This window comes from Eufriesea mexicana, unplaced genomic scaffold (genome assembly GCF_001483705.2).
Source record: "Eufriesea mexicana isolate 0111107269 unplaced genomic scaffold, ASM148370v2 scaffold474474824, whole genome shotgun sequence".
NCBI lineage: Eukaryota > Metazoa > Arthropoda > Insecta > Hymenoptera > Apidae > Eufriesea > Eufriesea mexicana.
In genome coordinates this window covers 517,453-589,541 of record NW_016907886.1, presented here as the reverse complement: position 1 = coordinate 589,541, position 72,089 = coordinate 517,453, and the positions used below count along the sequence as shown (strand labels likewise).

General features: G+C 38.2%; 3 protein-coding genes across 3 annotated transcripts; all 3 read right to left on the bottom strand.

Moving 5' to 3' along the window:
* Positions 1-41,872: 41,872 nt before the first annotated feature.
* On the bottom strand, positions 41,873-45,105 carry LOC108555035 (omega-conotoxin-like protein 1). Its single transcript, XM_017910520.1, has 3 exons — positions 45,010-45,105; positions 43,225-43,336; positions 41,873-42,176 (listed from the first exon to the last, which is right to left on the bottom strand). The coding sequence occupies exons 2-3, from the start codon at positions 43,315-43,317 to the stop codon at positions 42,039-42,041; spliced, it is 231 nt and encodes a 76-aa protein (XP_017766009.1). The 5' UTR covers positions 43,318-43,336; positions 45,010-45,105; the 3' UTR covers positions 41,873-42,038.
* Positions 45,106-50,121: 5,016 nt separating this feature from the next.
* LOC108554875 (uncharacterized) lies at positions 50,122-52,643 on the bottom strand. Its single transcript, XM_017910287.1, has 3 exons — positions 52,610-52,643; positions 51,451-51,566; positions 50,122-50,274 (listed from the first exon to the last, which is right to left on the bottom strand). The coding sequence occupies exons 2-3, from the start codon at positions 51,547-51,549 to the stop codon at positions 50,122-50,124; spliced, it is 252 nt and encodes an 83-aa protein (XP_017765776.1). The 5' UTR covers positions 51,550-51,566; positions 52,610-52,643.
* A 2,696-nt stretch (positions 52,644-55,339) lies between these two features.
* Positions 55,340-56,955, bottom strand: LOC108554948 (uncharacterized). The gene is made up of 3 exons (XM_017910373.1): positions 56,877-56,955; positions 56,666-56,781; positions 55,340-55,522 (listed from the first exon to the last, which is right to left on the bottom strand). The coding sequence occupies exons 1-3, from the start codon at positions 56,920-56,922 to the stop codon at positions 55,382-55,384; spliced, it is 303 nt and encodes a 100-aa protein (XP_017765862.1). The 5' UTR covers positions 56,923-56,955; the 3' UTR covers positions 55,340-55,381.
* Between the last annotated feature and the right edge of the window lie 15,134 nt (positions 56,956-72,089).

The following is a 72,089-nucleotide window of genomic DNA, read 5'->3' as shown; positions in this document are numbered from 1 at the left end:
AACGTGTCTTTTTACCGAAGCTTTGCCAACTGATCGAAGAAGTTTAAATAAAATATCAAATTGTGTAGCTGTGAGTAACTTCAATTTTTCGAGATGGATTAAAGTATATCCCACCATGTGTAGGATGTTAAGCAAAAACTGGGATAATGTTTGACCCAGCTAATTACAAAGAAATGTTTCTTGACAGTGGTGCCATGTAAGTACAGTAGAGAGCACAGAAAAATGTCAGTCAATTAGTAGATTGGCCTCACCACTAGTACTACTAACTTAACAGTCAGCTAATAAGCTTGTAGGCATAAGGTGTAAATGACTTCAACGAAATTCTATAATATTTAGCCAACTGTGATATGTAGTCGAAAGAATGTAAGTACATACGTCTAACTATAGTCAAACTTAAGCCAATCTCTTCGTTCTTCTTTTTGCGTAATAAATTAAATTTTCCGTAGTCAGTTAAAATAGAGAGATTGAACCAGTGTGTTGCAAAAATTTCCTCTTTTACTTAGATTTTCGTATAGAATTATTTCTTCCTTTTACCACTAAAAGAGTAGAATATATCGTTTGACATGTCACGAAAGATCGGAGATTTTAAAGTTCACACAGGGGCATTCGATAAAATTTTTGGAATAATTATTCGAAAATATTGGTCCCCTATTCGAGTTCGATTTTTCATCCTTATACACGCTTATTGTCCCTCTTCCCAACTGTCCCAGCAGTGTAAAACGTAACCGAATGCCACAACAGTGGATCCGTGTTAAATTTTAAATTGCCGCGCGATAGTCGATACAGCTTCGGAATCGAAATTAAAGAAATCGTGCCTAAACATAGAAAATTTACAATACCCGCGTTTCATTTCGCGTTACAAATTACCATCAGAAATTCCAAATTGACTTTCCATCGGCCCCCCTGCCGTGTATGTAAATGGCTTCAATTACAGCACCGCGTTGGCCAGAAGTCGAGGTTTTGCTCGTGTCTCGCGAAATCGAATATTCGCGAGGCCAGGAAACTCGAACTGTTCCCGTGTCGGATAGGAAGAAAACGCATTGAAAAATCGCTCCAAGTTGATGGAGTTACACAGTGGTAGCGGTATATTTGTAAGCTCGTTCACGTTAATTAACGTCATTTTGCTTTTAATCGCGCGGGAAAGCCGCGCGCGGCAAGAGTCCCCGGCTAATGTACCAAACGAAAAACGCATTTTTTTCTCCTCCTTTCTCCACTTCTCTCTCTCTCTCTCTCTCTCTCTCTCTCGCTCACTCTCTGCCTCTCTTCCCCTTACTCTTCCCGCTTTCCTTCGAATAAAAAAGTATATTCGTATTACAACTTCGTTAAGTAGTTCAGGGCGCAATTTCGTATTATCCGGTTAATTTCGTTCCGGCGATGCCTGCGCGTTGACAGAAATTTAATTAAAATTCCCTTCGACTGCTAATGCCTTTTCTTCGATTGTGCCCCACGGAATCGATAATTACAAGTAATTACCGTTTGACACGCCTTTGCATCCCTACCCCCCGCCCCGCCCTCTGGCTCTCCGATGTTGAGCAAAATACACAGGAACCGGGACGCGTTTAAGCAACGGGAAGTAATAGTTATCGGTTAGCAACGTATACAGAATAGAGGGAAACGGGTGTAGAGGTTGATTTGTGAGCGTTCAGGTTCCATAGATCGACCGAATCGATAGCATCGACTCCCTAGAGTCAGTCTTTTCCACCTTCCTACTCCATCAGCCTCGAGTGTACACATGTACGAGCCATGGATGCACAGCGACCGATGTACAAACTGATCTCGCCTAACGCGTACACGTCAGGGGGTGCCGTTATTGTCGGGCAAGATCTCGTAAGGTGGATGAAAAAGGCATCGGCTGCTCAGAGATTAGGTGCACGAAGAGGTCGTCGAGGATGTTCGAGTGTTTGCGGGGTAGCAGTTGCGAGTTGTACTTTTTCGAGTGCCAGGATTAACCCTTTGCACTCCTAATTATTCCTCGATTCCCTTTCCAACCAGCCTTTCTTATTTTAAGCTCAAGCTCACTTGGAATAAATTTCGAATTTTTCGCAGTAATTTTGATAATTCTGTTTCCGAAGAAATATCTGGTTTCTGGTATACGACAGAGTTTACACGAGATAATGTCCTTACAAAAATTATTTTATGCGATGGCATGCACTGTGTGGTATTGATTTGATTTAATTGACACACTGCGGACTGCATAGAAATCTCTAAGACATACGCCAGGGACTGCACGTTTTGACAAGACAGTGCGTTGACATCCAAGTGTGTTGACATCCGTAACAGATGGCGTATGAAACAAGATGTGTTAACATTCGCACAGGAGTTATGGATAAATAATGGTATAGGATTCATCAGGATCAGCGTCTCTTTTGAAAATAGAAAGAAGGAGAGAAAGAAATTTTTGGACAGACAATCGATAGATGGAAGTTAAAGGCTGATTTCTCATCGGTGATAATCGAGAACTATAATTGGAAGCGTCTGTATCAGTTTCATCCGCGATATCTGTGTAACAATAAGTACGGTCATGCTCCATCTGATACCTATACTCCCCTTTCTGCAACTCTCCCTCTACGTGAAACTTATCCCTCAGATGCTCACTGATGGAACGATTAAGATCGGGGTCTTAGTCACTGACCTTTCCACTGTTACTCGTTAGTCGCTCTTAATTCCTTATCGCGTGTCGAGCTGGTCGTTCGTGGGAGCTGTCATCTTCAAACCTGAACAGATTAAACGATCAGTCTGTTTGGCATGTCCTTATTTGACATCTTCTAGCTGTGTCCTCCATATTGCTGACTGCCTAGGCATCTTTTTGATCGAGTAGGGGCTAGATAGGACGAAACGAAGAGGAAGGGTGCGTTTCGTCCTGGGCCTGCTAGGGAGACACATCAATCAGGCTACCTAGCAGGCCCGTGCCTTAGGCGTGGGATATTATTGACAAGTATTGTTTCTTTAAGCTACATTGCGGTTTATGCCACTCTTCGGCTATATTGGCAGGTGTTGGATACGAACTTATATATCATCTTACCAATTGAACTGGCATGGTCCAACCAACGGGGAAGAAGTCAATCCATGCTTGAACCTGTGTTGGCTTAGAGACGATATTATTGAAAGGTGAGGAATTTGTATATATAGGAAGTAGCTCGAACCTCTTTCTAATTTCTTCTGGTGCATGCGTGAACGTGTGGGTGGTCGTCACAAGTATATATATATATATATATATATATGACAAGAAAATTGATCAACGATAAAGGCAAGAATTTAAAGTGCAGAATCTTATTGGTATAGAAAAGTTGTAGGAAAATTATTCGACTAGTAGAATTGTCTTTGGTTAAACAAATTGCATGGTCGAAACGCAGATCGTTGGCGTTCGATTTGCACGCGGCGAGTCGTCGGAAAAGTCTGAAGCCGGTCGGACGGATTGGTGGGCCTGCTGTTCTGTCGGTGACAGCCGCGGTATTAACATTCCTACTCCGACCAGTAACTACTCATAGCCGAGGATATACGCGGCGCCGTGAAAACACGCGCACTCACGCACGTCCGTACGACCCCGCATACACGCGAGCCCGGCACGGTACATTTGAACACGGGGCCGGTAACGGAGGATATCGGGGTGCTTTCGTACCCGTTTTACCATAATAATTCGCCGACGTACAAGTACACGCGTATCTACGTTTGCACGGAGGTCGGCTACGTCGGTTGAAAGGTACCGGTTCAACTTCGTCCTCTCCATCCGCCTCCTCGCCAGCCTTCATCCCCCTCGGCTTGCTCTTTTTCTCGTTACCCTCCCCGCCCTTCGGCCGGCTGGTCCGCTTCTCGCTTTCCCTCGGCTTGCAGGACTGCAGTCAAACAGACTCGGTCCGCTCCACCTTTGACCAGTCGAATTAAACCTTTTAACTGTCGCATTGTTTTTGATGGCTCATTTTCTCCCGTGAAATTGTTATTTAAACTCCGCGACGCAGGGTCGCCAGGCGCACCGCCCCTGATTCTCAGCCTCCATGTCGATTTTTGATCGTACCAAGATTACGGCTGTCTCGGTAGTTTGGGTTTGTATTCCGTGAGTTGACGAAGCGAGTTGAGACATATATGGATAAATACATTTTTAAAAACGGTTTAAGTTTCATCGATAATGTTGTGGAACTGTGGATAATTCTAGATTCTTTAATTATCTGGTATTTTTATTAATAAAAGAATTGTAACGAGTGAAATTGTCGCGTAAATAATTTTACACTGTTTTGTATAATTTTTCATTGCAAAGTATTGATCCGTGATTCCTTATTTATTAATTTTTATTAATAAAGGAATTTGAGCAGGTGTAACTGTCGTGTAAATAAATTCACACTGTTTTGTATAATTTTTCATTGCAAACTATTGATCCGTGATTCCTTATTTATTAATTTTTATTAATAAAGGAATTTGCGGAAGTGTAACTGTCGTGTAAATAAATTTACACTATTTTGTATAATTTTGCATTGCAAAGTGTATCGCGATAGGAATATTCTTGGTGTATAAAGGGTTAATATGTATTTAGAGAATCTTCGTTTGAAATTTTGGGTTATTGAAAATTCGTGTATCGAATATTACAATGACAGCGGTATTAATTGCGTATAATGAAATAAAATGTTTTCTCGGTTGTTTCTAAATGGCACGGCGTTTCGCAAACGCATAATTGGAAATAATTTGTAAAAAATTTCGCTGTATGCTTTTGATCGTTATCTTGTACAAATAGAAACTTCTAATTGATTAATCGCGCCTCTGATAACCCGTGTCACTTGTTACGTTTTGTACGAGGAAGTGTCAGCAGGTGTGCTAGTGTTTATAAATGAGGGTGTACATCGAGAGAGATATTATGAGAAATTGTTACCCTAAGCGAGGTAAAGGCGACGGTTTCGTTCGTGGTGTAACGAATAGACGATATTAAGATATAGAGATTTATCAAAATATAATATAACGTGGAATTAATTCGAAATAACAATTATCAGCATTATACGTGTTACAGGCAAAGGATTAATTATGCCTTTAACGATTAAATCCTTTGAAAATTAATAACGCGAAGCGTATTGATAGTACATGCATTTACACCTTTTGTTATTAATCCAGAATTTATCGAACCCAGATCAAACGGACGATTAAGATCCCAAAAATGGTGATTGCGTTGGAATAATTCTAAAATACCTAATAATCTTAAACTAACATCGTACGATCATCTACTTCTATAAACATTTTTAATTCGCTAAAAATACGTCACTATAGACACATTATCGACGAAGAAGACACGAAAGTGGAATCAAATTTTTAATCTTTTCATTCCTGCAGACGTTGTATGATATCACGCTACAATGGACGCGATACCACGTCCATGGATTTCCAAATTGCTAGAGCTTAGAAAATTTTCCCTAAACGCAATGCAACGTGTCCTGTCATCTATTAGAATAAGAGAAAAGATTTTGTTTAATTTGTTAAATTAATTCAGGACAGGGCGTTTGCTACTAATTCGGGAATGAAATGAAGGAGTTAATAACGTTTGAAGTACATAGATTTTTACACCGAACCTGTTAAACTACCCCGCAAAGGGTTAAAATACCACTTGGCAGCCCTCAAAAATCCCTCAAGTTACCCACCCCTATCTCTTCCCTCCTTTTAAAACCGATCTTCACGAAACACCAAAAGATTCTATCGATTACCGCTACAGCCAGCAACTCACCCCCAACCTGTCACCGCCAGCGAAATCAGTCGCCCTGAAAAGTACCATTCTCTCGTTCACGCTCACGAAGTTCCTTCGAGTCGGCTAATCGCTGTATCGTTGTCCCACCGTACTCCACACAATCCACGTTCCGTCGAAACGTTCGCAGAAACTCGTCATCCGACTTGCCCCCGTCAACTTGTCCCGCGATCCCACGCAAGTTAGCGAAGCTTTCAGAATAGTCGGCCGGTTTACAATATTAGTCCGTAGTTAGATTTTAGTTTAATGATTTCCGCTGGACAATGTCCGCCGTAATGGCGTCGAAATCCCGTCCGCTCGTTCCGGCCGGTACATTCTCCGAATGGTTCCACGGCGCGAACCCGCAACACGTTCCTCTCTGCACTCAGGAACGCACGCATGCACGCACTCGTGTGTATATACGCATTTGCAGCGCTCGCGGGTGCATCCGTAAGAGGGACCACTTGCCGCTGCTCGAAATTCGGACTCTTTCACTTTCGAAAACGGCCGAATTTCACGACGAGTGGGGCGTTTCAGCTAAATTAACGACTCGCGTTTCGTTTCGTTGCGTTTCGTTTCATTCCGGGGATGCTCATGGGGCGCCGGGGGTGCACGGGCTCAAGGTGTTCGCATGGAAAAAGCGATTTTCAGTTGCTCGAGAGTTATCGAAGCCCTTTGACGGCGAGCTACCCGTCCGCTATTATAATTCCTCGTGACGTTTCCGCTTTTAACGACGCGCCGTTGAGTGCCATCGCCGCTGGTCGCACCGCTAGCTGGATTTCGGCGCAAACACCGGTGCCGTTCAATTAAGGCGCGTCTTTAGTCGGCGTGAAAGCTTCGCGGATGCGAGGAAAGGAACACCGGGTCTGATCCGCCTCTTTATTCGCTTCCTGCCGCTTTTCAATGGCTGTTGCGCGCTTTCGCGCGCGCGCGCCCCGGGTCTCGACGCTTTTATCAACATGTTTGCTCTGTTTCACAGTGTCCTTTTTTTGGGGGGGTTGCTTTCCTTTTTGTTTGTTCGATCGCGATGTTCGCGGTGCAATTAATTTTGAGACGAGGCGCGGGATGCAAGTTGTAACGAAGAATGGTTAATCTGCCGTGATTAATAAGATATTTAGCTAACAAGGAGTCAATAACAAATTAATCCGCCAGTGCATTTGTCCGATATTCGATATTAATATAATTCCCTAAAATTAAAAATGTCTCGATAAACTTCCATCGTGTTAGTTTCCAATAATATTACGCTTACAAGGAGAGTGCCTTTGGTTCATAGATTTAGTCGAAACTTTGCAGGTTTGTAGGTTTAGTCATCCAATTAAAGAAAATGTACCACTACAGGACAACTATTCGATAGTTATTGAGATCTATGGTACCATTTATGGTACACGTGGCGCTGTGATCAGTTCGACTGTAAAAGTCAATCAATTAAAAAATTTTCGATTAGTGATAAGAACTAGAAGAGTCGTGACGTTTTGCAGCGATTGCTCGAGTAAGCTATTTCTATGCATCCCTTGTTTTAAAAAAGTCAACCACCCCATGTAATTAATAATTATTGTGTATATAACAATTATACAAATTTATGTGCTCTGTTTTATACTGCATTTTCTATAATACCTCATTTTTTTACTGGAAATACATTTTACAGAATTTATGGTACTATTTATGGTATTCGTGGCCTGCAGATCAAGTTTAACGCGTATCACAAATGGTACACGTGTCACAATAAGTTTAAATATTGTGAGACGACTGCAGGAAAGTCCTGAAAGCTTCGATTAAGAACTTTGGACACTTCTTTGACAGTTTATTAAAATTAAGAAATTACGTCTCCACTGGTCCGTTATTTATATATTGCCGCTGTTATTTCTCCGGTATAATGTTTCCCACGGCTACTCATCAACCCTCACCAAGTCGCGGACGACGGGCCACGACCCTTGCCAATATTCAGCCCAACTTGTCTTACAATATTGACAGCCTTGCTTCCCTCAAAAATCGCATAGTTTCTTCATCTCCAATATTTTTATTTAAATTTGTAATATTCGTTTCTGTATGTTACTTTTTGTTTCATTAACCCCTTGACTACTGTGGGCGCCTATGGGCGCTTAGAAATTTTGCGTTTGTGACACGGAGGACGCCTAAGGGCGCTTAGAAACTTTGCATTTGTGACACGGAGGACGCCTAAGGGCGCTTAGAAATTTTGAGTTTGTGATACGGAGGTCGCCTAAGGGCGCTTAGAAATTTTGCGTTTGTGACACGGAGGACGTCTATGGGCACTTAGAAATTTTGAGTTTGTGACACGAAGGTCGCCTACGGGCGTTTAGAAATTTTGCGTTTGTGAGAGGAAGGGCGCCTAAGGGCGCTTAGAAATTTTGCGTTTGTGACACGGAGGACGCCTATGGGCACTTAGAAATTTTGAGTTTGTGACACGAAGGTCGCCTAAGGGCGTTTAGAAATTTTGCGTTTGTGAGAGGAAGGGCGCCTATAGGCGCTTGGAAATTTTGCGTTTGTAACACGGAGGGCGCTTGTTTTCACAAAAATGGCGCACATCGTAACTCAATTCCTGCCGTATGATACGGCCGCTGCGTATCAAAATCTGCCGTAGTCAAGGGGTTGATCAGCCTAAAGTTTATCGTCGAAATGCATTGCGATGGAAAGTGCCAGTCAAGAGTAACACTAACGTGAAGAGCATTACTTGTCGTTGCATAATTGATTCGACGCAACGCATGCACCAGTCGCAGCAAATGCGTTAAATAACACGGTGGTCGTTGCAGTACTTCCCTATAACGATAATAGGAGGTTCGTTGTTATACACAACTCGTCTCCGAACCCCTTAGGTCTATACACAAATGGGAGACGAAAGTATCCCTTGAAACACTCGAATGTTCATTCGAAACTTCTATTGTCCGCTTACGGGTCAATCGATCTAAAAATACATCGTGGTACTTACCCTTTTTTGGAACAAAGGAGGTACTCGATCGAAGAAAGCATTCTACAATAAGAGGTTTACTCGCAGAAACTTCTCTAACCGTTCGGTCATTATCTACCCATAGAATTGAAAATTGTTTAAGAGAATTATTTTGAGCACCTTTCGTACAAGTCCGGCTTCATAAAATTTTCAATTATCGAGAGGTATATGATTTTCGGTTAAAAATGAGGCTGGATTTATACCTACTTTTCGGTGCTTCTTTTAAAAAGTCTTTCGAAGAACATCAACAGTGTCGCGATAATTTCCTTTATGTTCGTTCAAAAATTTGAAGTATGAAGTTTCGAATTCTCGAAACTAGAACTTTCCTTGAATTTTCAGCTTTCGACATTTCCAGAAACCCATTCCTGGTTAACACATTATCGACAGGGGACGTGGATCAGAGTTTTTCATTTTTCAAACTTCGAAGATGGCAGACGCGATTCGGCATTTCTCATTTTTCAAACGTCCAAGACTCTAAACCACAGATAGGCAACCATTGAACAAAGGGGAGCACAGGCAAATAACAATTGGCACTCTGTTTCATTTCCATCATAAATAATAAATTATTATTAAATTATTATTATTATACGTAATTATAAAAATTCAAAAATTCTCGATGCTCTCGTATTCTTCACGCGAAAGACATTTAAAGATATCTTGTGGCTATTCACACGTTACTGTTCTCGTTTCTTACCAATAATTCACATCTCACATTCGAATTCCAATTTATGATCAAACAATTCGTCAAATAAAATATCGTCATTTCTCAAAATGTGATGAAACTTAGACCCGTTCTGTTTCACGGTGTAAGGTCAGCAACGTGTCGAGTTAAAAGCCAGGGGCCCTTTAAACACCTATCTTCGACCAACGTCTTCGTCACGGAGGCCGAGCACACATGGGGTTCTGCATACTGCACCTTGAGGGGTCCCCAGCAGGTGTACCACGATGTACACGGCACTACCCGTACCCAAAGTGCTCCCTTAACCAACTCCATCCGTGAGCTCTACATCCCTGACCTTTGCTCTAGTCAATTTCTGATCAAACACTTGATCATTCGAACGAAGTATGCACTTATGTTGCTCTGAATAGCTGCACAAATTTCCTAAAAGTGAACTGAAAGCGAGGCTCAATCTGTTATAGTTATCAGTTCGCTGACAATGTGTTTGATCCTCTCAGACTAGTTTCTCTCAGCAGTGAACACAATAATATAATACTACTACTACTAATTGTAATATATGCAAATATAGAAGGGAGAGCTAGTTTGAGTCGAAAATCTGATGTCATTGATGTATAATATGCTTCATATTATAAGAACAAAGACAAATAACTAACCTGGGGTTAGCATTGATAGCACTTAGCACGGTCTTGAGGAGTATCGCATCAAATATTCGAAAATCCATCTTAGTTCGCATTATGTCTTATGGTTTAAAAGGCAAGGGTACCTAATCGAAAGCCAGGGACCCTTTAATCCTTTGACTGCCACGCCGAAATCACATGTTTGGCTCAGGACGCCACGAGAGTATTTTTATTATTTAAAGCATATAATGGCAAAATAATAATAAATTGGTGATATAAGACAACCCCATTCTTACCCAATGGGGCGTTTATCTTATGGGCGAGCACCGTGGCGCCTTGGTAACGGTTGACAATCGACTATCTGTCAATTTTCATTGAATTTTTACAATTGTAAGTATTTCAAGCGCCTCCAGTCACCATTGACCACTGTGTTGCCTTGGTAACGCTCGAAATTGGCACTGACTGTCAATTTTTACAATTGTAAGTATTTTAAACGTTCCGGTCACCAATGACCACCCTGGCAGCATAGAAGAAACCGTGTCATGTATGTCCAACGTGGACTGTCAAAGTGTTAAACGTCCATCTTGGACGTTTCAACGTCTTCTTCACGGGGACTGACCACGCGTTCTGCTGCGGTGCACCTTGAAGCCCCAGTCCAACTGCCTTGAGGGGGTCTCAACCGTCTTGAGGGGGACCTCGATCCATGGATTTTACTCGTGTTCCACCTTTATCTCTCGAGGTATCGTAACCGTTCTTCCTTCGGTGTAACGGTTTCCTACTGTACACTCGTTAAACATCCAAGCCATTACAGCAACCGTTGGAAAAGTTAAGAAAGTTTGACGCGGGTAAATTTTACCGGCTGTTTAATAACTTTTACCGTAACGTGGCTCGAGAAGTTTGCAAGGTTTTAATACGTGCACGGATATACATGAACTATTAAACGTTTTAAACTGGCCATACGAAATGGGCGACAGGTGAACGCCTTTTTCAGCTCGCGCATGGCTTCCTCGATTTTTCTACGAAGTTCCCGGAGTCTCGTCCTTTTCACCTTTGCTCCTTGTTTTTCCCCGCTTCTCCCCCTTTTTCCACGCTCGTCCTACAAGTTTCTAATTAGTACTTCAAACTTGAAAGTTGCGATATCGTCATACGTTTGCGTGGCTCGAGGATAGTTCATAAAGGATGAGACTGGTTATTTTGTCTCTCTTCCCATCGACCAACGGGGAGTACGTAATTTTCCTTTTCTCTTTTCTTTTCAGTTATTCGAAATTTATAATTCGGTTTACGTATGGTTTCAGTTACGAGGGAATAAAAATTACGCAGCTTTCCTTTGCGTTTACGAGGATTTTTGTTGATCTTCGTGCCGAGTAAGGGTGTACTCCGGATATCGGATTTTTGCTATGGTACTTGAATATATGTAACTTGCAAGTCACGTAGCGTTAGAGAGTAGCATAGAGATTTAATTTCTGTTAGTACTTCTGGTAGTACCGCGTAGAAAGGAAGGTAGAATTGCGAGCACGAATGTAAATTTTGGCGCATGCAACTAATCCGTAACTGCGAAATACAATTTTCAGTCTGTTCGGTAAACAGATGTTCCAGTTTCCTAATAATTTCCGTATAATTTCACGCTGAAGAAACAAGTGTAAAATTTAACTCCCAACGACAGAATTTACTAAATTCCACTATACAGAGATTTATGCATTTTTCTATTTTAATATCGTTATGAGATATTACAGAACACGTGTTCGACTATACGAAGCATAAAACTATCATCGATGGTCTTCCTTCCTTCAATTATGCCATTAGAATCAGCCTTGCGTATCCCTAATAGCATCCTCGAAATTATTCTACGGTCGCGGATCGCGTTCTCTTTCCTTATAAAATTTCTAGTATCGCAAAACAAATGTCCCATAAGGAATTCGCGAGTAATCGTTTCGATCATTAATGAATCGTCAGCGTTACAATTTAATTCTTCACCGTTTCAGCAACTCCAATTTCATTTTTCCTGATATCAGAGAACGAAGAATTTTAATTGAAAAATTGGCAAGTTCGCAATGAGAACGCTGTCCGAATTTCGCTAATTTTTGCAATCTTAAAATTTGTTTAATTTCTTCTATTAATTATCCGTGAGAAAAATAAACGAATAAATAAATTCGTTTAAATGAATATCGAATTGGTAATTATGGATGGTCCAATTTTCCCCCGCCGATGGGAAGGAAAATTCGGAAAATTCGGAAAAATAGCGTGGAAATGACAAAGGGTGCCTAAAACTCGTGTCACGCACCCCTTCGGAACCCTGAGCCAGGAATCGTGCCTCAAGATTCGATCAGCCGTCCGTCGCGAACGACATCGCGCGGCGAGGGCAACGGATTAATATTCAAACAAATAAATATTTATTTTGCAATCAGCCAGCAACAGGTAGCAATGTAATTAAAGCGTGCAGTTTAAACATTATTTTAACAACGCTCTCGGCCCGCTGACAGATATGCGATAATTATTGATGGCAATTAGAGGGCGCGCGATAATGTGGGATTATGTGGATTTATAATGTAATTAATACCGGCGCAGAAATATTAGTTTTTCTGCGTCGATCGACGCCCGGCGAGAGGAAATTTTACTGAAATAACGCGCCTCATTCCCGGCCCGTAAATCGCGACTCCATCGGCCCGACCCCGAGAGTTGGCTTTTCACTTGTTGACTAATTCATTGTTTCATCGCCGCTTCGATGACGCGTAATGCACCGATTCAACGAAACAAACGACACGCTCTCTATGCTTATTGTACGTTTATTTTACCCGCCCGGCCCCCTCCCGCCCCCCGCCGCCAACGCCGCCTTGTCGCCTGACGCGCGTATAAAATGCACGCGCGCAGCGTTTCCGCTCGTACACACCTAAGTGGCGCGGTGGCGCGCGCGATAAATTAGCGAGGACGCTTCTATTTCGAGGAAACGGCGAGCCCGGTTAATCTTGATGCCCGACATCTTCGCATGAATCTTGCGAGCAGCGACGATACACCGGCTAAGTAATTGTATACGGAAGTGTGATGGCGTGTGATGGCCGGTATGATAATTAAAGGGCGTGACGGCGGTCCCTGCACACGCACCACACGCCGTCGTCGGAGTTTTCGCGTGGACAAGCCGGAAACGGAATTCGTTGCCGTGGATCGCACGGAACCCTTTCGTTTCGTCGATCACTAGCCGGCGAACTGAGGGAACAGCGGACGCGGCGCCCCCTATGCGGTTTCCGTCGAATTAAGAGTGCAGCCCCGGTGTTCGAAGCTCCCGAGGACGCTTCCTTCGCGAATTGTATTTTTAAAATGGCGGATCGATTAACTGCAACAAGTATCGCGCGTCTTTTCCTTCTACCTTCGCGAATTTTTCGTCCGACCGTTTTAATTTCGTCTACGATACGCGTTATGACTATGGTCGCGCGCTTTTTGTTTGTACTTTCTCCTCGAAACATATAATTACTCGCGAGTTCAAATTAACGCCGACTTGTGTACAGGAACGACGTGGAAGTGTAATTATATTTAATTATTTTTATCGCGTCACTTCAATTACTCTTATCTATGGAAGTATGGTTGGTAAATTGTTATCTATAAAGGTTCGCTATGTGTTTAAGTATACGCGTGTGTATGCTGGATGTAAATGTAGGATTATGGTAATTTTATTACCGTTGCTATAATGATCATATCGACGTGATACGGTAAAAGTAGTACAAACGGGTATACAATTCCTTAAAGATCTACTTAACCCTTTGAACTTTGGTTTAGTTACGAGAAAGCATACGTCGAGGTACTTCATTTTAATGATCCGGAATATACCTATTCCATCCGCGATCGAATGAAATAAAAATTTTCGAAATTCCTCGAATTTAGCGTTTCACAGTTAATTTTCTGTACGGGATTTAAAGTCGATATGTGGATATTAAAAGGCACAGAATTTGTTGAAACCAATTTGCGTTTGATACTACTTATAATACGTAAATATACCATATTTTTAATTTCTCTAATTTTCTGTAGTTTTCTGTATTTTTCGACTTGCGAATGTCCCCGCTGCGGGGACATCGACCGCAGAGGGTTGAAACGCACGAAACATAATTATGGTTGCGTGATTAGAGATTGGATATGAAGAATTCATAGAGGGTTTATGTCGTTGGTTCAAGACTACAGGAATCCAAATCTAGCTTTTGACAAATCGCTCTATACATAATCTAGGAACCATGAATGATGGGGAAGGGACTATACAAAGGTAAACGACGATTAAAATTTAAACTGAAGGATAACTGTGTAATTATATAATTATAAACTTGTCAAATAATATTTAGGTATACGTAATAATACGTAAAATGCTATAAAAATAGTAGTGGAAAATATAGCTAGACATTTTTAGCAGCTTCTTTCCATCCTATTATGAAATGACCATACTTGCCTGAATTCGTTCGAGAATTCCATTGGGTCCAACACACCTTGTTCCCTTTTATTTCTTCTTCTTGTTTCCCTGCTCCGAGGCAACATCGCTACAGCCCTTTGCGTCTGTCGATGCACGATCCTCCGGTTTCGAAGGCCCTCGCAAAAATACGGAATTCTGGACTCGTTGCGTATTTCGCAGGTGTCTTTTATGTACTCATTACCGCACCGAAATATATCACTCGGTGGTGCAATGCGAACGCGTCTATCCCAGCCCTTGCCACGCTCTCCCGTCCGGTTTTCGCATTCGAAACGGAAGAAAATGGCGCGGAAAAGGTTGCGAGTATCGCGCGGAGTAATTAAAATGACGATTTATCCGCAGAGGTTGATAAATGCGGTTACAGATTGTAACAGTTCGTTTAATGATGCCGCTTGAAATTATTTACGTATTATCTGCCGTTGCCGTATTTACACGGGCATAATATCGTTAATTTGCCACTTTCGCGTGCACGGTGATATTCAAAAATTGAAATTCGAGCGCGACTGGTCGATCGCGCGATCATCAGAGTATGCGGGGGTGCACGTTCACGGTGTCCTGGGAATTTGTAAATATTTCTTCCTCTCATTAATACTTACGTTACGTTACGTTACGTCCATGTAACGAGTAGGTTTGTATTTGGAAAAATATTCCACTCGCGATTATTTTTCTTCCGTTTCGTTCACGTTTGAATACTTTTGACTTGATTAAATTGACTTCTTGCTCTGGGTATGCGATAAATTAATCGTCTGAGTGTTAAAAGGTGATATTGCGCTTCTTCTATTTTGCTCGAAAAGTGTCATCGCTCTAAGCTGCCAAGCTTACAATCTTGACACGCGGTTAAATATTCGATATTTCGAGGTGGGACTAGAAATGTTTCACTGTGCATTACGGCGCATTAAAAAGGTGGGACACTTTTAATTTGGTGGGATGGGACATTTTGGGCCCCAAAGAGTTAAGTAAGGGTAGATAAGTAAGGGTGTAGTCGAGACGTAGCGAGTAGAGAATCGTGTGTTTGAGAGTTAGCGTAATATTTTAGTTTAAATAAATCTGCTTTGTTATTAAAAACGAGTCGTTCTTTATTAGCAATAATTCTACGATATTATTTCTGAAACTCGTCTCTACAGCTTGTCACAATATTGCGTTCCGTTTCGTGCCAGCCCGCGATTTGATCCGAGCAGAATCGATCCTTACACACAAATCCAGAATCTTCTGTGCATCGCCTGCAAAGGTTGGATTGCGCGAGGGTTGAAGATTCCAATCAAGATACGCCACTTTGCTTCGAGTCTGCGGTATCTTAGCAGGGCTTTATCAACAGGGGACTATCTTTATTCGCAATAACCTTCGAAACTCACTCTATTCACGGACTAACGGACATTCGGGCAACAACCGACCGGTTGGTTAGGGGTTTCGTCAGGGGGAAGACACGATAATTCATAGGAAGATAAGTTAGCGAAATGATCCAAGATATCGTTGAAAAATTGGTAGATAATCTCTCAAAAATGTACGATTTTCTTTGATTTTCGCGAATAGCTGTAATTCGCAATTATAAGTATCTATTTTTGAAGACTTTGGTATATTCGTGATTATAGTTAATATTATATACACAGGGTGTCCCAAAAAAATGTATACACAATTTAATACCTCATTCTTTCTAATTTATTTTTTCTTTTCTAGGTACAACCTATTTAAAATAATGATTGATCTTAGAGTAGACTTTGAGAAACAAATATATTTTAAAGTGCTACCATAAGTGTAAAAACATACTGTAAGTAATCCATCTAAATATATACTGCTTTTATAATCACGCAAAGTGTGTGTAAATTGTTTTGGGACACCCTGTACATTGATATATTAATAATTATATTAATATTATAATATTAATATGACTGTATATATAATATTAATATATATAGAGTCAATTTTGTCGTTAAAAATATTATGATCACAGTGTCACATGTTGTAAATAGCTGTAATAGTTATATAAGTTCATAACGAGTTGTGTCATATTTAATTATATAATAAGCAGCACGATGAAACATCAAAAAGGGAAATACATATTCGAAAATTATGAAAATGACGTTTGGCGATAATTGATTGAAACGATATCTCTACCCGAACCAATTTTCATCTAAAAATACTCGTTTCTGGTTTCCCTTCGTTTCACTAACACACACCATCCATCGTAATCTAATCTGCCGCGATAATTTGTAACATTTCTAATTAGGGTCGAAACTAACACCGCGCGTCGGTTTAATTAGAAATATATTATTTTCGATCGACGTTTCAATCGTTAATTATCCATCGAAAGCAGGGCTTTGGCGCGCTTCGAAACGGCGCGCAATCGTTGACGGGGCGGTATTAACCCCCGAGCTCGCAAATTTCTTTCCAATTCACCCCCCAAAATTATACAAATTTTTTTTCCGATTATTCGTATCCCAAAAATATCGTGACACGTTCGTTAAATTTTTCAGTGGTCGATATGGGGGGTATAAAACAAATTATTTTATTGCCAGAATTTCTTGCTTAATCGAACAATCGTATCGAATACTCTCAACCCATTTCTTATTTATATCATTGTATAATCTCAACAATATTCATCATTTTGTATTGAAAATAATTCTGACTATTTTCGACACATGCATAAATGATTGAAAATGAGTCAAGAAATCTTATGTTGGATTTAAAAAAATTCCGAATAATATACTGAACCTACCTAAATAACGATCATTCAAAATTCCTCATTGAATCTTATCGTCCTGGCCACTCGTTTTCGCAATTTTTCTTCCAATATATTACATGTAATCAATCTTTCAGTGTTTCGAATTATTTCATTCTTTCAAGATTCTAGAATCTACTGCTTCCTCATTCATGGGTCATTTGACCGTGGTAGGTTCAGTGTTGATTAAATGATTTTACGCAGAGTAGATAAAATAGTGTGCTTTGTCTTTGTACAATATATGGTTATACTTTTAATACAATAGCGACACACGTGTTTAGATATGGACATTTAATTAGTCACTAAGTGTCACGCACCCACGCATCGGTATCCACCCCATCGACAACACACGCATACACACATATATGCATCTAATACGAAGATTAACAGTTATCCTACAACATTAAAGAATTGAAGAAATTCACCCCCGATATAAAAGACGGAAGAATTAGCGGGAAAAATAGGCGATAGCAGAAATTAAAGCCCGAAAGACCGTTGTAATTAAAGGGATAAAGAAAAAGCAAACTCTTTACCGATAAATCGGTAGGAAGAATCGGTGGATGGAGAGCAATCTCGAAATGCCTGCGAGCAGCCGTAGGGCTGGAGACTCGACTTAGCAATCCAACCCTGTGCACCGATTCCTTTTTCCGCCACCGTTTTCACCGTTCATTTTACCTGCCAGCTTCGCTAATTACACGCAAACACTTCGCGTCATTATATTCATTGACACCGACGCGATTGGATAATATGAGCGCAAACAGCGCGTAATTGTTTCGACGATCGCGAATATTTTGTCGTTTCCGAACGCCGCCCCCCTGCGCCCTCTCGCGGTTGATCCGCGTCGCACGTGGACCGGCGTCGAGCCGCTCGCTTTAATGCGCATGGAAAAATGGGGCGGAGGGGCTAGGGGGAAAATAAACCGATGGAAAACCGCGGCGCGCACGCCGGGAAAGTGTCGGCGACACGCGACCGTACAATGAGATATTAATACCCCCATTTGATTTCGATTTCCTGGAAAAACGTTCGATGGAGATAAAATTACTGGCAACAACGGTACGCCGTCACAATAAATCAACCACGTCCACGTATATCAACGGCTATCGAACGGAACGACGATTATACGATCGAGGATCCGACCTGTTTGCGCCTTCCGATCAGAGATAATGCTATCTTAGAAATTAAGAACTTAATCTGGTCGAGCTTTGGGTCCTCTTTCCTTCGTCGAATGACAGTGGAGATAGGTTTTAGAGGGTGCTGATGTGTCATAGTACGTAAGTAGACAGGTAACATCAGTGAGATCAGAAATTTGTTAAGGACTTGTTGAAATAGTACCTGACCCATTTTCAAGGTACTAGTGGATAGTATTATCATTTCCAAGGTACTAGTGGATAGTATTATCATTTCCAAGGTACTAGTGGATAGTATTATCATTTCCAAGGTACTAGTGGATAGTATACTATGCATTGCTGGTGAGTTGACAATCGGAAGAAATGTGTCTACTAACATATTATCGAGATACATCGAAATTGAAGTGAATAGAGCCATTACGAGTGGTGAATCAGTGCTAGCTATTAATATAATAGATAGAAATCCTCATGAGGTAACTCAGGCTACTTTAGCATTCGCTCTTATTGACCACCGATTACCAGATCTAGAGTCGCGAAGTTTCCTGAATATTAATTTGTCATTGATGTCTCCTTCTATCAGTCAAATTGACAGAAGTCAGATAAAAATCGAGATACAGGTCTAAACTATGGACACTGCTGTATTATGTCAGTGTATGTCTAAATATTTGAATTTAGGGTTTCTGAGCACAACCAAGATAGAAGGTAGACTCGAACAAAGACTGTTCTTGCTCCTGTGTTGACTTATTAGTAACGCAAAGGACTTGGTGTATCGAAAAGTAATGCCTTCATACCCAAGGAACATAGCCACGATTGGTTAGCGTGTAATAGGTGCGATAGGTGTACCATTGGAACTTAGGACTCCAATTAGGCGTGTGCTCTTGAAAGTCGAGGAGCAGGTGGGCCATTACTCCTCCAAGTACTAATCATTCGTGATGTATGATGTAGATTGGATATGTGAGGTTTATCTTATGCAGTTGAGGTATCACGTCTGGCCAACAAGCTCGATTCTGTTAGAATCGATGTTTATCGGATGAAGAAGTTTGTTTGTTGTATTCGTACCTTGAAGAGCTAATGGTACTAATTATCATCTATTACTTTCCTGGTAAATATTAGACGTATGAATAGCTCTTTGTCTATGAGACTTCTAGCACCACATGCACAGTACATATGTTACAAGATTCTGTTAAATCTTCACCATACCAAATTTAATGAAATCAGGTACTTCAATAATGCCTAAGTATGAAGTATGGAGAGCCTCAAAACAATTCTTATGAAAAATCCCATATCCTTTACTACGCCTAAATAAAAAATTCTAAAATTACGTCTACCTAATCTTCACCATACTAAATTTAATGAAATCAGGTACTTCAACGACCCCTAAGTATCAAGTATAGAAACCATCAAAACAATTCTCATGAAAAATCCCATAATCCTTGCTATGTTTAAATCAAAACTCCAAAAACCCCTATCTAAATCCAAATTTGTCAATGTACTCTAATCTTCAGACATACCTAAACATCACATCGGAGATGCTCGCAGGATAATTTACTAAATGCATGCAGCGACAACATGTGTATGTATCTGTGTAATCTGTCAGTCTCAACTGTCTAGCTTTCCTACTTAGACGGTACTGTCTCTTAGTCTGCCATCCAGTGGATCACCCCTTATGCAAACACAATTTCCCATAGAAAACTTGTGGGAAGTAATTAAAAAGTTCCGTGTTGCAATATAACCATGATGCATTCCGATACCATTGGTGGATGGAATTGTTGGGAAAAAATGGTGACGCGATTAGGGTAAACGGGAAGAAAATTCGCAAAAGGGTTTGAAAGGCATGCAACAGACCATCGACCCGTCGAAGCCGGATCGAAATTGAAGCCTAACTACGGGTCGACCCACGTGCGATATTGTACATTCAATAGGGTCATCGTATCAGTGGGTCGTGTGCCACGATACACCGACACGGTGGTTCCCCACCCCCATGGTTCACCCCTTGATAATAGTATTATGACTCGCCTGATTGTGGAAATAAACACGGGATCGTACGGGGCGCGACGTATGCGTGTATATATTATATCTACGCGTGTAATCGCGCCTATGACGCGCACGCACACACACGCGTCGCGCGCTGTTCATTAGGCTGGACAAATACATGCAATAATAAATTCGGTATCAATGATCGATCGATACTTCGATCGGTATTTCGATCGCGACTACCCGATAATTGGTCAATCGCGCGTTTACAACGTTTCGAGTTAATGACATCCACCCAGGACAATGTGGTGTCATCGCGACAGGGTGGAGCTTATTACGATGGTTTAGCTGCGATGGTTTAGCTTCTTTTTGTAATACCATCGATAATTTTTTGGGGTCAACCTTGTTTGGTCGTTTGTGGAAATTTTGGGAAACAAGGTGTCGTTATTTTCTTTGGTATCTTAGGATTTGGACGTTGACATAGGTCAATTAGGGTATCTTTTTGTAATACCACTGACAATTTTTTGGGGTCAACCTTGTTTGGTCGTTTGTGGAAATTTTGGGAAATAAAGTGTCGTTATTTTCTTTGGTATCAGGATTTGGATGTTGACATAGGTCAATTAGGGTATCTTTTCGTAATACCATTGACAATTATTTGGGACCAACCTTGTTTGGTCGTTTGCGGAAATTTTGGGAAATAAGGTGTTATTTTCTATCATTTTCTAGGATTTGGATGTTGACATAGACCAATTAGCATAGCGGTTAGCGTTATTTTGGAATTAGGCTGAAATTATGTTTATTTAACGTGCGATTTCTTCCGACACGTTTATTTGATATTTTGGTATTGATTATATGATACGTTAATAAATACATTTTGGAATTAATTATTCGCGATGGGTGAAATAGATGTGATCGAAGTTAGGTACATTTAGTTGATGTAATAATTTCGTTGGCTTTTTAATTTGCATTTATTTAATATTTTAATATCGGTCAAGCGATATCTCGATGAATGCATTTTGGAATTAATTATTTATATGATGGCTCGGATAGACGTGATTGAAGTTAAGTTTATTTAGATTACACGGTAACTTCAAATCCTGCTAAATTCTCTATCGCTTTGTATCGGTGGCAGAATTAATTACTGCAACTCCAGGAAAAATAGAGTGTCGGGATTTGCAGCAGTTTTTGCAATAAAATATAGTTCACTTTATGCGACACAATCACTCTCGAACAAATTTCACAAAATTATTTCCAACGAAACTATACACCCAAGAATTTATTCGACAAAATTTCTCTGCGAGATACAACCATTCGTTGGACATCGTTTCCACCCATTAAACAAATTTATCCGTCATTCGATCATCTCATTAATTGTCAACATGTTCGCTAACTTTGACTCTCCCAATCATTTAACACTTTGCCTGCCACGCACTTCTTATACAGCACAGTCAAGATGCCACAGTCACGATTTCCATTATTTCTAGAATATAATTAATTATCAAACAATATGGCAAAGAAAAAACAAAATAGTAGAAATTATTAATATTTTCTATTCAAAGTTCTCTATTTACTTACGTTGTTCAAATTTTCAGAAAGTGGTTAGACTAAAACAAATATAAATTTAAAAAATTAGTATCGCGGGATGCTGGTGACCACCATGGCGCCACTAAGGAGACAATCATGACCATCATGGCAGTCAACGTGTTAACCCTCTGCACTCAAGAGACACCTTTCCCTTGCCATTTAATAAAAATTCGAAGATCGGTATTAATTACTATGTCAAATTTAAGATAATGTAACGGTGTGCGAGGTATCGAGATCAAATAATTCTACGTGTCAATTATTATACTATTCCTTATATACTGCTCAACAAAATATCGTCAACTTTATACCAAAGAATCTTCGAACTCCTACTCTTCCTTAGCCAAAAAATCGCCGAGTGCAAAGGATTAATGAACTTAACAACTCATCCGAGCCTTTCGAATTTCACTTTTGTATAACATCTAAACCTTCTCAATCCTGGTCAATCTTCCCACAACCCTAACACCATCCACGATTCAACCCTTTACGATCCAAGTTGCACTCGACGCTTCGTTTCTACCGACTCACAGTTGAGACACCATAGCAAAAAGAACGTTCAATCTATTCTCTACTATTCCCTTACTATCTCCAACAACCATTCTAACATTAACGATATATATAAAATTTTTCTTCCGAGCCTGACAGTACAACGTGAGTCAACTTGTTAAATATTTATCCACGGTAATAGCCAGAATCCCTTGATCGCATCCAAAAACCTATTCCACCGGGCAAACACGCGACCCTCCGCTTTCGACCACTTCCAAAATTCAGCCGCGTGTTCTCCATCCTAAAAATCGCATTTTCCCTCGCACCCGGAGAAAAAAGGCGGAAGCTGGTAGCAGGGTACGTTGCAGAGGCACAGGGGCCAGAGTTACGATCGGAAGGATCGGAATCGCGAAATCCGGGAATGTTTCGTAGGAAGAGGCAACGAGCAACAGGCGCCTCGGTCGAAGGGCACATACACTCGGGCTGCCTCAGAATCTTCGGTATTTGATCGGTATCGATGAGGACCAATACGTGCGTGTCCATGTACACAACAGACACAGAGGGGGCTCGGGAAGGGAAAACGTGGCGTGGCTAGGCACGAGCGTGTGGCTGTGTGCACGGCGAGAATGTGGCTGGTCTTGCATACGGGTAACAGGGTCAGTGTGCCAGTGGGACACGCGTTAAGGGTGTTGTGCACCCCCTCGACACGATCATACGGATACGTAATGGTAAACGACCGATAGTATCGTCAAGTTCGATCGATCGATCCCCGCTCGGTACCGAGCCGTGGCCACGCTTTAGTATCTATAAACGCGCCGACAGGATTTACCGTCGCTTCAGGCGCGTGTCCTGTGTGCCAATTATAGACGGGGATTGCGTAAGTCGAATTATTAATGTTAAATTGGCGGGGGTAAACGCGCGGAAACGATTGGCGCGGGATCGAGCGAGTTTTATTTTCGCGCGGTCGTTGCAAGATTTAGCGTTTCGTTTCGTTGACAGCTCTTTCCGTACGACGAAATTTAGTTTGACAGGAAGTAGTTCTTTGCATATCGAGAATAGGACGAATTAACGACGAAGGGTTGAATAAATTATAATTACGTTGAAATAAATAAACAGCGACATTAGATTCATCTATAATAAATAAGAAGCTGGTGAGCGATACGTGAAACAACGAATATCTAATACGAAAAGTATAAAATCCCTCAGCAGGGTTGACATGTCATTGTTAATATCACTGCAGATAGTGATACTAAGTTCATCTATAGTAAATACGAAACTGATGAAAAATGTGCGAAACAACGAACAACTAATACGAAAAGTATAAAATCCCTCAGCAGGGTTGACATGAAATAGGTTACAATTAAGGAAATAAAAAGAAATAAAGGAAATTCGAAGTAAGTAATTATGTTGATAAATAATAGTAAGTAATAATAAAATAATAATGAAAGAAAATAATAGTAAATAATAATAGGAATAATAAAATACAGGAGATTATTATTATCTAATCGATGAACTATTAGAGATAAAAATAATTTGAGAAATATTCTCGTTGTTAGTACTATTTCTAGGTACTGCGCTATTTTCGATCTACCTATTTTCTGTTAGCACTATTGTCTATTTATTGCACTAAAAATCGACATTGGTTGCACATAGGGGGTTGAACCAGTAACGGAATGCGAATTATCGTTCAGTTTACCTAGAAAATGACAGCAATTCGATGAAGTCATCGAAGGATCGTTCTCCTTCGTCATCGCGTAATTGAAAAATTCCTCGCAGTGGCTGTTTCAAATATCCTAAGAACCACGCGATGAAGTATCCCGAGACGAAATAAAGGGGTGCTTTCAGCGACATTATATTTCCGTATTATACGGAGAAACGTATCGCGGAGCAGGGTTGAAACGATCCAGAAGTTTTAGGGACTTCAGTCGTTAAAATGCTTACACTTTCCACTCCCTTGTGTTTCATTAATTATGTCTGCTTGAGGCGGCTTTGAAAAGTCGTCTCTCGCGTGACCAAAAGAGGGTGTGGCTGTCATCCGGTTAGTCGACGGATATCTGATATTAAGACGTCACGCTCCCACCGGTTATGTAAAACCACCGACGCGCTGTTATTTCATTTACCGAACCGATGTGGGTAATCCGTTTGATTAGTTTCTAAGTTTCAGCCGCGTCATTGTGTAATTAAAATATTTTTTTCACCATCCCCGCGCTGTTTCGTGCCAGCTCAATCGATAAGGATTGAACGCGAACTGTCATTCTTCGTAATTGCTCTGTTCGTTATGTAAAAATGAATCAGAAATTTTCCTTACATTAAAAGTATCTCCCTGTATTTTACTTTTATGAGAAAAATCTACATCTTTAACTTCTAGCAATTTCTATCTTATTATTTATTTATCGACATGCTGATAGAACCGAAGAGTCCATAATTATTAAAAGCTAGGAACCTAAATTATTATTTACATAAATTTTATTTCATTATTACATATATTATTTTCTCTCTAACACTGGGAACCTAATCTGAACTAAGGAACCTATTTATTACCGCGTAATGAGTGGTGTTTATAGATGGCAAATAGCAATTTTTCCTATTACAAGACTGCCAAAACGTGTACCCGCGAATTCCGCGAAGATATTATACTCTAAATTTAATATATAGCAACTGAGTCTGATTCAATTTACCTCGAAAAATCCGTAGTGAATTTAGTGAAAGCTAGCTGTCGTAAAACTCGATTACAAATCATCCCGATTTCATCCCTCTGCCTGTCAAAGCCTATCAAAACCTATATTCCTCGAGACACCAAGGGACCAACTCGTAGTCTTCATCGCGTCTCGTCTCTCTCGAAAAACATCCATCCAAAAGCACCCCTCGTTGTGCCACGTTAATAACCCCGGATCGATATCCATAGCCATAATCTCGCGAACCCACCCCGATCTCGAAACACCTGACCAGCCTTCGGTCAAAGACATCTTTACCTTCGACATCGCCACTGACTTGAGGACAGGGACTGGAAAAGGGGAATTATGGGGACGCCTGGCGTCTTGGAGGATCGTGCAGTCGGTTCGCAACGACCTCGGCCTGGCTGGCCGAGGGATGGTCGAAAATCAAGTTGAACCGGGTTGGGTAGAGTCGCATGAAAGGCGAACGACCAAAACGGGGCTCGGAGGGAAGACAATTCACGGGCTTAGCCGCGTAATAAGAGACCAGTGTTTTTGGCTCGGCATGGGACGATGTTGTCCGGCCGCTGGATCACCGTGCACAGGGGGGTTGAACGTAGGTGGAACGTGGGATGAGGGTGTCCAGTGACGATGGGTCGCCATGGTAACCGACTGCACCACCTCGCCACCCCCGTGCATCCCCCACGGCTGCAGTTTGAGCTTGCGAGCGGAACTGCATCCTGCAGAACGGGGTAGGGGGTGGAGCGGCGTCGGCGGCGGCGTCGGCGGCCGAGGGGTGGCGTCGGAGGGACCCTGAATTTCGGTGGATAAGTGCGGTGCTAGCAGGCCGGGGCAGAGGGGCGAATGGGCCGCGAGGGAACGGACAGTCACCCCTGCGAATCTATGTCTAATGATTATCGCGCATCCTCAGACCGCCCGGAACCCATGGAAATTCAGGCTTCCGCGTTCATTAAAAATGTCAGCGTTCCGTGGATTTTCGCGGGAGAAGGATCGAAATAGGCAGCCGAGCGTGGCAGCTTCCGAGCTGTGCGCTCGTGCTACGAGTATGGTTCATGGTCAGATACGATTCGATTCTGCTCTATTTGCTGCCTGTCGAAGGCAAGGTTACAAGGCTGCTTTTCAGAACATTTGAGACGAAGAAACGGTATTAATCATTTTTATTTTCGTTCTAATTTCTCCAATGAAATTGCAACGTTTGTTAAACCCTTTTTGCACTCGAGATGCGCCTCTCAGTCGCCATTTAATCAAATTCTAAAGATGGATGTTAATTAATATATGAAATTTACAATTATCCAACGATGTTAGGAATATCGAGGTAAAATAAATCTACGTTTTAATTTGCATTCGATTTCTTATTTACCATTTTAAAAATATCGTTGACTTCATAGTCAATAGAAAGTCTTCGAATTACTAGTTTCCTGTAACGGAAAAATCGTCGAGTGCAAAGGGTTAAAACGCGTAGAGTACTATTCTATTGCTACGAAATTTATAAAATTTATTATCGAAGAAAGATACAAATATACTTATACAGATATCCCCGTGTCCTTAGTGTCTTTACTACAGTACGGTGATTGAGATTGACAGTTTCTAGAAAAGAGAGGGTCCTTATAAACTAAAACTCGAAGCATAGTCGCCCAATAGTGAAGGTTCACGAGACCTAAAGGTCATTATTAGCCTTGCAACACACCTAACATCATCGTTGCAAGCCTACAGGTTGTTACGACAATTTTGACATTTGATTTCGACTTACCTAACTTATTTAGCCTCGACTCTCCGCTTTTTCCAGATTTGTGCTGTATTTTTTCAATCGTGGGTCGTTGAGGTTATGGTGGTGGAGCTTTCAGCAGAACGTATGTGCACTATATGATTATAATTTTGAGAATTTCACTTGATGCAGGAAGAAAAGTTGGAGGCAAGATTTTGGAAATGCGAAATATTTCGCGAATTTGACATACGTTGCTCGTATTTTATACCTGTATCGGTGGCTCGTTGGATTTAAGGTGGAGGTTCCAGCGATGGGTGTATGGTTACTTTCAAGACTGAATTCGGTGGTAGGGAGTTTTGGGTTTTACCGGTGGAATTTATTGCGACTCGCATGGTTAGAGTTTTAGGGTAGTATCGCTGGAGATAATAGATATGCATGACGCATGCATGAAACGCATTTGCGAAATGTATGCACAGGATGAGGATGATATTCCCGAACCTCTGTATCTAAAATATTCCGTAAACAGCGTGTACATGTTGCAAAAAATGGAACTTCCTTGATATTATATGTAGATGCGATACGGATTTTTTTGTGTATTTTTTTTTTTTTTTATATATTTGTGGCAATTCGAGAAATTGCATTAGCGTGATAGTGTTTTGCTGAAAAGGGTGACAGAATTACCTTGTAGGATTTTAATGATATACATGTCATGATCCGAAAGACAATTTTCGATTAAAAATATTATTGCCTTCGTCATTTGACTTCACGATTTTTGACATAATATACATACTTGTAATTAATCTTTCTCCTTTTGTCATCAACAGCAATTATTCGTTTAATCACTTAGTGGGGTAGGCTTAGTCTCGATTGACAGAAATTTCCAAAAATTGCCAATATATTCACCTCTTTCTTCATTTAAAATTTTTTTTTAACATCAATATTAGTTAATATTGACATTTTTAACATGGATACAGAATATGTAAATAAACGAAGTAAATAAATTCGTATAATTACGTTTCTATCTCTGTACATTTTATAGCTGCACTGTCTTTAATAACTATAAGAATAAAAATCGTGGAACCCATCGTTCCCACATTTGGGGGGTTGTCCCCCCACAGTATCGGGGTGATGACTGTAGTTCCTACGGTTCTGCCTATTGGTATCCCCTTGATCGTGATGCTATGATAGGGTAGCAGATAGAAGGACGTAAGGAAGAGGAAGCGTTTCGTTCTGGGCCTGTTAGTGAATTCGTCGGTAAGACTTTCTAACAGGCCTCGCCTTAGAGACTATTATACTATTAGAAGGGATACTATTGCAAGTCATGACTCTGGAAGTCATATGTATAGGAAGCGAAGAGGTCTTCCGAGAACTTGCGAGAAAATCCTCAAACCTCCTTGAAGTTGAAAGATATTTATTGACAAGGGTGAGAATGATGGTCGCTGCAATACCTTACTCACAAGTCTCCTTTAGCTCGTAATAAATACATATCAGAATAAACCAACATCTTTCATTTCCTTATATTTGCTAATCAAAAGTATCCCTACATGCATGTGGGATCATTTCTGAGTGTATTGACATAAGATAGCATCGTGGACTTCTTAGTAGAATAAAATGAGCTTATAAATACAATGACAGCGGGTAGCTATGAAGCAAGAGAGATTCACCATATTCGCACACTCTTCTGATTTTTTTTAAAACTGACTGCCAAAACTGTAACTGATAGACTGCAACTGATGGACCTTACTTTTAAGCATTCATTCTGTCCTCCTTCATACTCAGGCTTTCTTTCTTGATCATGCTCTTGCCCACGCAACCTCGGTAAGCCAGGTCCTTTAGACACATGCCGCATTCATAAACTACTACCTACTCGTTTATCGCATTCGACTCGGTCATAAACATCCTTTACATTCGATGCTACTCAGTCACTTTCGTTCTAAGACCAAACACTCTTGACATTCTTCAGAGCCGTTCTCATTCTATTCCTGCATATACATCTTTCCAAACTTTCTGAAAGACCCAGAGCCAATCTAGAAAAGCCATTTTGACATACGCAACATCGAACTTGCGACTCCACGTTGAATCTTATCCTCGTTACTCATACGATACCGAATGGCTAGGCAGTGTATAGATGATCGCAACCCACTGCCTTGATTAACACTAGAACTACCGATCTTTAGTGGGCACCTAACTATAACGTGCACAGATTATAGTCATTTTAAGCAATACGATGAATATGAGCGAATATATCGATTACAGTTCTTTCTTAATACGAGTTGATACCAATTTTATTCTTAAAGCAGGTGTATATGTTCGGTGATTGCAAAAAGGAAAATTCTGGGACCAGTCATTTTCACTGGGTCGGTAGTTCTAGTGTTAATGCGCCCTTTCCTCCATTTGGACGCGCGATTTTCCACGAAAGAACGTCGATTGGCCGAATGACAACGGAGTCGATAAACGAGCGAGACGATCGAACTTGGCAATTAAAATTCACTCGAGTCGGTGTGTAGGGGTCGCTCTAATAGCCCCTGAAAGGAAGGCTCGGTGCGTGGCGCTGTCGGAGCCGCGGAGTATCGCAGTCGTCGCGGCTGACACGGCACGAAGAAACTAGACCAGCGGTAATTTACGATACCGATCGGACGATAGACGTGTAACGACTTTTACTCCATGGCGAAAGCGGGCCGATAATGGCCGTTCCAGAGCGAATCTCCTTGAACGAGGCCAATCGTGGCCGGTTTCGCGCGAAACACGATATTAGGGCTCGGCACGCTGATGGACGTGCACGCGACTTTCGAAGTTTTTCGCGGGAGGGGGTTGCCCTGTACGGGAAGCCGCGTTACATTATTTATCTTATTTATCGGAGTTTTGCGCCATTTTCTGATCAGATGCCGCGATAGCGGTCACGTAGTCAGCCCCGCCGCCGGAGACAACACACAAGGTGGCGTGCCAGGAAATTATTATAAGCCTTACTTTGCCGTCTGTCCGTCGAGTGAATATTTTATTAATTCCATAAAGCGCACACCGACCGAACCGGCTCTGTGCACGCGCTGCGAGTATCCGTCGTCGCGTGTAAACTTTCCTCGAATTTTCGCTCGCCGGTGCAACCCGATCGGCCATTTTCCCTGAAGTCAACTGCAGCAAGAGGTTCGGTGCATCGAAGAAGCTGCGTGCAACTCGGATTAGCAACAATTTCTAGGGAAAAGTGGAGGTAGCGATATTAGTCTTTGGCAGAGTTTGGGTATGTTTGATGCACCGTTCCAATTTGTTGCAGAATATATTAATCCTTTGACTGCCACGCCGAAATCACGTGTTTCACACAGGCTGCCACCGGGAGTATTTTTATTATTCGAAGCATAGATGCAAGATATGTTCTAATATTTTTTTAATTGATGTTCTAATCAAAATTTATAATTGTTCAATGGGGCACTTTTTATTTCAAAGTATCTTCGCGAAATGCACTAACTGTCAATTTTTATTCAATTTTTACGATTGTAAGTAGTTCAAGCGCTTCGTTCACCAATGACCACCGCGGTGTCACAGAAGAAATCGTGGTTGGTCATGTATGACCAATTTGGCAGTCAAAGTGTTAATATATGGCATGTAGGGAACTCGGGTATTCAGATGCATAGTGAAAAATAGGAAAGATGGGAAAGAAAAGCTTGATACTATAGTCGTGATAACAGTGTCACGTGTGTCCTGACCCTTCCACAAAATGTTGGCTCAAAATAGCCGAAACAGAAGCATATCGATGCTTGACACATCTGCCATTAACCCTGAAATTTAATAGAATTGTTCTTGGGAAAAAATGGGGTATTGGTGGTGATGTTAGGGGTAGGTAGAATTGTCAAACATTTGATTTAGTAAGGTTTATGACTAAATTTTGAGAGAAGAATAATTCGAGGTTTAGGTGAGTTTGAGAATGATTCATGGTCCAATTTATTGTAAAAGGGAGGTAGGATTTGTATTATGGATAATTGTACCTGTTAAATATTCGATTGCATAAGGTTTACAAGCAAATTTTGGGAAAAGAAAAGTTATTATATAAAGCAAGGTTGAAACGAGTTTGAAAATGTTTGAAGGATTGTAATGTTTGAATCGGTACATTAATTCTAATGTGATATAAATTTTTAATATACTTATAGTTTGTTGAGGTATGGATAAATCACTGTCACTCTTATTTTTTACTTTTTATTTTCAGTATTCTTTAGCCTAATTTCGTGGTATTTGATCTGGTATGAAAGGAAAAATTGATGCTTATGCTATATTAACTTGGACGCAATGAAAGATTCTACAAGTTTGAGAAACAGATTGCAGAAGAAATACAGTACTCGTATGCCAATTGCATGAAACGATACTTGGAAGATTAGTTTTAGTTATGTGTCATTGCTATAGGTTGTTCTCATACGTGTACATATGCCACGTAGCTCGATGTTTGCTGAAGCTGAAAAGCTTGGAAGGCTAGGCTATAGATAATTGAACTCAACGAACGATCCTTTTCTTGAATCTTTTGAAACGTCAAACTTTTCATTGCATTTTCTGTTATGAAATAATTACGAAGAATGCTTTCCCATGACATAATTTTGCTAAACGAACGTAATCGAGGTAAAAGTTTGTGATCGATAAGCTCGTATTTCGAGCTTTCTCTGTTTTTACGTTAGACCGATGGACAGTACTTAAATAAATTGGAAAAAGGGTTTTCCACGTACACAGTTTCATTAAAAATTCAATAAAGCTGCGAACAAAAATATTGTAAACGTAGAATTTAATAATACTAAATTTACGATTAATATCATATAATTAATAATAATAGAGTAGATGAACTTATAAATAAATGCATTGAAGTTTAATTATTATTAAGAAGTTAAATTATTTTATTAGATTTTCGTTGAATCATAATTTAACGAAGCAACGAATAAAGAAGTACTTATGTAACTTTCTTTAAATCATCAATTACAAATTTTTGTATTCGCACGAATTTCTCTGCGAAGAAAAATATTTTCTTCGCAAATCTACCACTACTATTAATAATAATCATCTATATAATAATGTACGATTATAAACCTAACATTTCAAATTTACTAACAATGTTCAACAAACACTATTCAGACACTACCTATTATAAAACGAGTCTCCAAAAATTACCATTTACCATTAGGATAAAAAATTCCTATCTCAATTATTCAACCAAATCCTAACTCTTAACAAACAAAAAATTAATAATCAATAATTAAAAATTACTAATAGTAATAATCATCTATATAATAATATACGATTATAAACTTAACATTTCCCAAATTTACTAACATTCAATAAGCACCATTCATACATCGTCTATTTATTATAAAACGAGTCTCCAAAAATTACCATTTACCATTAGGACCAAAAATTCCTGTCCCAATCATTCAACCAAATCCTAACCCTGAGCAATCATAAAATTAATATTTCCAAAAAAATATCCCAAATTTCTTCCAAAAGCTCACACTCGTATCCACCCTCTGACCTCTGAAACTACCAGCAAACGCCATACTGATAATAGCCAAGGAAGCAAGAGTTGCTCGAGGACCAGTGTCCCTTCTAGCGAGGTTCCTTACGTCCATGAACCTAATCCTGGAACTATGAATTTATGCAAATCGAGATAAGACCGGCAAGTCTCCACGATCTCGACCAACCCTCCGCAGTCTACACTGGCTCACGGTCCGAACTTCGTGGCCTCTGGCCTAAACGGACTAACTAAACGGCCAGTGTCCGGACTTAACCGACTGTTAAGTTCGAATCGAGTTACCCCGAAGATCGAACCCGTTTAATCCGCAGGATCGCAGAAGGACGTGGTCGGCCGGGTATGCGACTGTCACGTGACAGCCTCGAAGGAATCCCGGTCCAGGGGGTGGATTTCGATCGAAATCTTGGGGTATGACGAATGTCGACGCGCGAACTGCAAACACGAGGGGCACGAGATTCCGCGGGCCATAGCAGGAATCTCTTACGAATCGAATCAACACGTGTCACAGTCGTGTCATACCCTGCACTTCTTGCCGAGGGGATGAAATTTCTTTCGAATTTCCGAAATTATTAGATTATCGCCGAATTTTACGCGATTCTTTTTGACAGAACAAAGTGGAGGGGTGAAGGTCTATTGGAAGACGAATACACACTGTCAATGTGTCAGTGTATTTCGTGATAGTAAAATTTTAGATTTTTATCTTCTTTTTTAAACTGGGAAATTAAATTGGTGCTTTTAAAAATTGGTGCTTTCTATTTTTAAATTTCGAGCAATATTTGTGCAAGTATGTGTGATATATTTTGAATTGTTTTGGAACTCTAAGTATAATTTTTTGACAGAATGCTCGGGAAAATGGGGGTGTGGAGGTTTGCTAGAAAGTAGATACTGTTGCTGTGATATGAATTATAGAATGGTGGAATTGTTTTGGAACTTTAAGTATAATTTTTTGACAGGATGCTCAAAGTCACAAAGGTTTGGAGATACTGTCACTGTGTAATTGTAATTCTGTGTTAACACGATTCGTTGTTACACAATTTTGAAAGCATCGTTTCGGAATTATCAAATTAATTAGTTCCACATTTTGCGTTAGTGCAAAATTTTAGCAAGGTTCGTCGAAATTTTTTAATTGCTATGCAGGAGTGAAATCATGATACTTTGTGTCATTTTTTTAAATATAATCGAGAAAATGAAGTATGGCGTAAAGAGTGTATATTACCAACGTGATACGAATCTTTGTTTGACACTTTAATTATTGCAAAATTTTGGGAAAGTCTTTGCAGGTGTAGCTTATTGCAGCAACGTCAAATTTTGCGTTGCAATATAAACGTGTAAATAAATATTTTATCATACAATAATATTTTTATATTTAATATCTGCAAAGCTCGATAATAAATTTTACGTCATTTAAAATCTGCGCTCGTTGTTGCTTCTATTTCTGCTTTCTAAAATACCTTTCGTATTTCCCTGCCGGTGTTCTAGCTTTTTAAGCAATCCCGCGACGTGTAATAGACCGGCAATGGTATTAAAAATATTAAACGCGAGTTAATAAAAGTGCGCAGGAAAGGTATCTATGAAATACGTAACATTTTCGACTGGGGAATTCCGTACATTCGGATTTAATATACGACCGCTCAATTATCATATGTATATAATGTTATAATTTTTCATTTCATGTTAATACGTCATAAAATATTCCCCGCTGCGAAAAATACGCGAGCGAGTGTTCCTTTCGAATTTTCGTTTCAGATATCGCTTCATTTTTACCTGGGCATTTCGAAACAATATACGGTTGTCACACGATACAATAATGATAATGTAAGTAGCCAGGTCGTGTCCGATTACTTCTGCAAAATGAATCGTAAATTTCCCGATATACGATAAATCCTGATAAATAAGTTCAAGTTTTTATCTTCTCCGTCAGACTGGAAATAAAAAAAGAAAAAGAGGAAAAAACAGGGTGGAAAAAAATATATTTATAAAAATAGAAGGTATAAACATAATTCAATTTTCATCTTTTGACTAGTTACTTAAACCTCGCGCGATGTCGGGCAATTTATCAGGATAACGGTGTATAAAAAATAAAAGGGGAGGAAAAATGAATAAATATTCATGAAACCCAATTGAAACGTTTTGTGCATGCGTGTAAGGCACAATGGTAAATCGACTGAATTTCACGTGCTTTGTTCCAGGCACACTAACCAAACACAACCGAGTCAATCTCGCGGCACGTTTATATTTGGAGTATAGTAAACGCTGAATGGATTTACCAACTTAACTTAAGATGCAATATATGATTATTAAACGAAGAATAATTATCGACAAACGAGACCTTGTTGAGCGACAAATTTTAATTAATATCATTAAATTAATTGCCAAGCAAATTTCACTTTTTATTAATAGGGTAAATATTAGGGTAAATAGATGTCGCCCTTGTAGCCTTTTAGAATCGATTCAAACAGGATAAATAGAGTTATTATTGAATAGAAAAGAATAATATATATAATAGAAAATAATATTCAACAAATAAAATCTCGTTATATAATCAATCTCTAAATAATCTTATCACGTTGTTAAGCAAATTTGACGAGTCTTTGTTAAAGAATTATCATTGAACTAAAATATATAGCAATTTAACAAACACAGTTCGTATAGCTACTTGGGACTGACTAAGAACAGAAAAGATACATAATCTATAATGAAAAATAATTATTAAAAATCGAAGTCTGGTTATATGATCCCAATCTCAACCAATGCTATCACACTGATTACTGTCAAAGGGGTTATAACGCAAAGGAATAGTAATCAGTGGAAACGGTGGGAAAAACTGTGTGAACTGGGCTGTTTAGGGCCACACAGTTCACAGGAGGTCTCCAGAAAACAGGAGACAAAAGACAAAACGTAGGGAAAAGTATCGCCCCCACATCGCTAGGATATAGAGTTTACTTTACTATTTAATTTTAATAATAACAATAATTACTACGCAAACTCCGTATATAATTCCAACAATAGTCCATTCGGATATAGTCAATTCGAAATAGATGAAGCAGACTTAGACAGGAAAAATGATCCAATCAGAATTCAATCAAATTTCCAGCTAATCTGTTGAAAATCAGTCGTCTAAACCGCAGCAGATTCGGTGTTAGATCGATCGACGAGATTCTATTCTGCCTCGTAGCCATTACGCAAGCTGTCAGGTACCATTTCCGGCGAGCCAGTGTTAGACAAGGTGGTCCGCGGAAGGATCGCTGGTACGACACCAGGCCAGGTCTCAGGGAAATAACGAATGCAAGAAATCAATTCTGCAGCGAGATAGCCGCGCTTGCACGCGTGTGTGCGTGCGAGTAGACGCACATCCTATCCGGGAATCGGCTTGGCTCGCGATAAGATCAGTCGCGTGAGCCAGCTTAGGGGGTAGTTTGCCCTAAATGGCTAGTCCCATTTCCCTCTTCTCTAAGTAGCTCTAGGCATTTGTACCGTGCAGTCGCTCTCGCTATAGTTGTCTCTCAGCGACCAACCCTACGCGCCTATCGGCCTACGCGAGCTTCCTAGCCACCCCCTTTATTCGTGCACGTCAGATCGAGATACGATAAGGGGGAAATCACTAATGTCCGCTGGTGTCCGTCGTGAATGGCTCGTTTTACGTGCCTCCAAGATGTCCCTGGATTAGCTTCTTCCGAGAAGCTTTTAGAGCTTGCACGGTTCACAGGCACACGGGTTTGCGTAGGTGTATATCTTCGTGGGGGTGTTTAGAGGTTATCGATGAAGTTTGTTCCGGGTATTTTTTTAAAGAATTTAGGATATCGGTGATGGGTTATATCGATGTTTATCGGCGGAGGATTTCGTGTATAGCGTGTATAGTGATGTAGGAGAAATATATGTGCAAACCAATGTATATGCTAAGGAAGAAATTTTCCTATAATTTTTGAATCAGCTTCGTACCTGACGTTTGTATACCTATTGTATACCCATTAGTTACCAATTGCGTATTAGTTAATGTATTATGTAGGATATAGAAATATGTGCTACGTTCGGTCTAAAAATTAGTAGAATAGGTACCTAAACCTTGGTATACTTATTTTTATTCCACTCCATATATCATTATAAAGCCCATATCCAAAATGACGAAATATTCGACAGTGTTAGTATCGTAAAAATCAGTTGTCACACATTATTTAATGTATTATGTATGATGTAGAAATATGTGAAATTTTTCTACGATCTTTGCATCAGCTTCGTTCGGTCTAAAAATTATTACAATACGTACCTAATCTTTGTAAACTTATTTTTATTTTACTCCATATATTATTAAATAAACCTACCCAAAATGGACAAAATGATAAAATATACGACAAAATTCGAATCGGAACAATAAATTGTTAGTTACTAATTAATTTCATTATCAATTAGGATATTAATTAAAATCCTTGTCCCCTTCGTACAATTCCATCCACAGATAATCCTCAGAATAAAATCAATTCACCCATTGATTTACCTATTAACTGCGTTAAAGAACCGTGTCACATAATCAACAACCCTACGAATAACACGAATAACAGCTATCCTTAGAAACAAACTCGTCTAAACAGTCTCTCTCTCTCTCTCTCTCTCTCTCTCTCTCTCTCTCTCTCTCTCTTTATCCCCAAAAAAGTACGGGGAAAATAGGAAAGCTGGAATCTCGAATTGATCCATCGCCTGAAACATCCCGAGTGGTTTGTAGAGCGCGCTTAATCCATCATCGAACGTACCGGAGCTAGCAGCGCTAGATCGCGACTTAGGGCGCACGCGAATCCGAGTCGCGAGCGGCGCAAACAACGCGAAGCTTCGATTATCCCCGAATTTGCGCGGCGGACCGGTCGCCGGCTAGTTAAGGAAGAATTTGGCAAAAAGCGCGCGTCAGATTCGTCAGCGTTTCATCGTGGTGTGCACCACTGTGTGCAGTACCAGGTCGGTCGGGATTCCGCGCGCTCCTTTGGCGCCCTGTCCTTCCAACCCTGCCAGCCTGAGAGCGCTTTTGGACTAGGCGAATCCACGAGTCGAACGAGAGCTGTGGCTGCTGCCTGAAATCCTGACGTCCTGACGTGGCAGTGCGCCGACAGAGCGAGAGACCGCACAGCCTCGCGAGCTAAGCTCAGCACATTGCTGTGTGCCTTCCGGCTTACATCCGACAATGTTTTCATATTATGGCCCCGAATGTTTACGGCGTGCCAGCTGCATTATCCCCTTGCTTCTTCTTCCGTTTGCCGTCGCTCGTTCGCCGTTCTTCCCCGAACTTAAGTCCTTTCGACGTTTTTCCATCCCCCCTGCAGACTGGCTGCTGGCTGCAGAGGCTGTTCTTGGCACATCCGGTAAGCCGGCTAGCTAGCGCGCGGAATTGCGACGGAACGTGTCTCTTGGCATCCGAGCAGCTTCTCGCCCGGCTGGCCTTCCAACGAGAACGAGCTTAAAAGCAGTGAAGGACTCGGCTTGCCTCCCGGAAGAGAACTTGAAAGGAACCACGAAAAGGGACACTCGACTCGGCTCGAGTGCTTTCCTCCGCTCACCGTTTGTCTCCAGCTCACCGTCGACTTCGTTCTCTCCTCTGCTCGCTGGCTATGTCTGTCCTTTGTGTCCTCAATGGCCACCGCGATTTTTCGGTTCCCAGCTTTCGCGCCGATTCCCTCGTCTCCACCGCTTAGGACCGACTTCTACACGCTTCGCGCCACGCTAGCGCCACCTCGGGGTTACGGATCGATGATCTTCGAGTTTGGGTCGTGGCCGGGGCGAGTGGTAGCGTTTGACTTCATTGGGGAACGGGGGTTGTGGATTTCGAGGTTAGGGGATTTCTCGCGGGTATGTTGGTTTACGAAACGAATGAGATTATTGCTTATTCCATTATTGATATTTCTTATGGGATGATCTGAATTATGTTCCACTCTTTTCCTCTCTTGTCGATTAGCTAGTTAGTTCTTTTCCTTCTATCGTTTGTTAATAAAAGAAATTCATGAAGCGATTGAAGCTGCTGAAAGGTTAAATCTCACGAAAATCGATCGTCCCATAAAGGCACGTATGTGCGCAGTACGTAAGACAGAAGGTATACCGCAAAGTATGAGAGTGTAACATATGGCAATTAAGCTGGAACACGATAAGGTACATCGGACAAATATTTGTCCAGCGATGCCTTTACCTTCGATCCACTAGATAGGACTTTTTCCATCTTATCGGCGTCACGGGGATCGAGATTCGGGAAAATAAAAGTTAAATAAGCGTCGACGAAGAAACACTTTGCCTCGCCGGTTGGCTTATTGAAAAGCTTATGAATCATCCTCCCGGACACGAATCTCGCATATTTGAATATCAACGTTCGATCGAATCTAATCTTTCCTGCACACGCGTCAATAAAAATCCGTCGAGTTTGGTTTCACCAACTCTGATTTCAAACATGGCCGCCTAGGATTAAGAAACTGATGAATATTATTACAACGTTAAACCTGTTTGCCGTTTCCACGGCAAAACTCCCCTGTCGTTCAACTCGTTTCTCCATTGTCAACGTTTGACTTCGATTAACGCAGATTACAACGAAATTTAACGAACGTAACAATGGTTGTGCCCCGTCTTGGGGCACGAAAGAAGTTTAGAACGGCGAGTTGCGCGCGCGGTCGACTCGCGCGCCATCTTCGTCCTTTTTCCCCACTTTGCCGGCAACTTTGGCGGAAAAGAACTTCGTAAACTCGAGGACGGTCAAAGAACGGAAACGGGCCGGCCTAAAAGAGTTGAGGCGCTTAACTTTAAGCTGAAACTAATGAGATTGAAACACGACGGAAATGTCGTCTAACGAACGGAAGAAGCTTTCGGTCTTTGATTCGTGGCACGTCTACTTTTCGAAATTAGGATGCCTTTTAATGCACGATAGAGCGTGGCTGGACGACGATCGCCAACTTTTTTCCAAGTGGCTCGGCTTACCCCTTTCGCGTCGACTTCAATTTTTAACCAACTTTCGTTCAAATTAAAATCTCCAACGATCGCAAAGTTGGCCGACAGCTGGCAAATGGCGGAGCTTAATTCGCCTCTGAGATGGTGTAGATCGTCTATTCCAACGAAAATACGCGAGGATACGTATAGCAGGATGTTTGAAAAATTTATTTAATATATCGTCGAGTAATCTTCGCCAGTATTTAACACGTTGACTGCCATAGTGGTCATCAGTGACCATGGTGGAGCCATGGCGGTCACCATTTGCTTGGCGATACTAATTCATTAAATTCATATTTGTCTTATCCTAACCTTTTTTTGAAAATTTGAAGAACGTAAATTAATAGAGAACTTTAAACAGAAGACATTAATAATCTGCATATTTTTTTTTTTTGTCATATTATTTGATAATTCATTGTTTTGTCGAATAATGGAAATTTTATCGTGGCCCCCCTGAGCGTACCCCCAAAAAAATGTAACTGTGCGTAGCAGTCAAAGTGTTAAAAAGAGTTTCGTCGAGATATTCTAATCGATGGTGAATTTTTGCTTAAAAGATACGAAGATGATAAATGTAAATTATCAGTTTCGATACTTATCAACGATCCAGTATGGTTAAATGCAGGTCAGATGTAAATATCGGGGATTGAATTAATTACAGGAATTTTGTAATCGGTTTAGAAGATAAACAGTCTTAAAGCAGACGATCGAAATGAAATAACGAGAGTTAAACGACAAGTCGGTTGTATGCGATTCGACAATTACGAACGATAATTTTATTACTTCGTATTAGCTTTTAAAAATCGATTTCGTGGCGTCATAATATCCTGCAACGTATAACTGTAATAATAATAAAGAGCGAAATCATTGCAGATCCATTTATCCGCAATTTCGTAATTAAATTTCGCCCTGCCAAAAATAATCAACTGTCCAAATATTTTTGCGCTGTAGTGTACGTATCATTTCAGTACATCGTAACATCGTCGTGACTACAATACGGAAAATTTAAATCACGTAAAATAGTCAGATATGAAAATAACAGATTCCAATAGAAGATATTAATTAAACCGTGTTTTAAACCGTATTTTAAAGTATGTATTTATCGATTTCGAGCAGGCTTTCCCAGCAGAGAGGCAGACACTGAATTTTTAAGTCCCCGCGAAAATATTTATACCGAGTATCTGTAAATTGATTTCTATAAATAAATAACAGTACAATGCAAATATCTAAGTACGTTTCTTAGAAGCTCAAATTTTTTGAATACGCGAAGAAAATAAAAGAAGAGGGTCATGAACTAAAAATGATTTAGAAACCCTAATCTATAATATAACCAAATAATTATACTCATGACAAAACTATGACGCGAAATTATTTTTCATTTCCCATAATTCTGTATTCGCGAGATCATTTTCCAATTGCTTCCCTTACTACGTAAATTTTATAAAACTAAAATGTATAAATCCATAAATAATTTATAAATCACGTCATTAGTAATTCACCACCGCGATAAATTATTAATACCCTATTTCATAAAATATTATCTTGTACGTCAACTAAAAGACTACTTCAGACATCAATTTCCCCCCTTCGATTCAAGAAATTGATCCCAAAATGGACTAAAAAAATTCACTGAAGAAGCGTAGAATTAAAAAGGAAAGAGAGCCAGGAGTAAATCGCAAGGGAAATCGAGACCACTAATGGGAAAACAGTCGATTCTCAGTGACCATTAATGTACCCAGCCACGCCATTCGCCCGACCCCAAAAAGAAGCCCTTTTATCCTGCCGTGTAAAAATCTGGAGAAACAGGAAGACACGGTCGACGAGAGATTTCGATCGAGCCCACATATGGCTGATCCAGTTGCCGGTTTATCGAATGATAAGTCTAGACGATTAGACCGGGGACACCCTTTCTCCTCTTCGCGCACCTGTCCTTTTCGCGCCAGGTTTATTTAACGTGCCAGATATTTCCCCTAATCTTTCCATGTTTCCGATCGAGAGCAGCTATCGAGTGTTATCGAAAGACAAGGCCCGCGTTTCGACCCCGACGCTGTCGAAGATAGCGAATTTAAAGGCGATAGCAAGCTCGAAACGCGACACACGCGATCGGACAATACGGCACGTAAACGCGATCGAACGTCCCTCAATTCTCCACTGGCCAACGTGCAATTACATGCTTGATCGCGTATAATTTTCTAAAATGTTTATCCTCCAAGTAGCAACAGCGCCGGTGGAATCGTTTCGCAGTCGAATCGATGGAATTTCATTTTCATAAGGACATTTTTCCCGCTACCATCCGCGCAGATAATATCGCGCGTGGGCATTCCTGCCACGGAAACCAAACGCAATAATCTCGCACGAGCTGATAATAATAATGGTGAACCTAATAATCGTGAATCCTTTTCCGCGGAATGAAAACCCCCAGTGATGCTTCTGCGAGCCTCCTACGCTCGATCGTGGCGAGATTAAAAGACGGCCCTAACCTCACTTTCGCCTGGCGGCGCTAGTGTCGCTCGGAATTAATCCTTTGCGGACGAGCGAATAATTCGGCGAATAGCGATGTTAATTTGATATTACGCTAGATACGGTTAACCCTAAAATTTGCGATAGTGTTTCTCAACAATGAAATGTTCTTATACAACAATCCTGTATAGTGTGAACGTTGCACATGCTGCAGAATCTTCCATGCAAATAGACTTCTGTACGAGAAATGGTCCCACCGCGAGGGAATAAAAAGAAAATGGCCGCTCTTGAGGCAAAAATACAGCTCGATTATACTACTGTGCACTACTCGTTCTATTTATTTGTTCGCTCGTGGTCGCATATTTACATTGGTTACGGGTTACATGTCCGTGGTTCTGTTCCGGTATTAGCCGATTCGATTCGATGGGAGATTTTGAACGGTATTGTGCTCGTCCTTTCGAAACGGTCATTCGGCTTAATAATCCATGTTCATTCCATTCATTACCTTCTCGCGTCCATTCAGTAGCTGATCCCTTGTGATCTGCATTACTTGACATCTGTGCGCGTACTTGTGACACACCGCTCCCCGGCAACACTGCCAGGTCCCTGTGCACTAGAATTAAGAAATAAATTCACGTTAGCGAATTTATCAGCCGGTATAAATGACGTTGCGCTGCGCTGGCTGCATATTATTACGGCTGCTTTAAAATTCTATTTTAGGCTCCCATGCTCCGCGAGACCTCTAGTTAGCGGAACGGGTCCGCGTAAACCTGTTATGATTTTTACGTCTGCAACTGTACACGCGTTACTTCTACCCAATGAACATCTATCGTCCTGCACGCGTTCTGTATCACGATGGCTGTCGAAAGTAAAAGTTTCGTCGAATGAACGAGCATCATTGACATGTCATAGAGGAACTTTGCATTTGCTTCTTTTTATAGTGAAATACACGTGATAAACTTCAGAACATTTTGTAATAAAACGGTATATCTTGGAAACAAGAATTACGCTTTTATAAATTAGATTTAATTTTTCAGAGGGTGGTTAAAAATGACTATCTTTGGAATATATTGCCTTAAATATAGTAAAAATCGATATGTTTTATTCGTTTATTTTCTAGCTCTACCGTGGACTAAGTAATTTTTCATCAGTTAAAGAATTCAGTCTGTATACAGGAGAATTCGCCCTATTTTTTAGTACATTTTTAACAAACGTCTATCTAAAAGTACACAGAAATATTGAAAGGCAATGTATAGTAATCAAGAGCATGGTTAACTGGAAAATAAAAAGTTTCGGTATGTTATTGACCTATCCCTTGCTGCTATCCTAAGGCACACTAGCGCCTCCACGGTTCGTATCTCCGATAAGTATACTATAAGTACAGCGTCGAATAATTTTCTAATTTTATTAATATAATCTTCGAACTTTTTCCTTCTCATACATTCGAGTTTCACGTAAATATTTCACTCGTTAAACGCGACAAACGTAATCGTTGAATGCTTGCACGAGTACAGGTATATAATTATGCTAGAGTAATTAACACTAACGTAAAGCATGGTAATGTTACTTTCTGCCACCGTTTCCGCGATCATAATTTCGTCCTTGACACTGAACGTGTCGACAACGAAGTCGGAGAAATAATAAAATAATTTTTTACTTACGGGGTCTCCGTGCTGACGGCAGGCCCTAGGGGCAGCTATAATGACGGTCGTAGCCAGCAAAACGATGCAAAGGAACAGCATGAACTTGGACATTTTGCGATGTATTTTTACACTGAAAACAAAAACATTGTCATTTCACTTTCTCTACTTACTTTGCAATTAAACTCTCAGGATTTTATTATTCCTCGTCCAACAATCATTTTACTTTCCCATAAGAAATAAAATTAGGTTTCAACCCTTCGTTATCTGTGTCCCATTTAACACTACACTTCAACTGATTCGTACCTATAACAAATCTATAACCTATAATACGTAATCTAAAATTCCCTACCAAAATTTAATTCCATTTCCACATTTTCCTACCTATTAACGCATTTTGATATTTTTATCAAAAGACTATGTTTCACGTGTCAGGATAATCCCTGGAAGACTCTAATGAAATAAAATTCCGAGTCCAAGTGGATACAGGACCGCAAAGGATTAATGTATCTTCTCGCGAAGAAATTCGGAAGAAAATGGAACGGAAACAGACACTTCTCGATGCCAATTAGATATATCTTGTATCCGGTCTAGCCTGATTCGCAGAGTCATGCCTGCAATGGTCGAACCGAGATTCATGAAATTCTAGTTCATTACGTAAGCCAACGAGCACACGTACGATCACTGCACAGGAAGAACGTGCGCAGGTATCCGTGAATGAGTCATTAACTACTGACCCGACTTGTTCTTGAATAACGAACAGAGTGACTAAAGTCTATGGCCACGGCCAACCATGAGCTGCATCAATCTACCTCGCCAAGTGATTGTCACGTACTTGACAGAATTCTTTCGAGCTTAACGCTACAACTACTGATCTTTAATGGGTACCTAACTATAGTAGTTTCAGCGATACGATGAATATGAGTGAATATATCGATTACGGTTCTTTCTTAATACGAGTTCATACCAATTTTATTCTTAAAGCAGGTGTATGTGTTCGGTGATTGCAAAAAGGAAACTTCTGGGACCAGTCATTTTCACTGGGTTGGCAGTTCTAGTGTTAATAAAAGATGTCGACCAAGTGCGAAGAACTCGCGTATGAACTCAAATAAAATAATATTTTCCACTCGAATAAACAATGTCAAATGACTCTTTCCAATTATACACTACGTTATATAGGAATTCTAGCGATTTTCTAGAGTCTGTACATACACGTATATTCTTTATTACCTTCGTAAATCGTTATGAAGAAATTAGTAAACTTGGAAGCTATGCTCGTGAAAGAAGAAACGATTTCGAAATTCCACGCACACACAGCACACACAGCACACACACTAGCCAGTGGAACACACGCTATAATGACAACAATGCGGGCGATTAGGCGTCCAAAGTTCATTGGACGTGCCCGAGTCCATCCGTCGCGTAGTGAGGAGAAGTTATGTTACGCCGAAAATACGTCATCGAAGGTTTTCAAACGCTTGGCAGGCCTTCGATAAAGTTCGTAGCAATCGTCGTACACGTAAACACTGTTTAACTTTCACTTCGTATCATCTCTGGTATTCGACATCGTCCGCTGTATTATAATCCACGTGGATTCTGTTAATTATGGAAACTCGTTAGCAAAATTCACGATCGAACTAAACCGATCACTGGGTACGATTAAATGGCGAAACTAGCGGGTTTAATTTAATTCGTACTCGACACTTTTTCGCGACAGCGGTTAGGAACGAGTCCGTCTCGATGAGTAGCTACGTTGTGCTCGGAAGAGATTTGTCCTTGACGAAACTACGCATGAGGTCTACTCACCACAAGTGGTTGTTGCAACGGTTTCTTCGTGGTGCTTTCTTCAAAGCGACGATCTCGAGAATTCGAGCTTAACTGATTTCTCAACTTGCCTTATATTTCGCTTTTATACCGCGCACCACGATGCACTGGCCAACCTTTGAGCCGTGCATCACGGACACGCACCAGTGTGCGTGCACGCGGGGCTCCAGAACGCAAGAGGCACTAGCGAGAAACGTTATACTTCTCACCCTTGTGACTCGTGCTTAAGAAAAATGCTCTGTTATCTCTTTGTTCCCTGCACGAATTCTCGTTTTAATCTTACTCTTTGTTACGTTCCTTCCCCAGTTATTTCACCTTTGCAAACCAGTTCATTTTCGAATTTTCTTGCAATTTTAATTTTCCTAGCTTACGATTTACTTTATTTCGATAAACGAACAAATTTTCTAATTTGTTTGCAATTTTTATTTTGTCAGCTTACGATTTATTTCGTTTCGATAAACGAACAAATCTTCTAATTTGTTTGCAATTTTAATATTGTCAGCTTACGATTTATTTCGTTTCGATAAACGAACAAATTTTCTAATTTGTTTGCAATTTTAATATTGTCAGCTTACGATTTATTTCGTTTCGATAAACGAACAAATTTTCTAATTTGTTTGGAATTTTAATTTTGTTAGTTTAGGATTTATTTCATTTCGATAAACAAATAAATTTTCTAATTTTCTTGTAAGTTTTATTTTCTTTATAGCTTTCGTTTATATTATTTATGTATTTTCCTTTTGTAATTGTCATTTTCCCCATCAGCTTTATTGTAGGTTCTTCCGAAGTAATTATACTTTTCAGGGATACTGTATTTTATTATCACGGTCAGTTATTTTGCATATCAGTTTCGTAAGGCTATTATAAATTAGACGTCACAATCACAGTTAATTAAACAAGAAATAATTAAAAATTTTGAAGCTACTCGGAATCTGAATTCATTCGACTCGTTTCAAGTTCAATAACGAACAAATGATAATCATGCTAATTCCTGTGCTGTGACTAATAATAAGTACATGATAATAAGAACAAATTTTTTTTCTTTCAGAGACTTAAAATCGCATATACCAAACCTATTTGAGTAAAAGAGCAACTAATATTGCACAACTTGTATAAAAGAATAACTATAATTATTTTGAATCACACATAGGCATTTTTGTTAAAATTCACATAAACGAGCCTTAAATAATTTCAGGTAATTGTGAACGAGTAGAAATACAGAGTGTCCCAAAAAAATGTATACGCATTTTAATACCTTATTCTTTCTAATTTATTTTTTCTTTCCTAGGTACATCCCATTTAAAATAATGGCTGATTTTAGACTAGACTTTAATAAACGTAATAAAAAAATAAATCTTTTGCATAAACGTAATAATAATAAACGCAAGAAGAAAATAAATACTGTTTTTATAATCACGCAAAGTGTGTATACATTTTTCTGGGACACCCTGTATTTATAAACACCCAATGGCAGGACATGTGCAAAATAATCGTGAATAATTTTCATATACAAAATGAACGTAGCCCAATACGAAAGTGGAAAACTGTAATTAGGAAAATTCTAATTATCGATATACCGTGAAATTTATATTTATTTTCCGATCGTAATTATTCTGTATAATATATTTACGATAGCGTTCGCAAGAATTTGCAAAGCTAAAAATATGTCTAAAAAATTGACGGAGTTTCCGGGAACGAGAAAACGCGATACTCAGTGTTTTCGAGAGCTGCATGTAAACACCGTGTATGCACGCAACAAATATATTTTCATCTGATTTTTCGGATCGCCTGTAAACACTCGTCCGAGATTACATCGGTAAGATATTTGCCGTTTAAACCGCGAAATAGTCTTGCGATATTACGTTTCATCTCGCGAGGAAAAAGAGAGAAGGAGAATGAAAAAGAACGAAGGAACACGAAGAAAATAACAAGAGAAGCAATCGAATGGACAACGTTTGGAGAATATAAATTATTGACGCGACGTAAATAAAACTAACAGGGAAATCGATAAAGCAGAGAAATCCGTAGTCTTTGTTGCTTACAGATTTCATTTTTCAATTCCGCAATAAACTGTATGTACGTAAGCGATGAAACGTCGCCTTTGATCCCTATCCTCCGGTTCAACCGTTTTGCCCTATGCATGCATTCCGCTTTTTCTGTTGTTCTAACGAGAAACAAAGCAGGAAAAGAAAAATACATAAGAATGAAAAAAGTTAGAAAACTGGAAGCTCTATTTGTTCTAACGTAAAGCTGAACGGAGAAAGGAAGGAAAAAATATTTTAAAAAAGTAGATGCATGTTTTCCTTTTGTTATAACATTAAAGAAATCATATATCTTCCGAACTATCGATTTATCGATTTATCGTTATAAATATAATAATTTTTCATGGAGAATAACAAACTGGATTATTTAATATACTAAGAGATATAAATTTCCATTTGAAATACAAAGTTGATTTTTAAATTCAGCCACGAAAAGACTGTTTATAGTAAATATCTTATGGCACCCTATAATCTACTGGATTTATATTTTCTGGAATATTTTCTGATATTAAAATCGTCCTTGTATGCGTTATAAATGAATATAAAATTGAAAGGAGATAGGAAAAGGAGGAGAGGTAGCCCATTTCGTTTTGTTCTTATGTAAAGTTAAACAGAGAAAAAAAGTAAAAAATATTTTTCAAAAATTGAGGTATGTTTTTCTTTTGTTATAACATTAAAGAAAACATATATCTTCGGAAATATCGGTTTACCGGTATAAATATAATAATTTTTCATAGAGAATAACAAACTGGTTTTTTTAATATACTAATAAATATATGTTTCCATTTAAAATACAAAATTGATTTTTAAATTCACCTATGGATAAGCTGTTTATAGTAAATATCTTATGGCACCCTTTAATTTACTGGATTTATATTTTCTGAAATATTTTCTGATGTCAAAATCGATCTTGTATGTATTATAAATAAATATAAAATTGAAAGAAGGAGGGGTAGACCATTTCGTTTTGTTCTAACGTAAGGTTGAACAGAGAAAAAAAGAAAAAAATATTTAAAAAAATAAATGAATATTTTCCTTTTGTTATAACATTAAAGAAAACATATGTCTTTTGAAATATCGGTTTATCGATATAATTATAATAATTTTTCGTAGAGAATAACAAACTGGTTTTTTTAATATACTAATAAATATATGTTTTCATTTAAAAATACGAAATTAATTTTTAAATTCAGCTATGAAAAACTGTTTATATTAAATATCTTATGGTATCCTGTAATGTACTGGATTTATATTTTCTGGAATATTTTCCGATATCAAAATCGACCTTGCACGTATTATAAATAAATATAAAATTGAAAGAAGGCGAGGGGTCGTCGATTTCGTTTTGTTCTAACGTGAAACAGGAAGAAAAGAGAAAGAAAGGAGGGAAAGATAGAGAAGAGATAGCCTGTTGAATTACAGTAACTACAGATTATTCCGTGGCTGTGGGTATTCAGCTTAGCGGCGATAATGCATCGCGAAGTATCCCGGGAAATTCGAGGAAGCCGAAACCTAATGTACTATTTTTCCCGCAATTATAATTCACTCCGATTATACGCTAAACTGTATAACAATTGAAAAGAGACAGCCACCGCGAACATTCTTTTTCCATTCGTCGCTATGAAATGGTCGAGCACTTTTTGCTTTCTGCGCCGATATTCCATCGACTGCATATTGCAGGCTTTATACATTCCATTGATCTCGCGACAAAGCCCTCTTGTTCTTTAATTCGCTTAATAGGAAACAACAGGAAAGAAAACCGAATCATCCGGTAATATTGTCCTTTTATCCGTAGACGGTAGCCAAGTGAAAACGTCGATTATTTCTTTTTACCTTTCTTCCCTTCTCTCTCACTCTTTTTTCCCTCCTCCCTTTTCTATTTTTTTTCATTTTTCATTTTTTCTCCACGTTCCTTTAATGTCACTGAATTTCGCCGTGTATCGCGACGGAATCCTCTCTGTCTAGCTCTTCTTCCGGTGACGCTGCTTTCGAAAACACCGCCACGCTACGGTGGCAATTTTGCAATTTCGAAATTAAAAATTTCTACCCGTCTCGCCTCGTTCGCTTTTTCTCTTCCCCTCTTCTCCTTTTCTTTTTCTCGTTTTCGTTTTCTCTATGCACGTTCTAATTTCGTTTACTTATCGCCGCGACGATACGCGCGGGCCAAGGTATACTTTTGGCGAACTGCGAAAAGGTTAGGTCATCCGAGAGCTTTGATCCTCGGCAATGCAACGACCGTGCGCAAGGCAAGTGATGCAGTTTCTCTCTTTGCCGCGAAATTCCAGGCATCCCTTTCTTTATCCGCGTATGAAATCGTGCCACTTGTTAATAGCCCATGCGTAAAGCAACACAGTGTTATAACGTCGTTCTTTAATTATAGGCGCGCCCGTAATTAAATCGACCTTGCCAAGTTTTTGTATTTAGCGTACGGAGTGCGACCGTGCCGTGTCTTTTCATCGTTTTCGAAGAGCACGATGCGGAGCACGACGAGTGTACCCAGTGTGTCTATGCGAATTGTTAAAGGGAAAAGTTTCAATGCGAAACGAGGAACGCAAGGTACCCGTGTGTACTTTTAATTTATTTTCTGCGCCAATGCACGCAGGACGCCATTTTCGTTAGAAGGCTACCAGACTTTTATACGGTAAAATACTTAAGACTAGGAAATTCTTCGTTGTTGGTGTAGGTAACAGTTATTGAGCTAGCCATCGATGATCGATTTAATTTTTTAATTCTTCAATTGCAGATCACGGTACTTCTTACGAATTAATTGGGAATTAATGGAAATCCTGGAATATGTTATCCTTTCATATTTTTACAAAGTCGGAAAATATTTTATTATGAGCAGAGAAAACCAGTCTTACGAGTAATAAATTATTAAGTATAGGAAACAATAAATCTGAGGAAATTGATATTTAAAGCTACTAGTGTTTTTCTAGGGTTATAGGGAATTTTTTTATGGAGAACGCGTGAAATACTTTATAATTCTACTATGATGTCAGTTTCTTGTCAAAATGAAATACCGAAAGGGAAAAGCTTGAGTATACATTATTATTTATAGTGTTTGTGTAATGTTTGGAAATGGAGGAAATGGTCCATCCCCGATAGGCCTGGTGTCGTCTCCAGGAAGCTCTCCTGGGTATGGAACGCACTTAGCTTGGTATGTTAGACAGACAAGATGGCGACAGCAATCTTCAGTAACATGACACTAAAATAATAATAACATATACAGGAAAAATAATTAAAATATTCGAATTTATTCTTATAATAATAAAATAGCAATTCACACGTTGTTGCACATTAAATGTTATATTAGTATACTATATTAACATATTTCCCACGTAGGAATATTCAATTTTTTATTTATATTCGCACGAAGAATATGGCAAATAATAATTCCAAATTTTAAACGAGGAAAATCGAGGGAGAAATAGAAACGAGAATTTCTCGTTACAAAATAACGAGAATATTAAATAACGTTACGAGTTATCTTCAGCTTATCGTCGTATTATTGACAAGATTATTTAAACATCATCGTGGAATGGCATCTGGTATCTCCTTATCGCAAAATTAAAACATCAATCGTGCACTGTGGAAACTTTCGCTTCCAATCCTTCCACTCGTAAATGCACAAGAGAATTGCAAAAATGAATTATTTACGCGAATGAATAATAATTTTCGTATCGTTTCATAATGGCGACGTTAGCGGAATACATCGAAGTTGTATGCGATTGAATATTAGAATCTTAAGTAGTATTAAGATCGGAATGTCAAATAGCATTAGATAAGGTACATTTAAAAATCCACAATCATGGGAAAGGAATCACGCATAATGATTATTCGATAATTTTCCAGACAAATTTTCCACTGTATTTTCACACTTTCCCGTATCGTTCGACTCGAGATGTCGCAAGACGCTCGTCTATAAAAGCTCGTACATCTGTTCATATAAAGATACACGTACATCTGTCTTCATAAAAAGCACCGGATTACACACATGCGCTATCCAAGATACCATAATCGTGAAAATATTATCGTAAAATAAATGATCCCGATGTTTAAATACCGACGTTCCGTTCACTAAAATTTTTCCCAATTTCCCAATCTATTTTCCATCATAATTTCCCCCTGTTTTTCCTCTTCTCTTTCATTAAATATCCCGTACATCGTAACATTAGGAAATTGCAAACATGAAAAATGTAATTCAGAGGAACGAATGAGTAATTGCATAAAAGTAAAACCAAACACTTTTCGAATTAATTTATTCCACTAGTAAAAGCGATCCGTTAATAAACGATATCGAACGCGTACACGAGCTTCGATACTATGGAATTCGTGATTTTTCACCGATATTTTATACGTCTACGGTATACGGCACACGTACCCTTCCCTTCCAAGGGCTGCAGGTGACGTTCTTCTGCGAGGCGGGCAAGGCGGTGGTAAAAACCGCCATAAATATCAGCACGAGCATCAGAAATCTCATTTCGTTGGATATCGAGGCTGCAATAATTATTAGAGGGAATTTCTACGAAATAATGCAAATTCTAACCGTAGGCATGGCGGACCGGGAAATACGATAAAAGAAACGAAACGAAAGGCGATTGCATAATTGAAACAAGTGGCCGATGAACTATTATTCGCGATCGTTCCCCTCATTTGTAAACGTTCCGCGATAAATACTGTATTTCTATGGCGGGGATCTAATAGAAACACATAACGGAAACGCTGCGAACATAACTGCGAACTTTTCTCATATTTCGCGTTGAATCCCGTCCGATTGCGCATAGCTCATAAAAATTCACCATTACATTCGTTTTTGCTATTATACTTGCGCGATACAAAATGTGCAGCGAAATTGAAACATTACTTCTACTACGTATGGTTGAGCGGGCTCCTCGATTATTCCTCAAAAATTTAATAATTATATTCCACGGAGCAGGGATTCAACACGTTTCACAGCGAGAAAATAGATATAACGGAAAAAATGTTAAATTCCTTGCAGAATGAAACGTTTGTGCCGGCCATTTTCTTTCGGCTTTACGTGCCCCCCCCCGTGCTTCGTTAGATACGCGATTTGACATTGTTCTTGAACAAAGACGCGGTTCACGGTGCTGGTATGGCAGGGTAGGTATGACTTGTATAAATAAGATTACGTGCCACTTTTGCTTCCCAAAGAGTAATAATTTGTTATAATAAAAGCGATAACAGAGGTCTTTTTACTTGTAGAAATTGCCATAAAGGAAAATGTAATTTAATTCCGAGATATTATGCAAATTTGGAGAATAATTCGCGACCCTGTATAGACTTTATTGAAATATTAAAATATATATCGAATTTAATACGAATGAACTGTACCTGGAATATTTTATCGTTACAAATCCCATTCCAAATTTAGAAAAATTATTTGTCCATGTATAAAATCAATGGCCGGAATAGAAAATTGTTCGAGATTTTGACAATTTTCGGAAGGAGGGATGAAATGATTGAATTTGAATCAAAATGAGCGTTCGGATGATTTTAGTAAGGTAAAAAGGTATACTGACTTTTGCTCTTGGAAATTTTAACTCTCGACGTGAAAGTACCTTTAAAACTGCCTTTGGAAGAGTAGATATCAACGCCTTTATACGTTTTACATGACTAATCGGGGTTATATTTACGGACACATACGAGTTATCGTTATTGCCTTTTTGATACGAGTGGTTAAATAATTCCTTGGTGTGTGTATACATGTATTGTTCTATCTAATAGATAGAAAAATCGTGGGGATGTTAGATACTTTTGTCATTTGCTTTTTACACGAGATAAATATAATTGCTTTTATTTATTTAATCGTATTTATTCGTATCCTTTGTTTCTTAATAAAATTAAAATTGGAATTAAAATTCGAGATATATATTTGTATGAAATTCTCTTATTTAACTATTAGAGTTACCAAATTTATTAACATAATTAGTTTGAGAAATTTTATTCGACAGCTTTAATTTCCTACATACTAGATTTATAGTATTGTGAATGTTATAATCAACTGTGCCTTTGCTTTTGGAAAATTAACCTCATTTTGCAAAATTAGGGGTTTTACGTCGCATCTACTATAGGAGGTAGGTTGTAAGAACTGATGATTTTACATGAAATATTTTATTTTGTTACTGTATATAAGTATTACTTATGGTTATTAAATTTAAGTGCACGTGGTAGGTCGGTAGTTCTACTGTAAATGATTCATAAATTTTCTACCAAGCAGTATTAATTTTTCGAATTTTCGATATGCATTTTTGATGTTAATTAAATATCAAATAATTGCAGATAAAAGCTTTCCTTCCCTTTTCAAGCAAATCGTGCCACATTTTATTCATTAAATTAGCATATGTTCAATATGTAATTACCCACTTAAATTCAACGATTTCGCTTTTCATACTCTAATATTTACGATTAATCGTGATCATTATCATTGAATTAAAAATGCCCTTCGATAAAACAGATTTTCTGCGGGTTAATTCGGAGCAAGTAAAAAGCAAATAATTTCTTTTGGAAATAAATATAATCTCAGTATGAATATCTAACTTTGAGGAAACTTTTCCTTTTCTATCTGCTGATGATTTTGACATACACTATACGATACGCCCATATGACAATAATAATAATTAAATTCGATATTACGATAGAAAAAAACAGTGAATAAAAGGAGAAATTATTTTCTAAACGATAAACAACGCGTATTGTGTTTCATTAGAAAATATGAACTCTCTGCTAATATTTCTCCACTTTATCATATGTTAATGCGACCCCTAAATCGTGTACATTTCGATCACCGTGGTATCATATAAACTAGAATAATAACACTGTACGTACTTTTCCAAAATTCAGCAATTATCGACGAATGTTTCGAACCGACCAACAAATTTGCAAAATTTCCATCTCGTTGTCAGTTTATTTCTTCTTTCTTGTTTGCTCAACCCTTTCGTCGACAAAGGGTGCGTATGTACGCCATGAGATATCGAGCAGCCATTGGCTAAGAGTGCGTACACGTTATGCATTCTCTAACTCATCGAGTCATTTTTACTTTCATTTGAATATGTAGGTGATTCGATAATTAATTACCTAAGGCACAATTATTGCATAATATTCTGTTTAACACTTAACTGATTATGTTTACTAATATAATAACGATGGTAATAGTAATAATAGCGATAATAGTGACAGTGATACTAATAAAAATAATAATTATTTAACAATAATTGGCAATAATTGTGAATAGAAATGCAAACCAATTTTCATTATAAACCAATATAAACATTCGATAAAAATTACCTTTGTGGATAAAAATGGACACAGCAATATCTTGTACGTTTCTTAACAGTTAACAAATTAATATCTTTATATAATATTTAAATATTAACATCAATCCACAATATAATATTTCAGACAAAAAGATTAACACTATCTAGAAAATTCTTCTATATCTCTCGCTCTCTCCCGCTCTTATTAACACATGTTTACTCATTGACGATTCTAATGCAACTGTTTCATTCTGACACATTGTTCTACACATTTTTATCAACATTCATACTAGATTCCATTCGCATATATTATATTTATATCATCCCAAATGACGTTACATTTATTCTACCTTAGTACCATTCACACATATGAAACCATCACTCTCACCCTCATAAAACCAATACTCGCAATGATTAGTAACAATATGAGTAATATTAACAATACCTTAATAATAACACTAATATACCATCAAAGGTGTCCTCATAAAAATCTATACTTAAATTAAATAATAATATATATACACCCTGTAACGCAAAACTAATACCTTTAATTCCAAAATCTGCCTTAAGGAAGAAACCACCCCTACCCTTAAACAGTCAAATAATTCCAGACTAGTAAAACGATGGAAGAATAAATAAGAAAAATAAATGAGGTAATAATAATAATACCTCAATAATAACTCTAATGTACCATCACAGGTGTTCTCATAAAATTCTATACTTAAATTAAATAATAATATTATATATACACCCTGTAACGCAAAATTAATGCTTTTAATTCCTAAATCTGCCTCAAGTAAGAACCCACCCCCACCTCTAAACAGTCAAATAATTCCAGACTAGTAAAACGATATTAGAATAAATAAGAAGAATAAATGACAAAGGAACAAAGCAAATCCAAAACATTAATTCATAATATATTTCTCGTATGCATACATAGATTTATATAAACAACTAGTTGAAGCGAATTTTAAGAATCGTATTCAGGCAGATTGATATATTCTACGAAATAACATTGACGCCGATCGATCGTTGAATTCATCGCCGATCCTGGACAGGTGGCGCGGCTGGATCTTCTGGCTGATTTGCCAGGGCTGCTGGCGGACTCATTTTCTTGGTGCATCGGCCAGCCCATGGGTTGCATACTAACGGTGCACAGCAGTCTTTGTCGTCGGAGCACTACGGCAAATTACACCCGATGATTAGCTATTCACGTCCGTACGAAAGAGCCGGTTGACGCGTCGCGAAAATTTCGAAAAATTGCCGGACGGTGCGCGAGGGCTCGTTGATTTCTAAACAGACGTCTCGCGAGTCTATCTCGCTGGATTACGTGTACCTTGTGAATCGGAAATGTATTTCCTGCCGGCCGTTTACATTCGAATTATCGCATCGCGTATGAGCATCGTTTGCCCGAGCGACAGGTAATTTTATTACAATTTTATTCCGAACTCGGTTTCATTATGATAATTTTCATCGCTTAATCGAAAGTTTCAACCGAGCTCGATGATTTCGTTGATTTTATAGGTGTTTATGTGCTCATATGATTTATAGTTAAATAAAATTACAGAAGGTTTGGAAAATTTTGTTGTATCAGGGTACAGGGTACATTGAATCTTTGTCTCTATAATTTTTATATAATTTTCAAAATTTTTCTGTTAATACATGAACACCTCATATACTCAGAAAGGTATTTTACATATTTTTCACGAATAAAATTCAAGATGAGTAGAGTAATAAATTTATTAGTAAATTAGTAGATTAATCCTTTGCACTCGCGAGGCACCCTTCAGTCGTCATTTGATAAAATTTCCAGGCTCGATATTAATTAATATATCAAATTTAAAATAATGTAACAGTGTGCGAGGTACCGAAATTAAACAATTCTACGCGTTAATTATTATACGATTTCTTATTTACTGCTCAGAAAATATTATCAGCTTAATAGCACCAAATTTTTCAACTCGTACCCTTCTTTAGCCAATAAAATCGTCGAGTGCAAAGGGTTAATAAATCTATTAGTAGTAGATAGAGTATTAGCAAATTTTAAATCGGTTGTAAATATTCAGAATTGCTTCTGTGGTTGCAAGCAGTTAATATAGTTTGCTGGCTTATTAATTAATAAATTTATTGATCTACTAATTTACTTTATCTAATTTATTAATTAATAAGCTAGCAAACTATATTAACTACTTTCAAGCACAGAAGCAATTCTGAATATTTGCAACAGATTCAAAATTTGTTGGTATTCTATAATATATTAATTTGAACATTTTGAAATCGACATTTTGCAGATATAATTTTATTAATAACAAATTTACTCACTGGTAAACCTGGTGGTCTGCAGCCCATGATAGCTGGGAGGGCCAGAAAACAAATGAACAGAATCACGAACAGAGCTCTCATTTTAAACGAACAGCGTTGTCCCACGATTACAGAAACTGCAAAGGTGAGCAAGAAAATTGATCCAAATACCAAAATGGCGGCATCGAAGTACACGAGTAAATGAAACGTACAATTAAAGCTGTCAGCTCACCTTTTAAGCGCCTCGATGTAACTTGTAACCGTCTGATCCAGTTCATTACAACTTCGTGTATTTATACGATCGACAAACAGATGGGCAGATAATAATTTTTCTGCCCGAGGAACACCTTGACGATTCATCGGATTGTATTTGTGATCGCCGCTGATACTGTTGCATTTTATCAGGGTTCGCCGACCACAAGGCAAACACTACATGTGGGATAAACAAATTGCGTAAACCCTGGTGTTTTGCAGAGACTTAGGAAAAAATTGGAAATATCTAACCCCCTGTCGTTCCTTATCTCCAAGGAAAATCATTCCTCCTCGAGAATGTGGTCGTTGTTTACCCTGACACGTTTCAAGAGTTCTTTCGAGAAGATCGACGATAACGTTTCATTAACGATTTAAATTTTACTAAGTTTTCGTCATTCGTTGTTAAATTACACGAAGGAATAGCAGATGGTTCTAGCTTCGTCGTTAATCAGACGAAGTTAATTAATCCTTTGACTCCCACGCCGAAATCACATGCTTCGCTCAGGACGCCGCCGGAGTATCATTATTCAAAGCATATAATAGCAAAATAATAATAAATTGGAGATATAAGGCAACCCCATTCTTACCCAATGGAGTGATTATCTTATTGGCGGTCACGAGTTACCACCGGTGGCGCCTTAGTAACGGTTGACAGTCAACTAACTGTCAATTTTTATTCAACTTTTACAACTGTAATTAGTTCAAGCGTTCAGGTCACCAATGACCACTGTGACGCTTTGGTAACGGTTGAAATTGACACTAACTGTCAAGTTTTACAATTGTAAGTAATTCAAGCGCCTCTGGCAACCAATGACCACCGTAGCGCTCTGGTAACGGTTGAAATTGACACTAATTGTCAAATTTTACAATAGTAAATAATTCAAGCGCCTCTGGTCACCAATGACCACTGTGACACCTTGGTAACGGCTGAAATTGACACTAACTGTCAATTTTCATTCAATTTTTACAATTGTAAGTAATTCAAGCACTTCGGTCACCAATGACCACCGTGACGTCACAGGAGTCAAAGTGTTAAACGTTAATTCAAAATAAAAATAAACGAGATATTATAATTATAATTTTCGTTCACTTTCAATTGAAAAAATTCAAATACTCTATTTATCGAATAAGTTATTCCAAAAATTTTCAGCAGAGTTGAAAAATTCAGCAATTTTCTGAATTCTTGTTCAATAAATAGGAATTTAATGTCATTTTCATAAATTAGGAGATTGTAAAATGATCGATGAATCCCATGTGATCGGTATCGTTTATGGCAAACTGATTAACGAGTTAAAGTTAGCTTTCAGGACACTAGTATCACATTCCTGATGACACTTTTCCAGCGTATTTTCGGGTCGCCGTTAATTCCTCGATCGCGCGCTGCCAACATTTTCAGGAAATGGCATAATTCGAAAGTATAACAAACACTTGGCGTTTTCGTCGGTCGTCCGATCGAATCGGGCGATTCGACTGGGTTACAAGGTAAACGAAATTGATGCAAGCAGTTAATTTGTATGATTGAATTTTGTACGACGCTGTGTACTCATTATTCTGTTTGTTGTTAACCAGGACAATATTGGAACTCGATGTAAGGGTTCTATGTGTTCGGCAAATTTTTGTATTCGCCAATCGGCAAATTTCATCCTTTTCCCTTTGGCACCTGTCCTGTTCCCAGCGAGCTTTTCTTAATTGCTGTGAAAAAGATTTAACGCGAATTAATTTGGCTAATTTAAATGATTATATTAACGAGCAATTTTTGGTTTTTAATCTCTTCATTTCCTCTCTCAATAATCTCCATATAAACAAGATTTATCGTGAACTGATATTTTCATTAGTTTAATTGATAATGCTAAGTATTTAATTTTTTCATTTTTAATTCCAGCTTCGGAAGCTTAATCATTTTGTTTTCAGATTTGACAGATGTATTATTTTCAGACATCTGATTGAACAATTGCAATTTCTAAGTGTTTTATTATCCATATTTTTTCAATTTAATAGATCGTGTAAATAATATTTTTACCTTCCGTGAAAGATGTGCAAAAGTAGCGAATTATCGCGAGATAACATATTTATGCTTATTTATAGCGTTAGTTTATTTATTAATTTACGAAAGTTTTGAATGAAAGAGAGATGTGTATACGTATTAACAGATGGGCTTTCAAAATCACCCGTTTCAATAAATAAGCAGAATAAACAGTTGCATTTATTTGTATTTATTGATTAATATTACATTGCAAATTCTAATTAAGAGTCGCGAGTAATTGCTATTTAACTGTGAAATAATTATTTTACGCCACGGTAACCATATTATTTGACCATATCTCTTTTAAAGATTATCTGTACCACTGGTTGAAGATAAAATTTAACGTGATAGAGAATCGACGTAAATTTTCCAGAATGATTTAATAATTAAAAGCAAAAATAACCAGGCTTAAATTTTAGAACAGAAGAGTGCAAATTTTTAATGCTCTCATGACTAAAAATAAAAAGGAAGAAACATTTTAATGAGACCAAATTTACTGTGCCTTTTTTTCTGAGTCATTATGCTAATAAAGCATATACGGTATAAGATGAGTCATGTAAACTGTTGCAAGTGAATATCGTCTGAATGAAAGGAGCGATTACGAAATAAATTTGTCAAAATTTTAATATATACAGTGAGTAGATGAAAAATTATTAAATATCCTACTTTTTATTCTTTCAAATCCAATTTTACATTTTTGACATTTTACTTGGAATATGTCGTTATCAAAATATTCTAATAAATATTAAATCTGCTTAGTGTGAGAACAGCAGACGACAAATATATGCCAGAATGCTTAAAAATGCAAACATACGTATACACTTTGGAGATATATCATCCTCACGCGATTAAACCATTACATGACTCATCATGATAGCGAAGGAGGTACAGAAATTTCACTTTGTACGTCTCAAAATAAAAATTCGTGTCAAAGAAACGCGATCCACGAATTGACCAATAACAGTGTCGAATTTACCTAAATAAAAAATTTTTATACGTTGACTGCTATGGTGGTTATGGTGGTCACTGGTATCCAGCGATATTAATTTTTTAAATTTATATTTGTTTTATTCTAATAAATTTTGGAATATTTGAACAACGTAAATAAATGGAGAACTTTGAATAGAAAATATTAATAATTTCCACCATTCTTTTTTCTTTCTCATAGCGTTTGGTAATTCATTATTATAGCCTAAGAATAATGGAAATTTTATCGTGGCCCTAAAAAGTGCGTAGCTGTCTAAGTGTCAAGTCCCATACAGTTTCAATATCAAGCTATAATTACCTTGCATGAAATTTACATGGACTGCTGTGCTCGTCATAATCTTCCAAATTACAGTAGACCTAATCGACGTATATACCAAAAACAAAGTCATATATTCCAACTTATCTATTGGCAGTAATCGGACTTCATGAGTTCATTCTCACCCTCGTGTCATGCAGCACCTACCCTAATTTTAATGCTCCAAGTCAACACATGCATAATTTCCTCCTTCGCGTTGACAAACGAGTTAGTCATTCCTTTGCATGTAATATGTTTACATCAATATCTTTACCATCTCGCTCTGCTCAATGTTAGAATCTGTCAATTTTCGAGCTGTTGCAGTGAGCTGTATGCTTCCAATATCATCGCACATGAGTGATAAATATTATACATATACCTATACATAGGGGGACCCATCGGTACCCTCCAGGATGCATAGTGATGGCAGCAGGCATCCAGAAAAAGCATAGCGATCTAACGTTAGTGTTAACAGTCGATCGCATTTTTCCCATCGCCTGTCAAGGATAATTGGCGTAACCTCGGCGTAATATTTCAAAACACCTGCCGTGTAACGCGTTCACATGTACGGCCTATCAAAACTGGCCTCTAAATTGATTCAATTGTCGTTCCCCGAGGGAAAGAGAGGCCTCCTCGCGCGCTTATTTTTTGGTAAACCTGGTAAATCCGTTGACCGCGACCACTGTTACTTTCGTCCTTCCTTTTATCCACTCTTTTTTTCCCCTTCCTTCCTTTTTCCCAATTTCGACAGATGAACTTTTCGTTTCTCCAGGCTAAAAAATCATTGTCACCCGATCCAACGCTTCGTTCGCTGTGGTCAAACTTCCGAGCTGTTTCGCTTCAGCTGATTCAGACTTCCGGGCTGTCAAATCGAACGTAATGCGTTTCCTCGTGCGTGGAATATTTCTCGATGATCATGCTTTATTCGTACATAATTCCTACAATCTTTCTTATTTTCTACCGAAAAAATTGCGAGTGTCGTTTAATTGTGAACTAACGAATAATTGAACGACAGCCTGTTGACACGTTGACTGCCATGGTGGTTACCAGGGACCAGAGCTTCTCTCCTCAGTGAGCCCATGGTGGTCACCAGTGTCCACGGATACTAATTTGTTTTAGTCTAACCATTTTTTGAAGATTTGAACAACGGAAATAAATAGAGAACTTTGAATAGAAAATATTAATAATTTCCACCATTTTTTTTTCTTTGACATAGTGTTTGGTAATTTATTATTACAGCATAAGAATAATGGAAATTTTATCGTGGCCCGCTGATGGTACAATACAAAATAACAAAATACAAAAGGTGCGCGGTAGTCGTTAAGTGTCAATCGTTAAAATGTCACGATTTCTTTGGAAAGAATTCCGAAACTGTCCTTTTTCCCACCAGATTACTGCATTCCACGATATTCGTCGTATCACGGATAAAAATCGTAACAAATAAGCAAAGTTCAAATAAATACGAATTCCATTTTCGTGCTTTTGGTCGTTACTCTACTCGCTAAATGAAATTCAGAGAAGAAAATTCCAGGGAACTCGAGTTCGACTTTATTGTGGCAACCCTAGGTAAACACCCTTGCAGGTCATCGAATAAACATTCGCGTTCCTTCGAATCGATGGCTGTTCGATACCCGATTGCGTTATAATCGCGTTTTACATCCCGACACGGTCCGATGACAAATTTTTCTATCCCCCTTTAGGTATTACGTAAATGAAAATGTTTAATCGCGGTGGTGGAATGGTGGAAACGTCGGATAACGTTGTTTAATAATATTCACGCGTGCATTTCTGCATTGCGCATTTATTAAATATTCTTTTCTCCCGTTTGTCAAATGGAACGGAAATGAAGCGGCCAATAAGTAAGTAATCGAGTAACTAATAACCGATAAACGGAAATATGCGATAAATAATTTTCTCACCAGATCGATCCTCCTTTCAGAAAGCCGGAATAATTAGTCGACGTTGGGTGGCAAGAAATAAAGTGCGAATTGGTCAGTGCGATAATGTTTCCAATCTGTTACTTTCGATTCTCTCCTCGATTTAATATCGGCCTTTAAATTATCCAAATTAACACGCGACTCGCGTGATTTTATGCAATGTTAATTTATATATTTTTATTCTATCCAAAGAATAACTCTTGGAATAAGGTGTGGTAATGGTGGAGCGACCAAGTTCTCACCCTCGTCAATAAATGGATTCCTACTTGAAGGGGGTTCGAGGATTTTCTCCTGAGTCCTTAGCGAAGTCTCGACCCCCTTTAAATAGAAGTTCCTATGCTACCTGAGTATTCCTGGTCTATGGCAGGGCCTGCTAGAAGAAAAGCCTTACCGACGAGTCCACTAACAGGCCTGGGACGAAACGCATCCCTTTCTTTTCCTGTCGTCCTTCTACCTGCTACCCTATCGATAGCAACGACAACCACGGGGATACCACCAATATATTATAAATTTTCTCAACATAAATTGTACATATGCAAACAAATGTACAATTGGATTGGATTAGATTGGATTGCTTTGGTTTTACACTTGAATATTTATATTAATTTTTGTATTCCTGATAATTAACCTTATGCAGGATATACAACCCTCTTTCGCTTTAGAGACACGATTCAGAATGAATGATTGGTAGTATCGATGTGTAATCATCGATCAGAGCTCCACACGTGAGATAATGGTGACATCTATCGTTCATGGTTGCTGTTTAATTTATTCTATTACTGTTCTACGATAACATACGGAGGAATAAATATTTGGTATTGAATTCGATTCATAAATTCACGAAAAAATATGTAAAATGATAAAGGGTGATTGGAAGGTTTGAAAAATATTCTGTGTCATTGCATGACGATGTTACGCGAAGGACGTTGACTGAAAAGGAAAATTCGAAACAAACGAACCCCGTTTGATCGGTGATCGCATTGGTTAGGCTGTATTCTCGTTCTCATTTTCCAGTTTTAAAATGGCAAATGAAATTTTTCATTAATATCGTCGGGCAATATCGCAAGATCAGATAGGATTTTTACGAAATTAAAAAGTGCGATATCGAGAGGTTTGGAAAACGCGGTAAACGGAAAAAACATTATAAAATAAAACGCATCGCCGAAAGTTACAAAGTAACGAAATTTATTATTTGCGCGATCATAAAGGATTCGCAAAATCGTTTATGGAATTCAATATCATTTATATTATTAAAATTTTATCGTGCCACATATTTACGTTGCTGCCGTGAACGCGGCCACCGTGTTTCACCTTAAAAACTTTCAAATCGTACGCTGCCATCGCGTATCGTTTCATATTCATTAATTTTTCCATCTGTCCGTGAGATCGTTGCATCTAAGATCTATATGTATTTTTGTTACACGCGCGTAAATTTGCATCTAATTAACCGTACCCGTTTCAGTCGATAGGAAAATTAATTTCAACGAAAACACCGTAATTCTGCCTTTTTGATGACAAATTTGCGAATTTTGCGCACATGTGATATTTCTGCTACGAATTAGTCTAGAAATTTTTCGAAGGCACCTTATCTTAACCTTTTGCACTCGACGATTTTTTGGCTAAAGAAGAGTAAGGTTTCAGAAATTTTCTGCCATAAAACTGACGATATTTTGTTCAGCAGTAAATAAGAAATCGAGTAATAATTAAAACGTAGAGTTATTTGCATACCGTTACGTTATCTTAAATTTGGTATATTAATTAATAACGATCTTCGAAATTTTATCTAATGCAAAGGGTTAATAATATCTGTAAATTCAATCTTTTATTGTTTATTTGACTTTTTAAGTCAAGCTTTATAGGTTTATAAATATTTGTAATACATTCACAATTTCGTGATTTAAACAAAAAATAGATCTATTTACAGGATATTTCTTTTCTATAAATATTTCTTTAAAAAAAAAAGGAAAAAAGGAAAGATCAAATATACCGTAGCAGTAAGAAAAATTCTCTCGTACTAGTATATACCATTACACGTATTAAAATTACGATAAAAATGAAATATCGATAAAATTGTAAAACAAGCGTTTCAAACAATTCGAGCATCGTTTATTGCATTGTTTTTATCCAATTACTCGAAAAATTTCGTTTCAGTGATACGCGTGCTTCATATTTTATCATTAGACGAATTTCCACTGTCAAATCGATAATATTATGCGACGAAACGGAATAACCGTTAGAAAGTATATAATACCGGGCAGCCAATTAAAACATTACCCGGGAACAATAATTCCATACAATTTATACCCTTCTCAAAATTTGAAACCTGGAATAATCAGGAATTTCGATCTCCTGGCAAGGTCAAATTACAGCCAATTATGTACAAAATTTGAACGAACCACGGGCCCGTACACGATAACACGTTACCGAGTTCAAAAACGAAGCTCGTCGGCTGAATTTTCTCTGCACGTAGAGGAAGGGGGACAGAGAACGCGACGGGCCGTGCGCGAGAGCGAGACAGAGCGACGAGATGGGCAGCGAGCTGCTTGAATCGACGATCACGTGTTTAACGTAAACACGATGTTATTATAAAATGTATGCAACCGGGGCTCCGTTAACCGCGAATAATATTTCTCTCTGACTGATGAACACGCCTGGTCAAGTGCATCATTGCTTGCAATTTAATACAATGAAGACAATTAAAACATTTATCGAGCGCGGTTTTGATAATCGGCAAACAAACGAGCGACCAGTCATTTTATCGAAGCGATAATTAAATGCCCGTTCCGATTAATTCGTTGCATCCAGAAGGAGATCGAGCTGTTGCGCTCCTGTTGCTTCGATCGAAGCGCTTTAGCTGGCCCTGGTGGCGCTCGTTGTAAGCTCTCCCCCTTCTCTCCGCCTAGGCTTCTTCCTCGCGTAAGACAGTAGAACGAGGTTAACTAATTTAATAGCATTCGTGGAGAGGTTGTGTTTAATGTTTTGTTGGATGAAATAACTCGCGTTATTCGATCGTATTACGTAGTATTATGACATTGGAATATCATTGCGGCTGTGTTTTAGGTTATGTTCTAGTTTTTAAGCGAAGATTACACGAAATAAGTGTATTGATATTTCAACGAGATATTGACGCGTCCTAACCTAAACTAACGTTATCTATGGGGAACGAACTGTGCGAAATAATCACGTTACTATATGTAAATATTGAAAGTGCTTTGACTCTCGCGGAAAAGGGTACAGATGATGTCATACGTAATATCTCTGTATCAATATGTGATTTAATTTGGAAGATATAACGGTACGGAGAAGATGATCCATATCTTTCGACAATCTTTGGAAATGTTTGGTTATGGTTAGTCATTGTTCAAAGCGTACCAGCGTTCTGTCAATAAAACGTTACAATTGTTGAGAATTTTTATGAAACGTTTACTCGTCTCTAAATCTAAACAAATATTGATATTCGTCGTTGCAATTAACGCGTTAAGAAAATTGGGAATGCGAAATAGCAGAGCATTAAATGAATACTTTATTTCGAGAATTTTACATGTTTCTTCTCTGTCTTTTTGTTATTCCACTGGAGTCTTCAATGGAATATTTTCGAACCCTCGTATAGTAGAATCTTGTGACAGGATCCAGTAAAAGTTTATTTGAATAACAAGCAGCGAACAAGCTTTCATATTCGCCATAGATAAATAACTGTTCACTCGAATAAGAATTTAAAGGGGAATTGAGAGGTGGGGCATTTTTATTTGGATTATTATTTATTCGTCGGCTTTAATATGTATCATTTCGCGTTTAATAATTGGTAGTATTATTTACGGGAATATATGAAGAGGCGAATAAATGTTTATCAAAAATATTTCCCACGTTTTATCGTGTAATTGTTTTCGGCCTGGTCTTTATAATTTATTTGCCCTCGAATAACAATATTCGATAGTGACTTTTACAGGAGCAACAATTATCCCGATATTAGAGCGCATAACGTTTGTAAGTGGGACCGAAAATTGTCAATAGTCGTTCACATCGTTATTCGGATAATTTCAGAGTAGTTGCTTCAATAAATTATTCGAATACGTAACGAGGAATTATTTGTATATATAGATGGAATAATACATTACAAGCAACCAATAATTATTATTCAGATTAAATATTTGACCAAGCGGAATTCGTTCGAATAATTATTTTGCAAAATTGTTTGGTAATCATTTATCGAAAAACTAGAAACCGTGTTTATCTCTATAATTTAAAGAGTGATCCACGGTTGATTTAATATAATACTATCCGTCGTTATGTAATATAATAACCGACGAAGTTTAATTTTTCATGCAACGTGATTTAAATAAATAATAAATAATGATTTTAAACTAGCAATAAATTCTGATTGGTGCGTAATTTTTATAGAAATATAATTTTGGCGTCAATAATTAAAAAGGTCGTATGACAAATCGAATGAAGATCTCTCTTGTTAGTTGGTCACCTTTCTTTATAATTATTATAGCAAATGGATCAAAAATTTTGGAACGGTGCCTAAAATAATAATATTAAAATAATAATAATTTTAAAATAGCAATCTTAAAATAATTATTTTAAAATAAGGATAATCTTAAAATAATAACAAGCTTAAAATAATAACTTTAAAATAATAATAATTTTAAAATAGCAATCTTAAAATAATTATTTTAAAATAAGGATAATCTTAAAATAATAACAAGCTTAAAATAATAACTTTAAAATAATAATAATTTTAAAATAACAATCTTAAAATAATAATCTTAAAATAATAATGTTAAAAAAATAATCTTAAAATTTAAATAATTAAACCTGATTGATGCGTAATTTTTATAGAAACACAATTTCAGTGTGAATAATTGAAACTGTCGTACTATAGACAAACCAAGTGAAAGATATCTTGCCAGTTGTTGATTTTTCTCTGTAATTATTACAGCAAATGAATCAAAGAGCTTAGAACGATGCTCGATAACAAATGGAAAGCTGCTAGCGGAACACGCATTGCGTGGTCATCTATTAAATGTAGAAAAATGGTATGCATGACCTATGTCGCTGGCAAAGCGAGGTGACGTCTATCACTCTCAAGGTCAGTTTCGAAGAAACGATAAACGTGATATCTCTTCCGAGAACGATGTCATGCTTTCAGACTTTGTGTATAATTATTAAACGCGCGATGAAGATGAGAGACTTGTTTGTTGCTGTTCGTAAGCTGCTTTCCACGATATCAGTTGCTTTTCAGGGTTAATAATTATCTCCTTCACGGTTCCAGTTTATTCGATTTTTTCTTTGCAAGTGATAGGCTTAAACGTTAAGTCTAATTAAAAATCGAGATAGGAGATACATACGTGTTGATTTTCGTATAAACGTTATTAAGTTTCCAACACCAGCGTCTACGGGGAACTTTTAATGCACGATTTAATATTTAAATTTACCGTAATTGAAGAGTCCAAGAGTTGTAAGAAAGAGTCATTTTACTCCCCAAATTTAATTCCCTCGAAATAAGTATTTTAAAACGATGCAAGGATTACGATTAATAATTAACCATTCATGATGAGCCGTTTAATTTTAAAAGCTTCAAACTACTAACCGGTATACTTCCTGGGTATCAACTATTATTTTACTGTCCTAGAACAAATTAGTCTCCATTATGATAAAAATAAATCTACGCGACAATTTTGATTTCGAAACTTTCATTTCTGCTTATTAATACATTTATGCGTTTCATAATTTATTCAAAGAACATTTTAGGCGATATTCATGCTTTAGAAAATATAGATATTTTTCATTGGTATCGTGCTCTGCTCTGAAAGTTTTATTGGAAAACTGAAGATTCGAAGAATTTATTATTCGTCAAAATTCATCTGTTTAAAAAATAAAAACGATACACTGTCTGACTCTCGTTAAAGAAATTTCATGTAATTACTATCTGTGCTTTACAAATATTCCTAAAAATGTTAATCTACGAATTCGAAGAAATCACCGCAAGCAATTATCACGTTTCAATTATCCCCGATCTCGAAGTTACTTGTTGCTGGCGATTACGATGTTGCGTGTATCGTAACTGAATTAACTTTGCCTCTAAGACGATGTCTGCATTAGAATCGCGTGTCAAGGGGTAGTGTGAGTGCGCGTTCCACACGCACATCCGGTTTGCATTTCCAGGCTAACGAGCATTTTCCGGTACACGCGTCGCCTTAACCGCAAGAAAACGTTAAGGCGCGAAGGAAATTAACGTGGGCGTTCTTGCAAGGGGAGAATGAAAGAACTACATACATTACAACGTCCACGAAGCCTTTGGGGTTGATAGAGATCGGCGAACTGGTCGCCTAAATCCCGTCGTTGCGAATTTTTCTGACGATCATCCGTCAAAGACACCATTCGTCTTACGTTGTAATTTTCGTGATAAAAAATTTGCAATTTTCGCGGCAACAAATTTGCAATTTTCGCAATAACAAATTTGCAATTTTTGCGATAACACATTGCGAATTTTTCTGACAACCATTCGTCAAAGACGCCACTCGTCTTACGTTGTAATTTTCGCGATTACGAATTCGCAATTTTCGCGATAACAAATTCGCAATTTTTGCGATAACGCATTGCGAATTTTTCTGATGACTATCCGTCAAAGACGCCATTCGCCTTACACTGTAATTTTCGCGATTACGAATTCGCAATTTTCGCGACAAAAAATTTGCAATTTTCGCGATAACATATTTGCAATTTTCGCGATAACAAATTCGCAATTTGTTCAATGCAAATGTCATTGTCATACATCAATCGAGTTTCTCCCATTGTTAAAGTTAGGTCGTTAAATCGCACGACGCCTATACCGCGTTCCAGTTTCTACGTTTCACCCTGTTAAATTTCGTTCGATGCGAAATCGAAGAAGGCACGGGCCAAGTTACGTTTTATTAGTCTAGTCGAGTTATCTGATTAATAAATATTTTATGATAATCTTGATGGATCGATCAATTTATAGGAATTAAAATATCCACCGTTCGATCGTATTTCTAATATTCTACTTTGACATAGCTGTGCATATTGCGCTGACAGTTTGCACGTTATTTTTATTGTGCTGACAGTTTTCATGAAATCCTAGTGGAACGGATTTTATAAAAATTTTCATTCGATATCCACGTGATGTATGCGAATTATGAAGTCTCGTAGAAACGCGAGGTCGTATCTCGCGGCGGGTTTCCGCGAATGGCGAGCAGAGATCACTTTGCCGCTTCCTCGTAGCCATTTTTTTATATTTAATCGTATTCTTTCCTCGATGTTTACCACTGCTTCTCCTTATCGCGACCTAGCACCTTATCTCGTGACGAAATACTCCCCAGGGTTCGCGTGCTTCCTAGTCACTTAAGTGATAAATTTTCCCCGCTAACGTCGAGCTGTCTTTAGCGGTTTTGCCCGGTAGAATCTATTGCTCCCTTAGTTGGCCATTTCACGGCACTTAGGCTCGCCTATCGCCTCCTACGCGTTGTCGAAATAGTGGTTATTTCAGAATCACGAGCAAGGAACTGGGGACATCGTCGAGTTTCAATTTCTCAAAGAAACAGGAAATTTGGCTCAACGAGTTTTCATTTTTAGAAAATAACTAACCATAATTAACTCGAGGATAATTAGTTATACGTGCACGGTGCTTGCCTATATACATATCGCGAATTTAACACTAAACTTTACACATATCTATTCTTACGTTATACCTAAATAAACGTTGATTTTTCGTAAAAAGTTATTAATTTATTAAAGGAAATAATTCGCGACGTAACTTTCGATTGACAATAAAATAATGAAACATGTATTTCAACACGTATTCATAGTAATTTTTTTATATTTGTAAGTATAATATTTACCTCATATACTTTTAGGTCTAGATTTTTCTAAGTATTTTAGGAGAAATAATTTTCGATTCTCTGCTTTATTTGTTTGCTTTAAAATGTTGAAATATGAAAATTGACTTTTTGAAACTGGTTTATCTTTAAACCGTCTTCTTTTATCTCTGTCCACGTATATTCAAATTTATTTTCCGCTATTCCAGCTTATTTTCAAACACGCCTTGTCAATCTTAATTTATTTTCAAACTCGCTCGCAATTATTGACTTATCTGCTCGATTCTCAAACAGAATCGAGGGCCCAGAAAAATTTCAAAAATTTCTCCACTTCGACGAACGACCAATAGATTATTGTTATCATCGTTCCGTCAACTGTGAATCAGCCTATATATAAATCCAGCCAACTCTCATTTTCCCTCGGCCACCTTCCCTCCATCTCCCCGTTCCATTCCTCCGTTCGTCTCGACATCGTCTTCACGCTTTCCGTGTGCCCACTTCTCTTTCCGTTGGAAATTCGCCTTGGTCGATTCCCCGTCCCACTCGCTCCCATGGTTTCGTTCCCGTCCGTCTCTCTCGGCTCGGCTGAAGTGCTGGACAATTTGATAATTGGATCTGCGGCAGTGGCGTGATTTACGTGCACGAGGGTCCAGCTGACCATTCGAGGCAGGGGGCACGCGATGCATCCACCCTCGAACAGGCGAAGTGGAGACGATCGGCGTGCGGAGACGCGTCTTCTGCGAATTAACTAAAACTACGTGGCTGGCACGGCTAGACGGTGTTTTACGGTCCCACGCAATTCCGATGATAGGACAAATTACCACGGCACATGTGCCATCCCCCAGCGATTGCTCCTCAGCTTCCGGGGACGGGACCTGCAACTTTTGGCCCGTCGCAGCTCGTCACCGTTGCTTCTGTCACACTGAGTTCAGTATACTTATATATAAATATCAGAGAAATAAATAAGCAATGCCGTTATTTATTTAATTACTTATTTGGTTACTTGATATTTTATTTTTATTCGTGAATGATGACATACAATGATCTTATTATACTATACACAGCTGCTATACTGAGCAAGTTAGTTTAAATTTTGTATTTCATAATATTGGGATTATGAGTAAAACATTTTTGACGGATGATATACAGTGATATTCCTATACTATACAGAGCTACTATACTAAGCAAACTAGTTTAAATTTCGTATCTTATAATATTGGGATTATGAGTAAAATAATTGGGTATGAGTAAAAGTTATGGGTACGAGAGTAATTGTAAAATAGTTATGATATTAATTAATCACGATAAATATATATAATTAATGATATACAGTGATCTTACTATACTATACAGAGCTACTATACTAAGCAAATTAGTTTAAATTTTGTATCTTATAATATTGGGATTATGAGTAAAATAATTGGGTATGAGAAAAATTATGGGTATAAGATTAATTGTGAAATAATTATGATATTAATTAATCACGATATATATATATATATATATAATTAAATATAAATAATTACGATATATATGTATTTTGTCTATTAAAGTCTTTGATTATTCAAGGAAGGTACATGTCTCTTTAAGTGCTTCTCTATAGGGACTGACCAACTCGCAAGAGGGTGTCAAAAGGGTACGTGATGCGGTTAGCTTAAACCCCTAATTTTTATCCAATATTCATATAAACATTCGTTCTTGGAATTTAGATCCTATAAACTATTTATTCACACTTTATATCTTGTATTGATTTTTGTTTACAATTAAACTTATCCTTTCAACATTTAATTTAATTTAATCTATAAATGCATAGGTACTTTAGTCATCTTTCAGTATCGTAGCGAATATATTGGAAAACATCTTTTTCTTCAAACAACAATAAATTTGGTTGTCCTGAAATAAAGTTTGAGCAATCTTCATTAAGTCGTAGCATTATATATTCAACATAAATTTTGAAATTACTCATCTACATGAAAAATTATTCAGTTATATTAAACTCTAAAGCACTAATAACTGGTATCTCCAATCTCCAATCTCACACAACGAGACACGAAATAAGAATCCAATCATACATTCAGTATACATTCTGAAATTTCTCATCTGCATGAAAAAT

Excerpts from the sequence above, each read along its gene's own strand:
- LOC108555035 (XM_017910520.1), bottom strand. The coding sequence starts at position 43,317 with ATGTCCAAGTTCATGCTGTTCCTTTGCATCGTTTTGCTGGCTACGACC. Across the intron at positions 42,177-43,224 it reads GCCGTCAGCACGGAGACCCC|TGCACAGGGACCTGGCAGTG; the intron begins GTAAGTAAAAAA and ends TCTTAATTCTAG.
- LOC108554875 (XM_017910287.1), bottom strand. The coding sequence starts at position 51,549 with ATGAGATTTCTGATGCTCGTGCTGATATTTATGGCGGTTTTTACCACC. Across the intron at positions 50,275-51,450 it reads GCAGCCCTTGGAAGGGAAGG|TGTCATGTTACTGAAGATTG; the intron begins GTACGTGTGCCG and ends TTATTATTTTAG.
- LOC108554948 (XM_017910373.1), bottom strand. The coding sequence starts at position 56,922 with ATGAACTGGATCAGACGGTTACAAGTTACATCGAGGCGCTTAAAAG. Across the intron at positions 56,782-56,876 it reads TACATCGAGGCGCTTAAAAG|TTTCTGTAATCGTGGGACAA; the intron begins GTGAGCTGACAG and ends TCACCTTTGCAG. Across the intron at positions 55,523-56,665 it reads GCAGACCACCAGGTTTACCA|TGCTCCGACGACAAAGACTG; the intron begins GTGAGTAAATTT and ends AATTTGCCGTAG.